The sequence below is a fragment of the Haemaphysalis longicornis genome, unplaced genomic scaffold, assembly GCF_048455015.1.
Source record: "Haemaphysalis longicornis isolate Haplotype H1 unplaced genomic scaffold, Haemaphysalis longicornis Haplotype H1 scaffold_10, whole genome shotgun sequence".
Classification (NCBI taxonomy): Eukaryota; Metazoa; Arthropoda; class Arachnida; order Ixodida; family Ixodidae; genus Haemaphysalis; species Haemaphysalis longicornis.
Genome location: NW_027526204.1, coordinates 18,483,236 through 18,555,024, shown reverse-complemented (window position 1 = coordinate 18,555,024; position 71,789 = coordinate 18,483,236). Strand labels below are relative to the sequence as shown.

Below are 71,789 nucleotides of genomic sequence, written 5' to 3'. Positions count from 1 at the left end.
ATTAGGAAAGAAAAATTCCATACTGCCGCAAAACTTGTCGTTAAATTACACCGGCCAGCGGCGTGCGCATGTTAGAAAAGATCATCAATAGGCCACTCATGAAATTTCTATATTATCATGGTATGCTCATTGGCTGCCAGGTGAGCTTTCGGGTAAGGATATCCAGTGCACATCATCTTCTACCAAATAAATCTTAGGTGAAAGACAGTTTCGTCCGCAAACAGCTAAGTTTGTCTATTCTCTTCTACACTGAAAAGGCCTACTGAGAAAATGGGAAATATGGCATCCTGCACGACATCAAAATCTCGGTAATTTAGAAAACAACGTAGACGATGTTGAATCTTAGCAGTGAGATTAAAGTTTCACGCAGAACTCTCGTCAACGCAAAGGTAAGAAACGGGTGTGCCGAAGGGCCGAGTACTTGTCTGCATGCTATTTATTGCTAAATAACCCGCAAGAGAAATGTTACCCAAGTTCGCTTTTCCTACCCACGTAGAGAGCTAGTAGTAAATTATTACCCATTTCAATCTGTAAAAAGCGGATATAGCTAGGGCAACCAAACTGTTAAAGTGGGCTGATAAGAAGACTGCTAAGGAAAATCGAAAAAGAGAAATTATTGTTTAGTTGCAGCGCAGTATCCACCAGAACCTTGCTTACGACTAAATGGACCGCCCCACGCATTTAAAATAGAGCAGGCATTGGAGTTAAGCTCTATCAAAACATCGCGTTTACTGAATAAACAAAAACTTAGAAACAGGTGACATGATGGTACCCTTTTCTGCCATTCGTATTATGAGGATAGGGCATGCGTTCTCTTTTTAAGTCTACTGAAACCACGGGTGTGCTACGGAAGGGGTGTTTGCGGGCCTGCAGCGAGCGATTTTTTGCACGTATTAGACCCAGTCGTACCCATAGGGCTTCGTCGAGCTTCAGGAACCTTTTGAACCAGTATAATCCACAGTTTTGTATCGACATTGAAATGACCAAGGGCCCAGAACTTAAGCGCTCTTACCCAGCTTTGATGGGTGCTGTAAATTAAAGCGATGCTAAAATATGCATAAGGATATGTTGAAACACGAAATACATGATTTGGGGCCGTTCATAATTCTGTTCTTTTTTCCTCACGGTGAAGATCACGCTCACGAACAACAAACGGCTTCTTTAAACGAGATTTAGCTGCTCCTTAGAAGTTGTTGCTTGGGGTAGCAGACATAGCCTTAATGAAACTGTACAACAACTATACAGCGACAGCAAGGCTCTATGTGCGATGGCATGGTGCAAGAGCAGTACTTAGGTTGAGTGTGAAAGCATTTTGCGGGGCATATGTTGACGTCGCTGCCAATGGAAATTGCTGAACCGTCCATGACCATGCGATAGCAGTTGTCGTCGCCACTGGCAAATCCCCTTCAGGGGGTATGTGAGTGTCGGTGGTAAGCATGTTGAAATTCTGATTAAATTTGGGAATTGTGAATTCGCTTTGGGTTTAATTCAGCTTCCATCGCCACTGCCCAATCACCTTGAGCGGATACTGTAGCAGGGCCTTTAGCCTGACGTCTCCGCTAACCCTCTCTGAACCACATCACCTGTTACGTCTACTTTTTTATGTATATACATTGACTGCACCGCAATAAACTACGCTCGTCGCTATAGCGGTAGTTACTTTTTAAGTAAATGCAGATCGTGCAATCTGGTGTGATACAGAATTTTATTTGAACGTGGTCCTGGGCAGCCCACCGCAACCTCCCATAACGCAAATAAACTGCCGTTATATACAAACTTATTTCGTAGCACAGATCTGAGGAAACATTTTTCCAATGGACAAAAATCGCGAAGTAAAAAGACGGTAGAACAGCTGGACTCGAACTAAGGACATATCTGTTAGAAGCCGCGACGCTACCCTCCTTGGCCACAAAGGTGAAATTGAAAGGTCGTTTTTGAAGTTGAATAATAAGATTGCGGCAGTGTACAAGACGGCGCTAGGTGTAATAGAAAGTCCAACGCCTGCAGTGGCTTGGAAATGCAATGTAGGAGTGCCGGACTGTCGGCCCTCTTTAGTAGTAGCAGTGGAGCCCACCGCACATTGCCACGTCAGAAACACCGCGTTCGCCAAAAACGCTGTTGCCACCAAATGCCTTGGACGTTTCCCGCAGCTCCTTTCCTCAGGTTCTAGTCTCGATTTCAATTATTATCCGTAAACTAGCCATCTTGATCGGGGGATTTTTTTTTTTCTTTGGAGGGGGGGGGGGGGGGGGGAGAGGGGCTCAGTTTTGGTTTTGTCACGTGCTTCCGTCTGACGAATTAGCTGTGTGTGCTTTCGTCATTTCGACGCTTCGAAACATGTGAGGACCCAAGTTCTAAGGTTAATTTTTTTTACCGCTACCGAAGGTGCATAGAAATTGGCTGGCATTGACAAACTAGGTACTCAAAATACAAAATACGTGACAATGCTGGCTTGCTTTTGCAAACCTAGGTCACGCCGTTTTTTGTGGGCGGCTGAACAGACATGATCTATTGTAACCAACCAGCCGGAAAGCGTACGCCTCACATTCGCAACTTCATCCTGCTTAAAAGTGACGTGATTTCGCGTAAGAACTTGCAAATGGCAGACTCCATTGCCGCGAAAAGTTATTTTCAATTCTTGAGTTCTACGATATGAGGCACACAGTAGAAGAGGGCTCCGGGTTTTTTGAACACCTGCGAATCTTCAACGTGCGCAGAAAGCTCGACACACGGGTGCTTTCGCTTTGCTGCTCCAGCTGAAGAGCGTTCACCGTGGCCGGAATGGAACCCACGCCCTTGCGATCAGATTAACATCTTAGCCACTGACCCACCGTGGCGGATACTTACCTGAATTCGGCGCTTCAAGATCCCTGTGAAGTTGCAACAGGGAAGATTTCGCGAGGTGCGGCTTAAAGCTCAATTCTATAGCGAAAGAGATAGTTTCACTGCTTGCAAGTTAGATATACCTGAGCATAAAAGTACCGTCTAATGCTTTGTGTTTTGCGGACGGAAATAAAATATCACTGATTGATTGGTATAACACCATCCAGAGGGGATACTGCATGCACCTTCATTAGAAAAAGCCCAGCACGATGCATTTCTTTATATTTGCAGTTACCTTGTGGGCCTCGAGAGTGAAACTAAAAAAAACGTAACAAAAATTAGCCCTGTTTCTCTGACTTAATGTCGTGAGCGCTGATAGTAACCGCGAGGCTGCCTGGCTTTCCCGAATCAAAAGGCTAATCTTCCTATAACTTCTCAGGGCAGCAGATCGTTTCCCGTTTGCCCCAATTATATTTTACCGTGTTTCACTGCTCCCGCAAAAAAAAGAAGAAAAGTTCCAGCGTTTTCGCAGCCACCCCTTTCCATAGGGGCGATTTCCCATGCAAGCCGGGTGAACTTCCCACGCGTTGTAGAGCCACACAAGGGCCGAGCGCCAGGACGGGAATGGAGTTAGCGTGAATTAGCAAGTGGGGAGCACCCCCGCGGTGAACACAGCACCTAGTTCTTTCCGAAAGGCTAAGGGGCGGCATACTGACGCATGCGTCACCAAGACGGGCCATTTCGGCGGCTTCTACGACCTCTCTTTTTAATTGATTGTTGCTCTTAAAAATGATTCGACACTCAATATACAGAGGGAAACAGTCCTTACGAAGGTCACAATCCTTGCAATGTGCGCTCAGGTGTTCGGTGTGGGCGCTTTGAACATTCCTGAGGTGTTCACAAAGGCTTACGTTAAGGCACCTTAAAGTCTGGCCGACTTCCTTATTTCCTCAGGAGTGTGGAATGACGTAGACGACGGTCTCAACGCGAGCCACAAACTTATTTTTATGTTGTATCTGGCAGCATTCCTTCTTGGAATAGCTGCCATATACAATAGGATGCCAGGGCGTCTGCCCTTGCTGTGTAGAGGTTTCGTCTGATGTTCCTCCGACATAGGATGGTGGTTCGAGTCCGGCTTTGGCCTGCATTGTGTTTTTACATATCCAATTTTAAAGATAATTGTAATTGCTTAGGTTAGTTTTCGGCGTTTTATATGATTGTTTTCGTTTATTTTGGGTTATGTTTGTTTATTTTAAGCTACGTTAAGTTAAAGGGACACTGAAGGAATTTGTAAACATTGCGGGATTACGAGCGCAAATTGTAGTCCGGAGTCCCTAGGCCCTGTTTTGCCCACTCTGAGCGCGTTTACGCGAACTTATTTAGTAGAAAATCAATTCGAAAATTCGGTCCTCCTCTCTGCACCCTCGCCCATTTTTTGTGGCGTTTTCGTGTGACGTCAGGAGGAGATGAGCTGGCAATTTGCTGCGCTACTGGACGGCTGGCCGACCTTACGGCAGAGTCAGTCGGCCCAGCATTTAGTCCGCGGGCCGCGGACGGGTCGTCGCGATTCGTTCGCTCAGTTGAAACGAAGCCACGACACGTTTGTGAATGGGAGAATGTGCCTTTCTTTACTTTGTTAGTTTGTACACTGTATCTAGATACAGGTCAAGGTCGCTCCACACAAGCGCGGAACAAGCGCACAGGCGACGCTTCGACGACTAGTACGCTAGTAGAAAACTCCAAGTCCACTTGAAGGCGGGGGAAGGGTCAGCGAAGTCAGTAAAGGTACTAAGGAAATAAAAGGAACTGATACTTTTACCGTATAGCGTAAAACTAGGGTGCAGGAAGCACTTTTTTGCGCTGGGCGAACAAGCACAGTGGTCAGCAGCACGACTACGCATCTGCGAACGCTTTTCTGTCTAAGAAATGCAATTGCTAGACGTGAGATGTTGTGGAAACTTGGGGGACGCTTACTGCACGAGCACAATACAACAAATAGTAACCTAAGCTGCTTGAAATGCTAAAACAAAATAAAAGTGTAAACTGGTTATACATTATATACCTTATCTTTCTAAGTTCAGCAGGGCTCGCTCGTAACCGAGTGGTCTGGAGTCCTAGGTATGTTATTGCAAGTGTTTTGTAAGTCACGAGTTCGAATCATCGAGGGTGAATTTCTTGTTTTAAATGCAGAGCATTTCTTAGCCTCGCCTCTTCCTGCGTCGGACGGCGTCCACGGCTCCGCGTCCGCAGCAGGTGCGCCTCTTCTCCTTCCCTCCTCTCTCTCAACAGCAGCTGGCGCGCGCATGCGTCGTAGTCAGCCCGTTCGCTCCGTCGCGGTCTCGGCGTAACAGGTGCGTGATAGCAGCGCGGTGGGGCATGGAAGAGCGCGCGCTGCTTGCGCATGCGCTCTCCCCCCCCCCCCCCCCCCTCCCCGTACTGCTCTCCCTCTACTGCGCGCGCTGCAAATATAAAGCGGCTAGCGGTCGCTCGTGCTTCAGTCACTGAGTTGCACCTTCCTTCCTTGGTTGACGCTCGCTCCACCTTAACGCGACTTTACTCTCCTCTCCCTACCCCAAACCAACACCAACGCAACTACGACCCAACTACCCACCCTAACGCGACTTTGCGCGGCGTTAACGACCCCCAATGCTCTGCATTTGCTCGTGTTCCCCTCGCGGGAAGGCGCGGGAATTTTTTTATAAGTTGACTTTTCCGTTTTCGGCCGATGTTTTGTATACTGAGTTCGCCTTTTTTTGGGCCGTAACGTTCACTGCTACATGAACTAGTTCAGAGAACGCGCGCAGGCTCACACTGACGTGCGAGAGAGTTCTCGTTGGCGTGCTGTTGCCATAAGCACCGACGGCTTGCGGGAAGTGGGCACAGGACAGAATCAACAGACCCTTGGCCTGGTGCGAACACGCTTTTTACGATACAAGCTTGAGTGAGGCAAGCTCCAAATATGGGGAAACGCGCATGGCATTTGAGCGCCCGCAGGGACGCGGACGGCGTCCATCCACTGCGTAGGCCTCGGCGGGGGAAATATAGGAGGGGAAACTAGGCATCCTAACGCGGCCAGATAATCTCAAGCGCTCGTTATCCGATTAGCTAGCGGCATCTGCCGCGGGGGAAGAAACTGCGGGGCTGCCGCTTTCGCACAGCCACGGAAAGAAGTGCGGCCGCTATCATTTCGTCCATCAGGTGCCGCTACCCTCTTCTTCATCGTCGCAGCGACGAAGCTTTGCAGTCCGCCTTGGTTTTCGTTGTGACATTATCGGGTCGCTCGCCCGCGCTTATCGCGATGGCCTGTTTCGTCGCGTAGCCTTTGGAATTCGTGCATTGGTGAAAGCTTGGCGTTATTTCAGCTTGTCCACGTTAACAATTCTTTATAAAGCTTTCATCCATAGTCACGTAAATTACTGCATGACATCTTGGGGGAACACTTACGCGTTTATTCTTGCGTCACTGCAACATATTCAAAACCAAGCAGCACGGATAATCCCCTTTATCCCGAGACACACCCATGTAACCCCTCTTTTGTGATCTCTCAACCTTCTCCCAATCAGTGAGCTCGTTTTCCATACCACTCGTAGCTTGCTCAGCCACTCTCTCTCTCACCTTCTGTGTGTAATAGGAGGAACAAATTTTACCACCAAGAAAACGCGTTTTTCAATGCGAAATAATTTCTTGCTTCCTCCAGTCCTTACGAACTACGGAAAACAGTCGGTTGAATTCAATATCATAAAATTGTGAAACAACCAGCCCCTCCCTCGGAAAAGTCGGAAGCTATTGTCATCTTTTACGACATCACTTAAACGTTTCTTCTTGAATAGTCCTTCATTCACTCTCACCCCATCAATCCAAAGAAACTATAAAATCCGGGAAGCTGTATGTCTGCAGTTGACCGCGATTGCTTAGTGTGTTGCGATTGTATTTTGCTTGATAAATACGAGAGAAAGCACGTTACTTGATTGATTACAGTCATGCATGTATTTCATAAGATGAATTTACAATAATTGTGTTTCTATGTATGTTCTGTTTGCTTTATGAAGGCTTAGCAAATCTGTCTAGGCTGCTGCCGCAGTTAAACTGTTTTAAAGACGATAGTCTTTCTTGGGTTATTTAAACCCAAAAATTTTGGTCTGTCTGTATATCTGTCTGTCTGCCTGTCTGTCTGTGACTCGAATCAGCCACCCGATCAAAGTAAAATAGACACTGCGGAAGTCTTATATACTCACAGCCAAATGTAAACGTCTAAGCCAGGTTTATATGTTCATACTTGTCAACTTTGTTGATCAAGAACAAGATATTATGCAAATATAAGACAGTAAATTAATACACAAGGCATATTCACAGTGTTTCTTTATTAAAAAATGCATGGATGCTTGGTTTTTCGATAGCAAATGATAATATACATTTGCTGCAGAAAACCGCCACCTGCTGTTGCCCGCGCTACCTCCTGGCGCAATATGAGAAATCACGCGGAAACAGAAACGAAAGGTTCCACTGGCTAGGTTCCACGTTCTGCTTGGAACGCACGTGGAGCACGACAAAGCGGTACTATAAACCTTGAAGTCGAGCGCCTTGATTCACGCGCGTCTCCACCGTACTGCAGCGCTGGCATCGAGGAACCCGGCCGGTAGCAGTCGAACGCGGCAAATTCAAATCGCCTTAAGCAAACTTTTAGTGTGTTTACATTGGGATGAGCGCGACGGAACAGGAACAGCATGATAGGTGAGCGGGAAAGAAAAATCGGGCATTTCCTTGGCAAACGTCTACATAGAGTATCGTCTTGTGACGATATTTGCAACGAAAGGAGTAGATGCGCGGTTCTATATTTCGATATTGTTGATGTTCAGTGAGTCGTCTTGTTTTTTTAACCACCACTTTGATCTTTCGGCCTAATCAGTAATGAACGATCATCAGCGCACTTTGACCATTTTTCCTTGTCCAATTGATTCGTGTATAAATCAACATTATACTTCTGCCTATTTATTCTGACTGCTGATGATTAACTGTTTTTATGTACTTTTACAAGAGGTCCCCTCCCCCCCCAACACTAAAACTTTAGGAGACCTCTCCTGTATTCCTTGCCAATGTATCTACTGTATTATTTGCAAACTTCCTAATAAACTTCAAAACTAGGTGCTCCATCCTTCCCCTTCCTCCCACCCCCTTAAAAATAGACAGGTGCAACGCTTGCTTCTTTTGATACAGCAAACCGGTGTTGCGTTACGTTCTGAGTAGAAATAGTGCGAGTCTATCGGGTTGCGCCGACAAAGAATCGCACTCGCTCGCTCCAGAGCTATTGTAAAATGTCCTGTAGCTCGGAATATAATCTTTAGGTTTAAAAAATATTATTTGTGTTGGCTGCTCAGACCATTATTAAACCGAGTTTCGTTTACTCGGCATAATTAAGAAATTTCATCTGCTGTCAACGCTTGGCCGCGTTCAGAGGGAGTATGGTTAGAGTAGAGGGTTGTAACTCTTGTTTTATCGACACAACGTCGAAAGAAATTACACGAAAGTTAATCTACAATTATTTTAAGGAAGTTATGTATGTGTGTTTAATCGATCAGTCTAGTAAGTCACCACACATAACTCAATACAGCTATGCACAAATACAGCTTTGCCGGTCTTCCATCTTCCCTGTATTGGAGGCCCCTAAATTTTTTTCTTCCCCGAACACGCTCGTTGTCATACATTGAAGTTTCATTCTGATAACGACAAGTAGACAGCATACAATAAAACGGAAACACCAGCGCGCTAAACAAAGAGTACGTGGCGCCTTGTATCATTCTTACGAGGTATACGTCCTGTGTGTTGTGTCCGGGAAAGAAAACAAAAAGCTGTGGGCCCAAAACCTGGTGAAGAAGCTGTGCGGACTGTGCAGCATGCACGGGGCCTATCATAAACTACCTGTATATAGTGTGAATACTTCGCTCATCACGCTTAACCATGCTTTGTGTCATCTGTTCTGCCGCCACGCAAGTTGTTTTATGATTTATGATGTTTTTGAATTGTTATAGGGTTACATTTCTTCCAAAAATGTGGTAGCAGCCTTACTACTTAAGAGAAACAAACGGAGCTGTTTGTTTTGCTTCCAGAAAGTAGGATGCTGAAGCCCATTTTCTCTCTTTCACGTCGATTTTGGTATCTGCAGAAAGGTACACCCGCCCAGTTTTTTATCAATATCACGGGAGCATCAACCGTGCCGTCGATCAGCGCCGTATGATGGGGTGATACGACAAACTCGGCGAGAGTAACCGCATGCGCACTAAGCGAAGGCCGCTGCTGCCGTCGTCTGCTAGGCTGTTAAAATAGCAGCCAGTCACCCCGTACTGCTGTTACCACTGGCTTTCACTTGCCCTTTCGCCCCGTTAACGGTGGGTTGGAGGGCAGTGTGATAAGCGAATAAAAAACGGGGGTGGCTGTCTGTTCTTCAAACAGCCTAGCAGAAGACGACAGCAGCGGCATTGGCTTAATGGGCATGCGGTTACTGTCGCCGAGTTTGTCGTATCGCTCCATCATACGGCGCTGATCGACGGAACGGTCGACGCTCCCATGATATTGGTAAAAAATTAGGCGGGTGTACACTGTTAAAGGGAAACGGCGAGCGTGTGGCCGCTGCGCCCCGCGAAGCACCGGCGCCGAGAAGTGACGAGAATCGGAGACAGCCAGCGCATGCGCTCTGACTGCAGGAGGCGGAAGAAGCAGCTCTGTCGTCTGCTACGGCATTCCGCTGCTGCGTTCAGCTTGCGATAGCTGGGTAATTTTTTATTTATCCGAGCTTTATCCGTCCGTCGCACCACGACACCTCAAGAAAACAATATGATTCGCTGGGAGGTCGTGGGAATCGAAGCCGGAGCCTTTACGCCGTGAAACAGGCAATCTGACCACTGGGCCGCCCCAAAGGCCAAGGGGCTACGGTGTTAGCAGCGGCGGGTAGCAATTACGTGTGAAGCTTGTTGAAAAAAAAAACGAAAACGCTTCCCGTGGTGGGAATCACACCTGGGCACCTCGCACTATGAAACCGGCGTCTATTCGATTGAGCTATCATCCCATTGCGGGCGCACAGCATATACTTTGGGTTCGTAGCACTGACGTTACTTGGCCGCGACGTCTGGCGCGTGCAACGCGGTACACTTTGGGAGAGACGTGAAAGCCTGCGGACGAAACAATCCGGTACCGTCAGTCATGGAGAAGTTTCAGCGGCAAGTCGCGAAGTTCACATAAGGTGCAACAGCCGGGCCTCCGACAGAAGGAGAGGGGCCGCAAGCTCTCTCTCTCTCTCTCTCTCTCTGCTGTTTCTCCCACCTTGCACCACTAGAGCAAGCTGCGCCAATTTTAAAGACTTTCTTGTACTTTAAATAGCCTTTCTTGGGCTACCTAAATGCGGAATTTCTGTCTGTCTGTATGTCTCGAAAGGATACATTTATTACAAAAAATTCTGGTATCAACAATACAATGTAAAACCCAGAAACAATTAAACAAGTGCAGCGCCTGTTGCTACAAAACTAACGTAGCCCGAAGGCTTCCAGTTACAGACACTTACAGAAACACACAAACAGTTTCAAGATGACAACCAAAAGAGGAACATGCGAGGGAAACAAGGATAGAAAAATATTCGCTTCAAGAATGAAGCAATATACACAACGTGGTTGGTGTTAATGTCACAGCGAGTACTGTAGCGCACTAACACAAAATTCTAACACAAAATCAATGGTTACAACAAAAATTCCTAAGGACACAGGTCTCGAACGCTGGCATGAATAATAACCTTTTTTTTGTAACTTCGATAAACCGGGTAGACCAATGTCTCAGAAACCCTTCCTTACCCAACAGGGCCAACTCGCCTTCCAGAAAGGTCACGAGGTGTTGTCTGAAAAAGGAAAGCGAGGGCCACTGCATACGCAACCTGCGAATTTGTGCAACGGCCCTGCAGCGATTACGCTATAGTACATAATTGCCAATTTCTACGAATAGTTTGCCTAGGGGAATGCCAGGGCACTGTTCTCTAAGTCGATACCGTGCAACCACAAACTTGGAGCAGCACGGTGTATGATGTTCCAACAGCAACGCGCAACAGTGCAGCTTGAGAAAGTGTGTGCCGTATCTGTCTGTGACTCGATTCAGCCACCCGGCCAAACTGAAACAGCGACTGCGCAATAGTTTTATACCCACGCCCAAATCTAAGCTATAAGGCCAGTGTTGATGCTCATACCTTTCAACATTGTTGAACAACAACAAGACATTACGCAAATAAAAGGCAGAAAATCAATACATGAGTGATATTTGCAGTGTTCCTTCATTAAAAAAAATTCACGGACGCTTGGTTTTTGAGGTATCAAATCAAATACTACATCAACTGTAGAAACCCGTCGCCTGTGGTTGTCCGTGCTACCTGGTGGCATTAAAAAAATTAGCAGTGACAGCTCGGCTATGCAAGGATATACTAATGATCAGCTCGGCTATGCTAGGATATACAAGTTATAATGACCAGAACGAACTCGAGAAAACAATTGATAACGTGCGTAAGTGGTGTGTAGAATGGGGAATGGAATTAAATTTGGAAAAAAGTGTCTATCTTGGTGTAACAAGAAAGAAGAACCCCAGTGAACACTTGTATAAATTAGGATCGTCTTCACTCACACAGGTTGGCAGCTATAAGTACCTCGGCGTTACATTAACAAACAACTTATCATGGGATTTGCACAAAGATAATATTTGCTCGTCTGCCTTTCGGAAAGTATGCTTCCTAAGATATAAGCTAAGAAATTCCCCTCCAAACAGTAAGCTTCTTAGTTATTTTTCTTTCGTTAGGCCGAAGCTGGAGTATACGAGTATCGTGTGGGACCCCCATACTAAACAAAACATTAAGAAACTTGTAAGGATTCAGCGGAAGGCCGTTCGGTTTGTTTATTCTAGGTTTTTGCGAACGTACTCCACCACAGGCCTAATGCTAGCTAATAATATTCCTTCCCTTCAGGATCGTAGAAACAAGTCCCGCCTTGATTTTCTGTCTCTTTTATATAACCGCAAACTTGCCCGTGATCCAACCCCTTTTCTTTCTCTATTAAACACAAGACCGACAAGACATCACCAACCAAATGCAATAACTCCGGACTTCGCGAGAACGGACACGTTCAAATTTCCATTTTTTCCACGCAGCATTTCAGACTGGAACCAGATAACCGAGTGAAGTACTTGCGATACTGGGTAACTGTGCATTGTTTTTGTGTATGTTTTATTGTATTGCTCTTTGCATTGTACCATATGCCCTCCTGCTTGGACCGAAGTGTGGTCCGCAGTATGTATTAAATAAAATATACGTAGAGTGAGCTAAGGTTCCGCTGGTTATTTCTAGGTTTCCTTGTTGTCTAGGATTAGCTGATTATCATGCTTACTGCTGCTAAACGATTTCCAATCCAATCCAATCTAATCCAGCACAGTCCAGTCAATGCTCCTCGCGCATGCGTAGCATGGCTCTCCAGGAACCACGCGAAACGGCTGTCAAGCGGCTTTGGCGCAGCGTCAGACTTGGCTACTGCGCAACGGAGGCGCACAGCTGGGCATGCGTCCACGCCAGTGCGTCTGCCGCGGCTATGACGCCACTCTTCTGGAATGCGCAGAGCGGCGAATGCGCAGACCCAGTTCTCTACACACCCGTACTCCAATTGTATCCAATCCAATACAATCCAATTTAATTCAATCCCCATCAAATCCAATTCAATCCTATTCAATCTAATCCAATGATCCTCGCGCTTGCGCAGCAGGGGTATTCACGGTCCACGCGAAACTGCTCAACCTCGGCCAGTGTAGCTTACGCTACAAAAATCAAACGGCCACAGCAACGAAAGGGTCCACTTGATAGTTCCCACGTTCCCATTGGAATGGTCGCGGAGTAGGGCAACGTTGTTCGAAAAACGTTGTAGTAGGGTGCCTCGATTCACGTGCATCTCCGCCTTACGCCAGCGCTGTCATCGCGGCACCCGGCTTGGAGCACTGGAACGCGGTAAATTTAAATTGGCTTGATCACACCGCTAGCTCGTTATCTTAGGAGGAACGAGACGGGAGGGGAACAGCATGAGAGGTGAGGTGGAGAGAGAAGGGAGGCATTTACTTGCTAGGGGTGACAGTCGACTATTGTCTTTCGTGGACATTTGCAACGAAAGGAGCAGGTACGCGGACATTTTTTTAAAGCGAAGCTTGAGTATCCTCACTTATGATGTTGTACGCAAATGCCCGGAAAAGCCAGCTTTCTCTGACGATGAAGATGGCTGATTGTGGGTGAAGTGAAAGAAAACATTCAGGGTAGCTTGCACTCACGTGCAAGACCTGAATGGCGAAGCTATTGCAGATCAGCATTGCCCGACACACACTTAAAGGAGCACTGACACCAATTTTCGGCGTTAATATTATTGCACAGTTCGCTTCCTTCACTCAACAGAATATCCTGGCTGAAATATCAGTGGCCTGCGACGCGAAGAACATGGTTCAATTGGATCTCAATTATCGCGCCGATGGAGCAGCGCGCGGAGCGGCACTCAGCAAATGGACATCAGCGTGACATCATCCAGGGAGAGCCAAATGAAGTGACGCGACGGCGCTCGTCAAAAACTCGCAACGACACTTCACGCGCGCGGTCCCACGAGCGGCGAGCGGCCGCAACACCTCTCAAGTGGGCGCCGGTGACATCCGCACAAAGCGGTGAGGTCAGGCCGGGATTCTGTCATATGCGCCGTTCCGGATGAAAGCGCGGTAATTTGAAAGAAACGATTTTCAGGCCGTTCAATGTGATGAACTATCGCGCGCGCGCGCGAAGTATTTGAAGTGCTGTTTCAGGTTCGCCAGACCAATAAGTATCGATAAAAGCAATAAAAGTGTAGCATAAAATTTTCGTGTCAGTGCTCCTTTAAGCTTCAGTATCATTGTTTATTTGCACAGTTACGGTGCTTGTAAGCGTCGTCAAATGCATCGAAGAGATCGTCTTCTTCGCAGTAAGTGGTGGAGAGAAAGTCATCATCAGCATCGAAGACTTTCTCCAGCTCGACGAAGCTGCAACGAAGCTGCAGGATTTCTTTATACGTGAGCCCTGAAGGACACAACACCACGGGTTTGTACAGGCTTGAACTTGTTTATTCACATGTTCTGTCACTGCTTCGAACTGTGCTAGTAGCAGTAATCGTCAGCTGTCACCCGCCGCGGTGGCTCAGTGGCTAAGGCGTTGCGCTGCTGAGCACGAGGTCGCGGGTTCGATTCCCGGCCGCGGCGGCCGCTTTTCTGATGGAGGCGAAAAGCAAAAACGCCCGTGTGTACGAGATTTCGGCGCACGATAAAGATCCCCAGGTGGTCAAAATTAATCCGGAGCCCTCCACTACGGCGCGCCTCATCGCCTGCGTTGTGTCGGCGCGTTAAACCCCACAATCAGAATCAATCGTCAGCTGCATCGTTATCGTCGAGTTCATCATACCAAGCATTACACGGGCAGTAGCGCTTGACGACAGCGCTTGAGCTTTTTTAAAGACGATAGTCTTTCTTGGGCTACTTAAACCCAGAAATTTCGGTCTGTCTGTATGTCTGTCTGTCCGTCTGTCTGTCTGTGACTCGATTCAGCCACCCGGCCAAAGCAAAACAATGTGTGCGCAATAGTCTTATATAGTCACAGCTAAATCTACCCGCCTATGTCCGGTGTAATGTTCATACTTGTCAACATTGTTGAAGAAGAACAAGACGTTACGCAAATATGAGACAACAAATCAATACAGAAGTGATATTTGCAGTGTTCCTTTATAAAAAAATCACACATGCTTGACTTTTCGGAAATTAAATACTTCATCAACTGCAGAAAAACAAACCACTCCGCCGTCGCCTGCTGTCGCCAGCGCCACTATAGCTTCTGGCGCCATTTTAAGAAATCAACCGGTAACAGTTTTGCAAGGTTCCACTAGATAGGTTCCACGTTCTGCTTGCAACGCACGTGGAGTAGGGAAACGCGGTTCTATAAACGCTGAAGTAGGGCGCCTCAATTAACGCGCGTCTTCGCCCGGTTCGTCGTACGGCAGCGTTCGCATCGAGACGCCCGGTTTGGTGCAGTGGAACGCGGGGAATTTAAAATGATTTAAGCAAACCTTTGGCGTCTTTACCTTGGGAGGAGCGCAACGCAAGAGGAACAACATGAGAGATGAGCGGGAAAGTGGAGGGAGGCATTTACTTTGCAAAAGCCGATAAAGGCTATCGTCTTTTGACGGCATTTGAAACAAAAGGAGCAGATACGCGGCCAATTTTGTTTTTGTCCTGCGTGAGCCAGGGAACCGGCGGTCGCCGGCAGGCACGCGCTCACGAGCGCTCCGCATTTATATAGTATTTTTTCCCGCAACGGCTAACTTACGGCTTGCACAACAGCCAGTTCTGCTTCAAAAACACTTCCCGTGGCCGGAATCGAGCCTGGGACCGTCGCGTTATGAAGCCGGCGTCTATCCCATTGCTCAATTTCGACATGGTCGACGCGAACGCCAAGCAGCAGGTACCGATTCGGGTGCTGCACTTAAAACCCAAACGTTAGGCCTACGGAGTTCACACGCGATAGTTGCTGTGGATATTCTTGCAAAGTGGTGCGTACCTCCAGAGGAGCCCATACTCGCAATGTGGAATTGGCCAACCAAAGAACCCATCACGACAAACCTTCGCGTTGAAACATTGTCGTCGTCAGACGGAGGGGTGCATGATTTTTTATCTCCCTCATTCCCCTCGCCATTTTCCTGTCCAAGGTTGTCCCCGCAGATCGACCCATGAACCGCTGACCCAGATAAGCAGAAGGAAGGCAATTATTTGATCACGCCGCGCGAATTGACGTATCGCATCCACTCTATCGCGCTCTTTCCGATACCGTATACGCGACGTGATATGGGCAGGCTCACGCGTAATTTCAGCTTTCTACAGGAGTCCCTGTGTTGGGCACGAAGGTGACATAGGACAAGGCGAAAGGCTCACGCGTATTATCACATATCGGAAGAATCACGCGTGGCGTGACATTTTCCCGGCTGCGCGTGGTCAGTCTGCGCGCTGAGTGGAGGACGGAATCCTCTTTTAGGATTGCTTTGATTGATTTATTATGAGGTTTACCGCGCCGACGCTACGCAGGCGATGAGGTGCGCCGTAATTGATTGATTGTGGGGTTTAACGCGCCGACGCAACGCAGGCGATGAGGCGCGCCGTAGTGGAGGGCTCCGGATTAATTTTGACCACCTGGGGATCTTTAACGTGCGCCGAAATCTCGTACACACGGGCGTTTTTGCTTTTCGCCTCCATCAGAAAAGCGGCCGCCGCGGCCGGGAATCGAACCCGCGACCTCGTGCTCAGCAGCGCAACGCCTTAGCCACTTAGCCACCGCGGCGGGTGAGGTGCGCCGTAGTGGATGGCTCCGGATTAATTTGGCCACCTAGGGATCTTTAACGTGTGCCGAAATATAGAACACACAGGCGTTTTCGCTTTCCGCCTCCGTAAGAAATACTCCTTCAGGATAAAGAGAGGCGGTGCGTCCCTGAAGGTGGTGTGAGCGAGAGCGCTTAGATGCGTAAATATAGTGGATGTGTTTACCTTATCTCGACTAGGAACTACATCTGGCCGCGAATTTTCTTTCCGATCTCAAGTTGACGTGGGTTAACATGACTGGAAAGTTAGTCAATTATTTGAAGCACGACCTTTGTTAAAGATAAGCAGTTGAGACACAGTTTTTAAATTAACATTTGAGGGATCTAGCTTGAGTTAACATCGGTTTTACTTGCATGGTGCGAATTAAGCCAGCATGTTTACGGCTAAGATTGAGTTGAGCGCAAAATGCCAGGCTTTGAATGATTTTTATCAGGGTGTGAAACCGGAACTGAAACGATATTTTTCCCCGAAATGAACCCGAACCCCAGGTGTTATTTCTTTAGCAGGCTGAATCCGAGGCGGAACTGAACCAAAAAAATAAAATTACGTCTACCGGTTTACAACGAAAAAGTTCAACAATTCGTTGTTAATAGACCCTTTGCAAAATGGCCCGAGCGCTAGCGGGAGGAGCCGTACGCCATTCCTGCAACACTGTTGAGCGCCATCCAGAAGGAAGCGAAAACAGCGAAAGGCAGCTCACGCAGGGCAACTAACGTCTGCCGCAGCGTAATAACGGCATGTGCTTCTCATAAAGTTGTTTTTGCAATAACTGGGTGGAAAGATACTGTTGCTGCTCTTCCTGCATTTGAGGAGCATCATATTCGGCACTTTTATTCGACGAGGTAGTCGACTGACGGACCCTACAAAACCCTACAATTTCCGAGTGGAATACTGTCGTCTGGGATGACGACCAGTAGCAAATGAATGCAGCACTTGTTACTAAGAACCAATAGCCTTACCGCTACCTACTCATTTAGTCATCGAGTTCTAATTGTGTTACTCGATGCGGGCTTGCCCCGTCTCAGTGCCGGCTGGTCTCTATAAGGGGACTACGAGGCGCCCGTTCTTCGCTTAGCGCTCACTTTGCGACTGTTCAAACTTTCTAAACCACTGGCATGGGGGAATAAAGCAAACATAAAGACACTGCCCTTGCCTCCACGAAATGTTCCGAACAAACCTTCATTGCCTTAAAGACAGCAAAAAATTGTCCCGCATCTCTCTTGATTTCTGCGATCCATCTTTTTTTCCTCTGTATGTCAGTAGGAAAAAATTGACAGGACACATGCAACTAAGTTATACAAGTTATAAACATGTGGTGTACCTTCCACACCTCTATCACATAAGCAGTACAATCCGTCCATTGCATCACCGTGCATTGCGTCACCTACATCGATATTTATAGGAAAGCAGGATTCTAATTCATTTCGAGTACGGCGTGGTCGCTGCATGGTATGCGAGAGAACGTAATTCGCGTAATGTGAAGACAAAAAACCAACTCCTGGACCGCATTCCCGATCTACTGCCAATGAAATGTCAAAGCAAAGGATAGCAAAACTCGCCTGCATGCTCGAATTTCATCACGACCTTGTCTAATAGCTCACAGAAAAAATCCCGAAAGCCAAGTACGCTTGTCGTATGGCAATGGAACTGTCGGGGATTTAGGAGGAAACGTGCTCACCTTGAACAATTTATTAGGACCAAGGAGTCAAGCGAAATGTCTGACGTCGTTTGTCGTCAAGAGACCGGTGTTTTTGCAAAGCTCAGCAATTACAAATCTTTCGCAGACGTAGAAGAAGACGCCGCTGGTGTTAACTCAAAGCAAAAACCCATGGTAGCCACTCTCGTGAGGCGAAACATTCCGGCGATTCGTCACGATGCCGGGGTGGGTGCGTCGTCTGCGGCTCACATCCTTGTTGAATTAATTCCAGACAGCAAACACAGAACACAGAGCATATTTATACTTAACATATACAGCTCTCCTCGAAACCCCCACAAATTTGGTCAACTTTTTCGTAAAACCCTCGAACTGGCCAGGGGAAACACCCTAATAGTCGTCGGAGATTTCAACGCTCACCACACCGAGTGGAGATATAAACGGGACACGATTAAGGGGCGAAACCTCTGGCTCGATGCGCATAGAGAGGGTCTCACCTGAATCACTGACCCCACACGGCCCACCCGCATAGGAAACAGCGTGAGTGGCGATACTACTCCCGACCTCGCCTTCACAAAAAACACGCGCAAAGATGCCACTTGGTTCAACAGTCAAGAAAACCTCGGCAGTGACCACTACATCGTCGTGATTGGGTCGAATCCAGGGTCACTAAATACCCGTATGGTAAGAAACTCCACCTTATCGATTGGGACGCCTTCCGCAAAATACGGGCCGCCGAACGTACCTCATCTGACGTTGCGGGCAGCCCTGCCATCGAGGAGATCTCTGACATTCGGGAATGGACAGAACAACTCTGCAGGGATGCCACACAGGCTACTAAAGAAATACCGGCAGATGCAGGCCTTTATCAAGCCGATGCAAAGCTCCTTCACATGTGGGAGGCGCAGCGCAGTTTGCACCAGAGACTTCGGAAACAAAAGCTAAATCGCAACCTGAGGCGGCGCCTCGCTACTCTCAATCGCGACATTGAAGATTACACAAGTCAACTAACACGTCAAAATTGGCACAGCACGTGTGATCGAATGGAATATGAAATTGGACTATCAACGACCTGGAATATTCTACGCTGTCTCATCGACCCAGACAATAGTAAAACCACACAGAAAAACAACCTCAACATACTTCTACACAACTTTAAGGGTTCCGACACCGAGCTGATCAAGACAATTAAGGATAGATACCTCAGATACTCCGCACGTAAGGTCCTCCCTCGCTACACGGGACAGGAAAATGACCTCCTTGATCGACCCATCACGGTCAGCGAAGTACGAGGGGCCATCGTAACCCTGCGAACCCGCTCGTCGCCAGGTCCAGATGGCATCACAAATAAAATGCTCCGAAATCTGGACGATGAATCAATTGAAGCCCTCACCCGCTATATGAACGTGTGCTGGGAGCGGGGCCAAATACCCGACATTTGGAAAACGGCAAAGGTGATTATGATTCCCAAACCAGGCAAGAAACTCCAGCTCGAAAACCTCAGACCGATTTCGCTCACATCTTGTGTAGGGAAATTAATGGAGCACGTCATACTCAACAGGCTCAACAGCTACATGGAGGACAACGGTCTTTTTCCGCACACGATGATCGGCTTTCGACCAAAACTCTCTGCGCAAGACGTGATGCTTCGCCTCAAATACGACGTCATAGACGGGGCGCGCTGCTCACCACTTGACACTAGAGCAATTCTGGGTCTTGACCTCACAAAGGCCTTTGACAACGTCAAACACTCGGCTATCCTCACGAACCTGAGCAAACTCGATATCGGGACAAGAGTCTACGAGTACATCAGCAACTTTCTTTCAGACCGCACAGCTACCCTCGCTGTAGGGAGAATGGAATCCGATGAGATAAAGCTAGGGAACAGGGGGACGCCCCAAGGCTTTGTCCTGTCCCCTTTTCTCTTCAACGTCGCCATGATTGGTCTTCCTGAAATTTTAAACCGAATTTACAGCCTTCAACATAGCCTTTACGCAGACGATGTTACGCTCTGGGTCTCCGGAGGCAGCGACGGCCACATTCAGGACACGCTACAACAGGCAATCGAAGCAGTCGAAGATTACGTCGGCCCTCGCGGTCTCAGCTGCTCTCCGCAAAAATCGGAGCTTTTACTATATCGGCCAACCAGTCGAGGGCGGCGCGCAGATAAGACCCCTCCGGAAGTCCATCTCTTCGCTGGTGGTGGAACCCAACGCATCCCCATAGTCACAAGCATACGGGTCCTTGGCCTTCGCATACAGGCAAACGGACACAATTCCGAAACAATCCTCGCTCTCAAAAAGAAGGTCTCTCAAATCACCCGACTCATCTCCCGTATTGCAAACCACCATCACGGCATGAAGGAACTCACTCTAGTAAGATTAGTTGAAACTTTTGTTTTAAGCAGGATAACGTATGTCACTCCGTTCTTAGACCTTAAAAAGAACGAAGAACACAAAATCGACGTTCTCATTAAGCGAGCTTACAAGCAAGCTATTGGGATACCGCTTACCGCATCGACCGAACGCTTCGAGGCACTTGGGCTACACAATACGCTAAGCGAACTCATCGAAGCTCAACGCTTAGCGCAACGAGAACGACTTACGTACAGCGCGACTGGACGGCACATCCTCGACTCTATTGGCATCACTTACCCGAGTACTGCCCCAACCAAGGTCCCACTTCAACCAGCCATAACAGAAGGCATATCCATACCATGCATTCCAAAAAACATGGATCCCGTGCACAATCTGGAACGAAGACACGCGCGGGCCAAAACCCTCCACAAACAGTACGAAAAATCAGAAAACGTAGCATACGTGGACGCAGCCGATTACGAAGGCCGCGATGCCATGGCATTCGTGGTAGTCGATCGGCAGGGAAATTCAATAGCTTCCGGCTCGATTCGCACGAAGGAACCGGAAGTGGGAGAAGAGGCGGCCATAGCACTGGCAATGACGGCCTCCGCGAATACCAAATATGTCATCAGTGATTCTAAATCTGCCATTATAAATTTTTCGAGAGGGCGGATCTCCCCAGAAGCGTCTGCAATTCTCACATCTGGCTTCCGTCGCGATGCGCGGACCGGCAAAATCTACCTGATATGGGCACCTGCCCACTCCGGCCTGGCCGGGAACGAGTGCGCGCATGATGCTGCTCGAGAGAGAGAGAGAGACTAAACATGTTTATTGTTTTTTATTAAAGAGTCCTTAGGATTCACCGACCGAGCTGACATCGACCCTAACACCCCATTCGTCCATTCGCTCCTATGATCGGGTAGGGATCGGCTGGTGTCCTACGGGGACATAAAAAATCACTATCGTCTGGAACGGGCCCGTTTCCGCCCCGCTCACCCGTCACTCAACAAGAGGCAATCCGTCGTATGGCGGCTACTTCAAACGAACTAATATCCAAACCCGGTTATGTATAGCTACTGCTATCCAGGGCAACATTCGGATAAATGCCATAAATGTAAGGAAAGGGCAGATCTATCACATATGCTATGGGCCTGCCCGCAGGCGGCTATACCCGCGCGCAGAATCACTCGGGCGGAGCAATGGGAGACCGTGTTGCTCAGCCACGACCCAGCGGATCAAGTCTGGGCTGTCCAGCTGGCCGAAGACGCTGCTAGAGCCCAAGGGCTCTTGGCCGACGCCTAGGATCACCAGCCTCTCCCAATAAAGTTATTTCTCTCTCTCTCTCTCTCTCTCTCTCTCTCTCTCTCTCTCTCGAATTTCTGGCTGCACCGACAGAACTCTCCTGCATGACTGTTCGCGTTAAAACTTCAGCAGCCATGACCCGCACGTGAAACGTACTTCAAAACAGCTATCAAGAAAAGAAAAAAAGGAAAACGAGCGCGTTTGTGGTTCGAAATACCAAAGCATCGATCGGCGCGGCGGGCAGAGCGAAGCACGAATGCAGGCTCGAATTCACCTGCACTGAAACAACTCTGCTGTGTAAATAACTGGTGCTAATAACAGCGGCAGTCGTGGCCAGCACGTGAAATGAACCTCTCAATATCGTGTATAAAAAAAGACGCATTGCCGTGGACAGTGCCAAGTTAAAACGGGAGACCTAAACGTTCGCATCGTACGTACCTTTTGCTTAGAATCACTGCACGTAAACATACCGCTTGCAAAGAGGTACGCTGCGTGGGCATCGTACCTTATAATGCTACAAGTATACAAAATAACCAAACAAATCTCTTCATGAGGCTGCAGATTGGTTAAGCGGTGGGCCAAAACGCGTAACCGCAACGGCATTCCTGAGCTACGCTTCCTTTATCATGCCATTGTCGCGTTAGCCACCAGTGTTTCTACCGCTGAATTTTCAGCGTAGACCGCCTTTTGTAGAAGCTACACTGGCCGAGGTTGAGCCCTTTTGTGTGGACCGTGAAGGGCCGTACTGCGCAAGCGCGAAGAGCATGAGATTGGATTGGATTGGATTTGGATTGGCTTGGCTTGGCTTGGATTTGGATTGGATTGGATTAGAATAAGTTGGATTAGATTGTAAATCCAATCCAACTGTAGTACGGGTGTGTAGAGAATTGGGTTCCCACATTCACCAGTATGCGCATTCCAGATGAGTGACGTCATAGCCATGGTAGAAGCACTAGCGCCGGCGCGTGCCCAGCTGCCAGCTCCGTTGCACAGTAGCCAAGTTGTCACTGCGCCGGAGCCGCTTGATAGCCGTTTCGCGTCTCTCCTGGAGAGCCGTGCTGCTCATTCGGGAGGAGCAATGACTGGACTGGACTGGATTGGATTGGATTGGATTGGATTGGAAATCGTTTTAGCAGCAGTAAGCATGATAATCTGCTAATCGTAGACAACCAGGAAACCTAAGAATAACCAGGTGAAACATAGCTCACGCTACGTATATCCTGGCATAGCCGAGCTAAGCCACTGCTAATTTCTTAATTGGCGCCGCGTATCGTAAAACGAACCATTTCAAAAAGGTTGCAGGTAAATAGGGAGTCTGCATACTTTGGTTTCCGTAGCGTAAGCTGCACTGGCCGAGGTTGAGCAGTTTCGCGTGTGCTGTGAAGGGCCGGTCTGCGCAAGCGCGAGGACCACTGGTTTGGTTTGGATCGGATTGGATTGGATTGGATTTCCTCGGCTTGGCTTGGCTTGGCTTAGCTTGGATTGGCTTGGATTGGATTGGATTGGAATAAATTGGATTGTGTTGGGTATAAATCCAATCCAACTGGAGTACGGGTGCGTAGAGAATTTAGTGCACATTCGCCGGTCTGCGCATTCCAGAGAAGTGACGTTATTCGCAGCGGCAGCAGCACTGGCGCTGACGCGTGCCTAGCTATGCGCCCCCGTTGCTCAGTAGCCAAGTCTGACGCTGCGCCGGAGCCGCTTAATAACCGTTTCGCGTGGCTCCTGGAAAGCCGTGCTGCGGGAGGAGGCATGCGCGAAGAGCAGTTACTGGACTGGATTGGACCGGACTGGACCGGACTGGACCGGACTGGACCGAACTGGACCGGACTGGACTGGACGGGAATGGATTGGATTGGATTAGAAATTGTTTTAGCAGCAGTAAGCGTGATAATCAGCTAATCTTAGACAACCACGAAACCTAAGAATAACCAGGTGAACCTTAGCTCACGCTACGTATATACTGGCATAGCCGAGCTAAGCCACTGCTATTTTTTTTGCAAACGATCTATATAAGCGCGACCAATGCCATTCGAGGACTCGTCTTCTTTACGTATCGTCAGCTTCGTGACCATCCGTGGATTTTCACCGCTTAGATCAACCGCTAAATTATCAGCGCTTTTCCTATTCCTGTTGCAACTCGACGAAATAAATGCGGAACCAATATTGGAAACCTATGTTATTGCTGGTCGTCCTAAGAATATCACACTCTCGCCTGCACACAGGGGGCATGAAACATAAGCTTTCAACTCCCAGGTGGAAGTCTCGCTGCGAGTACACAAGCATTGTATACTAACACAAAATGATCGATAAAATAATGAAATAATACATTTTAGATAATTATCTTATGTGATATTTTTATAAATAGCCCACAAAACAAGATTTTAAGAAACAATTTTTCTTGACTCGTTTTACTTTGCGAGGATCAGGGCGTCGAACCTGTTTTTTTTTAGGGTTCGGTTCGGGTGCGGGTCAGAGCATTTCTGGTTCAGTTCCTGGTTCGGTTCCGGAGCAGCATTTCGTTCCGGTTCAAACCGGTTAAAATGGGTTAAAAAAAAGCAGGAGTCTTTTTATGTTTAATTTGTTTTAGTGCGTTCGTTTTATTTTAACGTCGTTATAAAAAAAATTAGTGCCCTTCCACTCTGGGAGAAGGACGACCTGCAAAGCTGCACGGAGTCCAAGGAGTGCACGAAACAAAACGCGTTTGTTGTAATTTGCGATAGCATACTTCCTAGCCAACTATCTGAATGAATCTCTCAAGGATGCAAGCTTTGTTCCTGCAGATGAACATAGATCTGCCTGCGCCTCTCCAACGTCACAAGCATCTTCATGCTTGTGCAGCACACAAACCCAATCCGCTCTCCCACTGAGGACTCCAGACAGGTCCCATTGGACCGTTTAACGTCCGCGTTTAAACCTCGCACCAGCACAACAGACGTTCCATTCATCATCACGGGCATGAAACCTATAGTTGCTCGTGCAGGCCCCCTCGTCCCTCCCACTACGCCTGCGCAAGCATAAACCGGCAACCAGTCATGTGAGGGTGTTTAGAAGTGACAGACGCGGTCAAAAATATCCCCTCAAAGCCTTCTGAAGAAGTAATATTGGCCCACGCCGCTGTTCCAAGTGGGCAAGTGGCTGTCCATCCAGAACGGATTCGCCGCTACTCTACAAGCTGAACTTGAGGCGGTAACGGCGGCGCCAGCAGCTTTTTGTTGTTTTTGTGCCTGTTCGTGCTTGTATTGGGGCCAACGCTTCAATTCTTGCTCTTCTAAACGAACGGCATGCATCCGTCACATAATGATTTAAAACATGCAAGCCCTTGAGCTCTATTCGCCCGTGCAAACATGTCGCTTTCCATTTCCCTACACCCTCGTAGGCATCTTACTGTCTCGGTAAGATGTCGTTAAAGGGACCCAGAAAAGCCTTTTGTAAAAGTTACAAAAGGCCTGTATTGTCGCGTAGCACCAATATAGAGATGCAATGCCGTTGGAATTATTGATCTACATTCAGTATTAGCTGCGCCAGAAGCAATTAAGTGCACCTCTCCCCCCTTGCCAATGGATTCCTCCTCCCTCTCTACTTCTTTCAAAGTAGCTGGGAACACTGGGAATAGTCATGTGACATCGCGACGCTCGACTTCCGTTCTCGCTAGCTACATTCCTGCGCCTAGGCACGCGTCAATCGCTCCGGACCCGTCTTTGCAATCGGCCGTATCATTGAACTGATGGATCCGGCACTCAAGCAGCGTCTCCTTGCAATGAGCGCGGAAATGGGCTTCGACCCATACAGCGACACCCCGCCTCGGAACGTCGACCTGGAGCCTAGCGGCAGCAGCGGCGACTCGTCGCCCGATCCAGGCAGCTCGCAAGCAGCCCCCGACGCCGAACCTGAGGGGTAAGTTCAAGTTCGCGCAGCGCCGTTACACGTGTTCGCGAAATAACGAAGGAGGGGTAACAGGGTAAACGCAGGGCCGATTTTGGCGAGGGGCTCGACAAGCGCAGTTTACGAGCGAAGCGGCAGGCGACCGAGGGCACTGAAGTGACGGCGGCGGCCAATGAACCCGCTGTCGCCGACGCAACTTATGAACCGTTGAGTTACGCTTGTTGTGTCGCTCATCAAAATCGCTCCATGTAGTTACCCCCTTATTTGTAACTTGTTTCGTGCACTTTCCCAGCACAGAAAAGTGCAGTTACAGCTTGCTGCTTCGCGCTTCATCCCCGTAATTTTATTTCTGGCTTCCCTTTTTATGTCCCGCCTGACAATATTTTGTGCCGTCCAGGGTTATCTGAGATTCTCCAGAGTCGTCACGATGCCTTTTGAACGGACGCGAAGCAGCGGCGCCCGTGTCACTCACTGTCTCGCGGTTCTCCGTTGCTTCTGGTTCAGCCGTGCACCGATTCGCCCTTTTAGATCGTTCTATTTCGCTGATAAAAATGCATCGCGAGTAACAACGGCCAAATATTGCTTGTGCAGGTGCCTCTGTGGGTTTTGCGAGCCCATACCGGAGCCTGTCGATTACAAGTGCTGCCGTGCCGTGCCGGAGGCCGTGGAGGTCAGCGAGGATGCGTGTATCACGCAGCATGAGGACTTCGAAAGTTTTATGAATCCTGCCGTGCTCCGAGCAGTCTTTTACGAGCTGCGGGACAGTGATTTTTTTGTAGAGCAGGAAGGGACAGAGCAACACAAGTGAGTGTCTAGTTTTGTGAACCTGGAGTGTGGGACTTATGTGCGAATAATAAGTACGTACTTTTCTTGCCTCCAGGATTTATCGGCTAGTTGCCTACAGGATGGTTGCGCGGTGGATATGGGGCCATCGAGGAAGGCACAACCGAGTGGTTCTTCCTGCTTGCGCAGTGGCAAGAATCCGGAAGGAATTTCCGTCGGAAACTTATGTGGGGTTCAAATACCCCGCCCTGTAAAACTGCGTCACGTAAGTAATTTCATATACTTGGTAAGCATGCTGTATTTAGTAGCTTGACATATACTAGGGTACCTGCTGGTTTAAAAACAGTTTCCTTTGTGGTTGCAGATATTCATGTTCACAAAGCTTTATTAATAAGCTCTGTGCTGTGCGCGTAAGGCCATTCATGTGAATATGCAATTTGTAATCTGCAGGTAGAGGGGCTGGGTACATGCATCCTAAACCCTCTGCAGGTCGCCAAGGAAGCTCAACTTGTTCCAGCCGCCAACAGAAAGGTCTCCAACCCAAGTTTGTACTACTGCCAGAAAAAGTGAAGAGTGAAGACAGCATGACCAGCGCCATGAACAACGCAGCCATGACGACCAATGCTGGGTAGTTTTGCAGCAGCCTCGAGAGCCACCATCTTACCCGCTGCGGTGGCTCAGTGGCTAAGGCGTTGCGCTGCTGAGCACGAGGCCGCGAATTGGATTCCTGGCCGTGGCGGCTGCTTTTCTGATGGAGGCAAAAAGCAAAAACACCCGCGTGTACGAGATTTCGGCGCAAGTTAAAGATCCCCAGGTGGTCAAAAATAACCCGGAGCCCTCCAATACGGCGCGCCTCATCGCCTGCGTTGCGTCGGTGTGTTAAACCCTACAATCAATCAAAAGCCACCATCTTTTAACAGGCCACCTTCGGATGGACTTATCGTTTTTTTTAGATTACCATTTCGTTTCAGCATCATGTCGATGCCCGCTTTGAGGGGGGTAATGCCTAGAACCATGCCTTGTGTTGTTTACTTGCGTGTTTTGTTGCCAGAATCTGGCCACGCTTGACTGTCTCATCAATGTTCGAGGGGAAGCATGCGTTTCCTTCTTTTTTTTTCATATGCTGCACAAGCCCAGCATTCGATTTGCTGACGCTCGTCTGTGCACGCTATTTTGAAGACTGGTACTTTTTGAAGGTCAGGAAACCTTTTTTATTCGGCTTGCCTCAAATGTAGCAGAATGAAAAAGGCAGTGGACTGGGACTAGAACATGCACTTTATTACGCTTGCGGCACTTGTCGTAGCACATTCAATACTAACTCGTCGTGTTTGTCGTTATCCTCTTCCCACTGCGCACTGTCCTCACTTCCATCCAGTGTGTTGGTGATGCTGCACTTGCAGGGGCCCGTGCGGTTAGCTTGGCCAAAATTTTTTCCAATGCCGTGGTCACTTGGCTGAGTGAAGCGCACTTGATACGCTCGGTAGGTGTGAGTTGGTGGCCTTGGAGTGTCAGCCAGTCGTAATGCCTTCGCAGCCTGTCCCTCAAGGGACCCTAAAGGATGGACGAAATAGTTTGAACTGGAAGATCATGTTTGGTAGCTCTCTCGGCTGGCGTTTGCCACCTTCTTCCCTTTCATTTTTTCACCATTGCGTCACAAAGTAGGGGCGAAGCACAAGCAGGACTGGTGCGGTCTATAGTGCAAATTCTTGCTACGGTAGCCTTTACGTCTCCAAGCCATTGCTGACTACAGCAACATTTTTCACCGAGAGAACGCGAAACAGTTTTAGATGGCTCGAGCAGCCGGTGTGCCTGCCTACTCCCGATTTCCAGACCCTATCCAGCCGGCTCCTAGCAAAGCCTTTTTTTTTGACGCAACAAGTGTCATTCCAAATATCAAGTGCAGCGTCCTGGAGGGTGCCTTCATTTCATCTGGCGATGGTGGGCATCTCATATCTTTTCTCACAAGGCGAGAACCTAGCGTCTGCCATGAAGTCACAAGGGCGGATATTCAAATGAACTTCCTGTGCGTCATTAGGCTCCGCAGCCTTGCTTACCGTCAGTCCTCCCAAATGGCGCTACCATACTGAGCTGTGGACCGGTGTCCACCGTTGCCTTGTTTTTGACCGTATTTGCACCTGGCCTGTTTTTGTTACAGTAATCGTTTCTTGAAACATGGGGTATGCTCGACAAACGGTCACATAAGACAACGCCGCTTACTCCAATCGGCCAGTGTGGTGCAAGACAACTCCAAAGCAGCGGACTGCTGCATGTGCAGCTAAAACGAACATAGTACGCCCAGTAACAACAGCAGTGTGCACTGGTACTTCCGTTCCTATTGCTGGAATGCGACTAGCTTCTCCTCAAAGTCAGAGGATAGGTTTATTTTATTCGCAGTTTTTGCGCTGAGAGTTTGAGAGGATACCGGGGTGGGAGACTGTGCACAGTGCGTTCCTCGCAAATGCATCACGTCGTTGGCCTTGAAAACGGCCTTTTGGAAGGGAAAAAAATGCAGTCGACTTCCTTGGCTCATGGTCTGGGGAAGGTGAGAAGACAGCGGGAAGAGTCCTAGTCCGAGTCAGTGCCAACATTGCTGGTCGTTGCCTCGTTGGCTTCAGACTCCTTGTCGTCATCCCACAGCAAGTGGTCTTCAGGGGCATCCGGGGCATTTGATAGGCCCGTCTTCTTGAAGCTGGAGCTCACCCGCCGCGGTGGCTCAGTGGCTAAGGCGTTGCGCTGCTGAGCACGAGGCCGCGAATTCGATTCCTGGCCGTGGCGGCCGCTTTTCTGATGGAGGCAAAAAGCAAAACCAGCCGCGTGTACGTGTCGTCATCCCACAGCAAGTGGTCTTCAGGGGCATCCGGGGCATTTGATAGGCCCGTCTTCTTGAAGCTGGAGCTCACCCGCCGCGGTGGCTCAGTGGCTAAGGCGTTGTGCTGCTGAGCACGAGGCCGCGAATTGGATTCCTGGCCGTGGCGGCCGCTTTTCTGATGGAGGCAAAAAGCAAAACCAGCCGCGTGTACGAGATTTCGGCGCACGTTAAAGATCCCCAGGTGGTCAAAAATAACCCGGAGCCCTCCAATACGGCGCGCCTCATCGCCTGCGTTGCGTCGGTGTGTTAAACCCTACAATCAATCAATCAAGTGAGGCGAGCTCACACTGGCTTCCTCTTGGTCATTCAGGCCATGGACGAGTGGGGGTAGCGAGATTGCCTGCTCTGTACTAGCTGCGCCTTGCGCTCCCTGGCTTCGTCCTTTGATGCTGGCTTCGTGCAGTTCCCAGCCTCTTGTTCAGACGCAAGGGACTTGGTGCTCTCGCGGCTGGTCCTGTACGACTGGGTCTCGCACCGTTGCACCGCGTTCATCATCAGCTCGGCTGCATATTCTGTGAACAAACAGTGCATGGAAGGCAATTTTTCAGGAATTCAGCATCGTAATATTTACTGTTGTATTTACTCAAATCTAGGCTGGCCCTGATTCTAAACCGACCACTGAAATTTTGAAGGCCAGGAAAAAAAAAACCTGAGTGTGAGGCAGCTGAAATAAGCAAGGATGACAATAGCCGTAAAACTGAACTGCGTTTATTCGCAACGAACCTGCCTGGATTGACTCAACATTTTCCTCGCTGGCTTACTCCGTCTCACCTTCATTAGCGCATGCGCAATATTCTGTATTGTAAAGTGCACATGCAATGCTGTACGCTTTGAACAAGCTTTCAGAGAAATTATCTACAGCCTACCTCCATCACAGAGACACCTTTTATCAATGTTACGTTGCTGTCTGATAACATTACTGAACAAGCAACCACAAGCTGTCGCAATTGCTAGTTAGTTTTGTTCATGTGTCATAACAAACAAGTGGTCATAACAGTGAACGTGCTACTGTCCGCCTGTCCCTCGGTGGTATTGTTGGCTAGCAAATAAAAAACAGACTGTCTAGAGGCTCAGTGGTGATTTCTTAACAACTTGGAGTGCAAGCTCCTTCAGTAAAACATTTTACTGGCACTTACTGTAGCTTCTGTCCTCCTTGACTGGGCAGGTGGTATAGTGCCCCTTCCTCGACTTGGATGACTTTATCTTGTACCTCTTAATCCCATCCTGTGTCTCTGCCTGCTCCCGTGACGCGTTCTCGTTGAAGTGGAGCACAGCGAGCCGAGTCCTGCAGAAAGAGTTAGCAAAGCCCTTAGCTCGGCTCGGTTTACTTTGCAATAGTTAGCTCACCTGGCTTTCATCACCCCTTGAGTGAAAGCATTCGACTTTGGGGCAAAGTGGATCAGCACGCTGTGGAACGATTCCAGAGAGAAGGTCTGGGCCGCGGGCGCTATCTGCGTCAAGTCACGCAGCAGGGAAGGGCTCTCCACGATGCCTTTGAGGGCAGCAAAAGCTCGGGACGCTGGAGAGGAGACAGCAAAACAGGGCTTAGGAATCCCGTACAGTAGCATTGCGTGCACTGGCCATCATTTAGCATGTAGTGACATTGCCAGTGTGCTGCAAACTCCCTCCTTATACATTCCATGACAGCTGCAGGTGTAGGGATGCCTACCCCCCTACTCACTGCTTGCAAGTTACAACAGTGTGGACCCACTAATATAGCCACTGAGCTGCAATCCAGGGAGGTGTGCCTCCTCAAGGCAACCGCAGATAACTTGACATTCCATAAAAGGAAGGTACATTGAAGAAAGAGACATGCAATGCAAACAAACACAAATCAGTTTAACTCTTTTGCTGCTGCCGGAAAATTGACCAATTTTTAGGAGTCCAAGAAAAATAATTTTCCTCCTAAAAACATTGGTTAGGCACTAATTACAGGAACGCAAAATGCAGAATATTTAACTGCCTTCCCAATAACACCAGTTTTTTAAATGTTTTTATATATCATAGTTGTGAAAAAAAAATATCAATCAAAATTTCTGTCAAGTTGTCGAAAAAAATGATAAAAAAGGAGTTGTGTAAATCAAACCACCGATAGTAGAAAAAATTAAAATATACTATTGACCAATTTTTAGGAGTCCAAGAAAACATTTTTTCCTCCTAAAGACATTGGTTAGGCACTAATTACAGGAACGCAAATTGCAGAATATTTAACTGCCTTCCCAATAACACCAGTTTTTAAAATGTTTTTATATATCATAGTTGTGAAAAAAAATATCAATCAAAATTTCTGTCAAGTTGTCGACAAAAAATGATAAAAAGAGTTGTGTAAATCAAACCACCGATAGTAAAAAAAAATTAGAATATACTTTTGTCGGGAAACATTTCAAAAACATTGCGCAGAACAGTTTGTCAGATATATAAAAAAAATATTAGCACGCACGGTGCTCGTGTCTTGCGGTGAAGCCCAACCTCCAATTCAAAATGTGCAATTTCGGGTGGTTCCCTGGAATAAATCTGGCGGTTTGACATTATCAGAGGCACCAATTTGCCCCCACATTATGTAAACACATCCTGTCAATGACTGACTTTGCATTTACAGCGAGCACAATATTTCATAAAGTAGCTTTCCAACCAGGCACTGCTTGACATTTTCAGCCGATTTCTGGGATTATTACAGTCAGAGCGCGAACCTGACGATTGAAAATTGTTAGCTGGCTCACCATTCACGCTCCCATAGCAAAAAACAAACGCTGGTGCAAAGTAATTACGAGTGACATGCATTCTTCGTTGGTAGCAGTGACGCGCGATGACCACGCCCCTTTTCCACACCCAGGTGTTTCAAAAGCGTGTCAAAAATCATGTTTCCGTTCAAAAATGAAAACAAAACTGATTTTGAAAGGCCATTTTCTGATCTAACTCCGAACAGCTTTACTTGTTCGAGCAACGCCTGAAACTCAATGAAAAGGCGCTCCCAAAGTATCGATCAAATTGATCGATGTGGTGCTACGCGACAATACCGGCCTTTTGTAACTATTACAAAAGGCTTTTCTGGGTGCTTTGAAGAGCGCCACTTTTCTTCCATCTCCTGCACTGTTTTCCCACTTGCTGAATATTTTGAAAGGCTAGTGACGCATAGCAGCCTTGCTTACTGGATGAAACACACAAGTACTAACCAGTGAATTTAAAGAGAAAAAAAGAGGAACAAATGCATTTTAACTCTCTTGCTACCGCACCACTATAGCAAATCAGGGGGGGCGGCTCGCCGTTGCGTCAGCAGCGATCGGCTCGCTGCGGCGTCGCGCTCATCAGCTGAGAAGGGCTGTCTTCAAAAATTGTTTAAAAATTATCCGTGCAACGTATGGGGCTCTCACTTGGCTCAAAAATCCTCCGTTATGTGTTCTACCACCTGAATGCATTTGATTGTAATCTTCACAAAGCTTTTCTGGGTCCCTTTAAGCTCGTGACCTTACAATACTAAAGAGGTGGCATGTAAGCACTTCGTGTATTTTCCTTTTTTTGTGGCATCTGCAGACACAGGAAAGATAGAAAGTAGAGCTGGTACAGTGCCAAGCCAATGCCCGAGGAAGAGCATGTAAGCACAGTTTGGCAACACAGCCATTTTGTGCACACGCTTGTGCTTCTGCAGCACATGCCACGAGCATAACCCGTAAGGGGCAAATTTTTGCTGGATAACTTACATGGTTTGATCCACTGTCTCTCCTCAAGGGGCTCGTGCAGGCATTCAGCAAAGGGCCCGTCGTGGCCAGTGTGCACATCACACACATGGTTGAGGATGCTTTTCCACATGCTGAGGATCAGCTCGCTGTCACCTTGGCCCATTGCAGCCACCCAGTATAGATGGTTGCCTATGGGCTGGATCCAGCACTCCAGCACCGCGTGCCTTTTGCTGGCAGCACGGAGCTTCTTCTTGACGCCTGGGATATGGATACACAGGAGCTCCGTCAGGCCATGCTTGCGACATTTCCAGCTGCTCTTAGCTGATAAAGTTCAGGACAATTACCCTTGGCGATGTGCCAGATGTCGAAATAGTGCCTCATACCGGGCCTCTCCAGCCTGCAGTACCGCCTGATGCTAGGGTGACGGTCTGAAGAAAAAAGTGAGCCACACGAACTGTTTTACACTCGGAGCCAGTAAAGTTAGTTAAGCTTTGTACAGTTTTTTAGCACAATACTTGTTAGCCATCGTTAACGGTCAGATAGGACTGGTTTTGGTGCCATTTGGTTGTTGGCGAAGGCACACGACGAGTGAATGACCAAGCAGATATTCAACGCTTTTGGAACTGATCCAGGTTAGTAGAATGTGTTCTAGAGTAATTTTAACCTGCTCTTGTTGCCCTAGTGTAACATCTTTTTCTTTTGAGTACAAATGGCGAAAGCATTGACGAAGTCATGCAGGTGTGGTAACTGCTCCACTAAATGCAGTTGCATCATCACTCGCCACAAGTGTGATCACCGCCTCACCTTGTGACACGCGTTGCGTGACGTGCCCAAGTCGCAAGTGGAATGTGCCTTTAGTCCTTGTGAAGAGTACACTACTTATCCCTTCAACACACACCATCGACTTCATCAAACAGATTGCCTTCTCCTGCCTCCAGGCCACTCATCTGCACTGCTGCCTCTGTCGTTAGTACCCAGAATGATGATGATGACCAGCTGCACCACGCTGACTGAACACATGCACCATTCAACACACGTTATAAATGCCCCTTAGCAGGCAGCTACAAAAAACCTTGTAAGGCTTCATTTAAGCTTAGACTTAGTCCCAAAATACCCAGACTAAGTGGTGCAAGTATGCTGCTGTAGATGAAACAAGTTGCTATATAAATGTGTGAGCCATCTACAACCACTAAAAGACACCTGCTAACCTAATGTGGCTTGTGCGCTTCTATAAGAACCAAACTGGAGTGGTTAGCTGTTGCACGTCACTTGGTGACTCGGCATAGATATGCTGCTGCTGTTTTTAACTTGTACTGACTATAGGCATGTTTTTACCACACTAGCACTCTTGATTCTGCACCCTAGCTGTTGTAGCCAACTAAGTTGCAAACGTATGCAGCATCTGTCTCCCTGTCTAATGTCATTGACTTTTTTTCCATTTCACTAGGATACATTGGTCTGATGTAATGTACCAAGTTTTTTTAGGTCGCGCACGTCATAATGAAACTGGCACTAGTCTTCCATGTTTTTCCATTTTCCACTGCTCATTGCTGTGACACAGGAGGGACTGTGCAAGTTACCTGTGGTCAGGGACTGCACCATCACTCCACTGGCATCAAGCTTCTCAAGGCACCTCTTCAGTCCCTTCTTTTCCATGGAGACACTGGAGGTAACAGCGCTTGACTGCAGGAAAAAAGCAACCGAGTTTAAGGTTACCTTTTTCTGTGCGTATGTGGAGGGCCTACCTCGCCAACCCGGATTTGCTCGCTGAGAATGATGCGGCCAACCTCTGTGGCCAGCACACTGTACGTCATGTACGTTGCACTGAAGCCGGGAGAGTCGAAGCGGCCGTCACCTGCCAGCTCCACCTCAGTCCCTGCCAGGTCATCTATGAGCCTGGACTCGTGCTCTTGGAAAACCTGCATTCAAGGGCACCACACACACACATCTGAGCCAGCAACTACCAGAACTGATACTGTTCTCCAATAGTTAGCTTTTATGCAGACAGAAGCTACAATTACTGCCACCCATGGGCATCGGCAGGGGGGTGCAAAAGGGGCACTTGCCACCCCCCCCCCAAGCCACCCTAGAACACAATGCCCCGCCCCCCTGCCCTCTCCCTCTTACCCCTCAATACAATGGGTTTGCCCCCACAAGACCAAATCCTGCAGACGCCTATGCTGCCACCCACTGTTCGTGTCATGAGCAAGGGATCGAGCAACTGGCCGAAAAAGATATGCAGATGCAGTAAAACTCCGTAAATTTGGATTATTCATGGTAGTGGCGAGAATGTTCAAATTAACTGAGTGTCCGAATTATCGCAAGTACTGTCATAACAACTGAAAAAAGCTGTTAATGCAACCAAACTTTTGTTCTGTTGAAATAACAGTGACTGTCGTTTACTTTGCGGAGATGACAATGTAAATAATGACACGAGAGTGTTCGAAACAAAAGAAAAAAAAAAGAAATCCATGGTTGCTCTCTAGGCTGATTGCTACAGTGATGGACATTCTGCCTTTCACTTGGTTGTGAACCATTGCCATGCATTCTTTTGTGCCTCCGAGAAGTACACAAGCTTGATAGCATCCCGTTCCATTCTTTTTTTAGGTGCGCCTTTCATTTCTGCTGCGAATACGTATTAGTTGAACCGCGGAAAGCTCAAATTAATTGAATTGTGCCTGAATATGTCCAAATAAATGCGTTTTCAGCCATAGATTAATGCACAATTTGGATGGGACCAGATGCCTCGTCTAAATTAACCAAAAGTTGGAAATAAGGGGTTTTAGTGTATTTTGTATTTCTCGCACATAGCGAAGGGATTCGCCTCTAAACTGCTTTAAAGTTATGTCGCCAGACACAAAAGCTCGAGATAGACAAGGTGCAATAGTGCCCCACCTCATTTACGGCAGGCACCAAGTATGCTCGCTGGTAGTTGTAGAACGTCCTCTCCGTAAAAATCTGAATGTTGATGGACGCCAGCAAGCGGAGCACTGGGGCTGCGAGGCAGCCCGCGAAGAAGATGCCCGATGCCAGAAGGAGGTTTCCGGCGGGGTTGCCACCCACACTTGGCTGGCTCTCCCAGGTTGTCGAGTGGGCCACAGAGCACAGGCTCACGACCTCCAGCTGCGTGCCAGTGACGGTGAACTTGTGTGTGCACTTTCGGCAGAATGGGCAGCTCTCGCAGCAGGCACGGCAGTGTACAAGAAGCTTCTCCAGGCACCTTTCAAAAACCAGAAATTTTCGTTCCGCGTGCACAGGAAGCTCCTGGGGCTGGTGGCTGCTGCGTGAAAATGCACACCAACTTTAGTGCCTTTCAATCTCACTTTTACTACCCTCATTTTTGCCGCAAATGCTAAAATACACAAAACGCTACTTCTCTGTTCCTTTGCATTGCCTTAGCTGTTCTGGAACCACGGAAACTGGTACTGTGGAACTAAAATGTGCTCAAACAGGAGAAAGCCTTCAGCTGTTTAATTAAGGGTGCAAAGTGATCATAAAAGACATAATTTTGAGAATGGGGCAAAGCAGCAATTTCTGCGCCAAGTGCATTTCGGCATGCATAAAAAAGCAGCATCCTTTTGTTAACACCTTTTTGTTACTACCAGCCGACAGTCACAATGCTAGCTAAACCAGCATCAGAATGGACAACTCGGTGAGTTGGGACTGGTTCATGGCTACTAAAAGCACTGCATAGTTGCGGGTTGAAGAATCATCAGGACAAGCACTGACTCACAACAAAAACTTATTGCAGACCACACCGAATGGAACCACCTTGAACACAAATCGAGCTGCCACGTGTGGCAAGCAGCCACCACAAGAACCACTACAGAAAGAAAAAAACCTAGCTGTGGTCCCCTACGTGCCTAGAATTTTGCACAGACTAAAAGCGCCCATTAAACTAAGTTGTCTGTTGGGCTGTGTAAAAGAAAGATGCAAGCAGAAAGCAGGTGTCAGGGCTGCAAGGTAAGCCACAAAGCACGATTTGTGCAGTGCAGAACAAGTGTGGTTTACAGTGCGCTATTGATGTGCAGCGGTCAATATGTGGGCGAGATACGCCGTTGTTTGAATGTGCGCATTATGCAGCACAGGAGTGGCCTAGGGAAAGGCATGCGGGAGCATTTCTTACTGCACTGTTAGAACTGTTGCTGCAATCCTCATACCTGCCAGGTTTCCCGAATTTCCCGGGAGACTCCCGAATTTTCATGGTTTTGTACGATTGTACGACCGAAACAAAAATCTCCCGAAAACGCACCCGTCTGGCCAAATCTTTTTCCCAGTGTGGCCACAATGTGAGGGAGGTATACCTGACAATACAACGCGACACCAATTGGCATCGTTATCAGTGAAGTGCTTAAAAAGCGTAGTCGGGCATGTGTAGAGGGTGAACCTGTTCGACCCATTGTTAGTTTACTGTTTATAGAAACGCAGCGCCGCCGCCGCCGCCGCTTTCATTTACACACGAGCACGGCCGTTCTGGATGGTGGTTCTGAAGATTTAGCAAGTCTCTAGTGGTGTAGCTTGTTCTTAGCATAGGTGAAACAACAAAACAGTTCAGTTCCTGCTGTTTTGTATTGCACTTGCAGTACTATTTCCAGGACTTTCTGAAAAGGGCGGTGTCAGCCACGTCGAACATTTGAGTGGTCTAGCTTCTTAGTAGTTTGTACGAAGAAACAGTTCATTTCCTGCTTTGTGTTAAGCAAATAAAAAAATGTGTGTAAAGTTACCCATTCTGTTGTAGCTACTACCCCCCCCCCCTCAGTAAGATCTCCCTAATGCCATCCTGGCAAACCTGGCAGGTATGAATCCTAATCTTAATAAAACTAAAGTGCTGTTATCACTCAGAGACAGGTCAAAGCATGAGGTGGTTGAGGCATTCCATATTCTGGGAACAATGTGCCTAAACTGCCCATCGACTGTGCTGAGCAAACAAAAAATTGGCCGCATATCTGCTCCTTTCATTGCAAATGTCGACAAAAAACTATAGTCTTTATCGACTTTTGCTTCCCTTTGCTTTCCCACTCACCTGCCATGTTACTTCTCTTATGGCGCGCTCCTCCTGAGGTAAAAACACCAAATGTTTGCTTAAATCATTTTAAATTTACCGCGTTCAACTGCACCAGGCCAGGTGCCTCTATGCCAACGCTGCCGTACGGCAAAGACGCACGTGAATCGAGACGCCCTACTTCAGCGTTTATAGAACCCCGTTGTCCCAATCCACGTGCGGTACAAGGAGAACGTGAAGCCTATCTAGTGGGATCTTTCGTAACTGTCGCTAATTGATTTCTTAAAATGGCGCAAGAAGCTATAGTGGCGCTTGCGACAGCAGGCGACGGTGGGGTTAATTTTTTTTCTGCAGGTGATGAAGTATTTAATTTCGCAAAAATTAATCATCTGCGATTTTTTATAAAGAACTGCTGCAAATATAATTTCTGTATCAATTTCTTGTCTTATATTTGCGTAATGTCTTGTTATTCTTCAACAATGTTGACAAGTATGAACACTACACCGGACTTAGACGGGTAGATTTAGGTGTGACTATATAAGACTATTGCGCAGGACTTGTTTTACTTTGCCCGGGTGGCTGAATCGAGTCACGGACAGGCAGACAGACATACAGACAGACCAAAATTTCTGGGTTTAAGTAGCCCAAGAAAGACTATCGTCTTTAAAAATTGAATAGTGAGATGAAACAAGGTCCTGCTCCTCCTGGCTTGCAGTCGCCTGCCATGCACAGTTTGGTTTGTCGTAGTATAAATTCAATTGTATTGTTCAAGAGTGTTGGTTGTGAATCAGCATGTTGCTTCTTTGTTCGTCCCTCATTTCTGGGTGCTGTTAGTAGCCATAAAAGCATAATCTTGAATACCTGCTGAAGGTGGCACCCAAGGGGAAGTCAGCATCCAAGGAGAAGTCCGACGGGTCGTACGTTGGGTCATCTGTTTGGCACATCTCATCGCCTTCAGATGCCAACGTAGTGTCGCCCGACATGTCTTGTCCTCTGGTGCCTTTCGTCGCCTCATCCACTAATCGAGGTGATGAACAACGGGCTGGCCTGAAGCTCGCCGGCAGAGGGGTGACAGCCACTGCTGCAGCCACTCGTGAAGTTCTGGCAGGTTCAAAATCGGGCTCAGCTTCTCCAGGAACTGCCTCCACAACAGGGGCATCAGTTTGTGTCTTGGCCGACACAAGAAGCCGCAAGGTGGTGTTGGCCTGTGTGGCTGCAAAATGTCCCCATAGATATTCAGCAGTTGTGCATTACCACACGGGGTGAATTAGATTGCGTCACCAAACTCATTACAAACACTTGCATTCAGTTGCGAATATTTTGTGTCTTGAAGAGGGTGCCATGTTGGGCTATTTGGTGGTCAGACAAAAAAGAAGGAATAGCGCACATTTCGACGAAGGACAGGCAGAAACACACACCACAAGTGCTGACTATCAACTGATCACTTTATTACAAGTTGCAGATAATAAATATTACACTTACTGAAAAAGATGCAACAAGCGCGTACAGAAAAGAGAGAAGGTTGCCTAACCTGTCAAACCATTATGTCAAATTCAGTGATATCATAATGGTTTGACAGGTTAGGCAACCTTCTCCTATATCTTCTGTACGCGCTTGTTGCATCTTTCCCAGTAAGTGTACAATTTATTATCCGCAACTTTTAATAAAGCGATCGGTTGATAGTCAGCACTTGTGGTGTGTTTCTGTCTGTCCTTCGTCGGAATACGCGCTGTTCCTTCCTTTGTGTCTAGAAGCTTGTTCACACAAGGAAATATCTCTGGAATGTCATGCTGCTACTTCTTAGATTCCATTACAGGCACTAATGGGTGCTGTTATTGTTGTGTAATGCAAACTCGGAGTTCTCCATCACCATATGACATTTTTTGCCATAAGGCTTCTTATGCTGTTTAGCTTACCGATGGATCGACGCTCTGGTGTTGTCTGGGTGCCCACACTGCGCCTCTCAGCAAAGCATGTGCATGTCCGCAATGGTCCCTACAAAAAAATTGGGCATATGTGAGCTCCCCTCTGATTGACGAGGCAAGGGCAGTTAGTACACACCCCGAACACTGTCTTTCATTTAGCAGCACACACTTCAGAAGCTTGGGAGTCGAAGAAAATGAAATGCTAGTTTGGGTAAGTTGAAGGAAAAATGAAGGGCAGGGTACGATCGGGGGTACAAACCATTGAGGGCAGTAAGGTTAGCGGCATCAGAGGAGCTGCTTTTACCTGGGCAGGGCCGATTGCAGTGGCTCTCGCACTTGCTCCAGGCACTTGCATCAGCAGCACCTGAGCCTGCGTAGCAATATAAAACAAAAGTGCTATTTTAATGAGGTAACACAACATCGATATTAATGGTTTTTCCTAACTACATTCACCATCTATGTGCAACTGTTCAAAGCCTGCATACTTCTTACCTGAGAGGTAGAGGCACGGGTCATCACAACAGCTGGCCCTTGATTCTCCTGGTGAAGTATCTGCGTTTTGAGTAACACACAAGTGGTTTTGTGGAGGTTCTTCTCAAAGCACGCTCAAGTTACATGCATCAAATGTTGTTCTTACCAGAGAGGCAGAGGCCTGGGTCGTCACATCAGCTGGCCTTTGACTCTGCTGGTGAGCCAACTGTGTTTTGAAAAAAAAAAAAATGCCGAGGTGGTTGTGAGAAAGTCTAGGAGCAAGTGTAAAATTCTCCCTCACTTAGTGGCATGTATTCATCGACGTACGACATGAACTTTCAGATTGCTACTGCCTGCAATTATACCAGCTGCACGCCTGTTTTTTGCATGGCATCAGTCACAAATTGCTCCACCTTAATGAAGGAAAATTTCATTTTGTTGTGTACAGTCGTTGAAATCCATTGTGCTCTGTCAAATAGTTTTTGCCCATGTACATCTTCAAGTAAGGCCTGCAGTAATAGTTAGCCTGTAATTTTAGCTAGCATTGGGCTGTCTCCTTGGAGGCTGTGTTCATAAACTCTACCCTCTCAAAAAAAAAAAAAAAAACTGCGAGTAGCGTTTGCAGGGTTGAAGTTCTACTCCGTTTACATATATGAAGCTTTTAGGAAAATGTCAGGCAACTTTGCAGTCATTCACTGGTATTTTGGACGTTGTGTTATTCAGCATATGAAGATTTAATGATGCCGTTAGCTACGTGTTCTGAGAGTCCTTGCTTGCCTGATGCATTGTGCGAATTGCAAGTGATCAACATCGACCAATCTCCATCTGCAGTACCTGCCCCCCCCCCCCCATAATTTGCGACTTGAGTTCCGCTGCCGGTTTTGCATTTTTCGAGCTGAGCGAAAACAGCATTCCCGTTTCAAAAAGACATTTCGTATGATTGCTTTCCTTGCCATACAAACGTCTTCCGCGAACACAACTGATACGATATATACCAGTTAACTTGGCGAAGTCTTATAAACGAGCTTTCGCACCCCGCTCCCCGAATTCAGCATAAAATGCGGTTGTTCTACAATATCACGGGAAGTCTCTTCCGCGTTCGGTAGGACTGAAGCTACTGCACATACGAGGCTGTGCGCTGTACATGTACGTTCACCGTCCAGCCCACGCAGTGAGCGAGGCCGAACTTGATGTCGTTTCGATGTAAAGGGTGCAGTACACCCGCCCAATTTTTTACCAATATCACGGGATCGTCGACCGGTCGGTCGATCAGCGCCGTATGATGGAGCGATACGACAAACCCGGCGAGAGTAGCCGCTAAGCTGTTGCAAGATCAGACGGCCGCCCCTGATTTTTTTATTCGCTTATCACACTGCCCTCCAACCAGCAATTAACAGTATCAGCCGTTAACGGCGCTGATCGACGGAACGGTCGACGCTCCCGCGATATTGGTAAAAAATTGGGCGGCCGTTCCTAACCACTGTAACACCGGTTAATCTGACAGACTCACCCGTGTTTTGGGAAGTAACAAAGTCGGCACGGTATTCTTCTTCAAATGAAGATGTTTCATGCCCACGGCGCTCCTCTGCACAAACTCCAGGTTGTAGTGGTACGCTTCGGGCGGGAAATGCCTGCCACAAACACGAACACTTCTAGGCGCCGCCGACTCGGAGAGGCCGATGCGCTCCAGCCAAACAGCTCGCAAGTGCGGATCCTTCGGCAGAGAGTGCCTCATTTTGACACCACTCCAGTCACTCGCTTTGCAGCCAACGACGTGGCACGGATAACTCATCTTGATCCAGACCCAGAGGACGCGGAGCGCTCGTATCAGAACGTCGCTGCAGAAATCCGGAACTCTAGGCCTACTCGGGATCGCGCAGGAAGAAGGAAAAGCAGCCGGAAGCCGATGGCAGTGACGTCACCGGCGGCTGACCATCGGCCGAATCGGGGGGCGCCTCACCGTTGCGTCAGCAGCGACCGGGGATACGTCACCCGCGGTCGGCCTTCCGTCACCCGCGGTTGGCTCGCTGTTGCGTCGCGCTCGTCGGCTGAAAAAGGCGATCTTCAAAAATCGTTTACAAATTATCCGTACAACGTATGGGGCTCACACTTGGCTCAAAAATCCCCCGTTATGTGTTCTACCACCTGAATGCATTTGATTGCCACCTTCACAAAGCTTTTCTGGGTCCCTTTAAGTGTGACACATCAACCCACACCCGAACCACTGAATGGAGGAGGACAGCCGACTAAGCGCATTCAGCCATGTAATTTCGACATGTAAAGTTTCCACCAGCACAACCGGCATTCCATCGGTAGCGGCATGAAGCCCAGCTGTGCGGGCACGCCCCACCTTTTCCAACCGAAACCCGTGCATGCATAATCCGGCAACGTGTGATGTTGCATACCTAGGAGTGAAAGGCACCGGCCAAAATGTCGCTAGGAAGGCCGTCCAAGCTGACACATAAATATAGGCTCACGGCAGCGTTCCATCTGGGCAAGTTTCTCTTCAACCAGAAGCGATTCGCAGCTACTTGGCGAAGTGGAATTTGAGCGGAAACGGCCCCGGCCGGTTTCGGTTGTTTTAGGGGGCAGCCCTTTGGCAGCCGTTACCTGGGCATCGCGGGAGCGCGTCCGTTTATGTCCGCCTAACCGAATGAGCGAACGCAGCAGCGACTAAAGAAAGGAAACCGAGATGAGCGCCTCGCGAAGGGTGAGGTGTAATACGACTCGTGCGGCTAGGTACGGCGTCATCTCTCTCACTGCCTTTCCCTCACAGATGTCTCACGCATCGCTACCAAGGAGCGCTCTCCACCGGACACTTTTCTTATACGCTGGTCCATTCTCCACTAATCCAAACCACGTGAAATTTGCGTGGTAGGTTCAAAGACGATTTGCAACAACAAGCTCGCTGCTCTCTTGTGCGGGTATAATCCGAAGCACCTGACAATTGCGCGGGAGGTTCAAACACGATTTGCAACATGCTCGCAACATGCTTGCAACAGGCAACAAGGAACGCATTGGATAGCCACTAAAAAATTGGAGATGCTTGCACTTTTAGGACGCGCAAGGATTAAACTATAAGCTGCAATATTTCTTGGTATGTAAGCACTGAAGGACAGACCTCCACGTACCCAGGCGGCACAGAAAGTGTGTCCCAAGACCGGCCCGTCTATGGCCGCTTTCTGGCATGTCCGGCCAGCATCCAGGTTCTGGTAGCCACTGATCATACGATGAGCGGCCAACATTCGGCAACCAGCGCTTCGGTATTTCTTCGTCCGCCCGTGTTCAGACGCACAATGGCAGCTACCGGGCTGCCAGATATTCAGTTCACTTTCGGCAGCCGATGTTGAGAAAGAGAACGGCTGAAGTATGGCTTTAGGGCATCCGTTTTTCCTTCGGGAAGCGGTGTTCAGCCACCGCTGAACACGGCAAGCGACCGGCCACAGAATATCTGTATTCTTGTGGCAGTTGGTGTTCGAAAGGAGACCGGCAGGAGCTCGGCTGCCTCGCATTGGCTCTTTCAACGGTGAACCACGCGTCCGTTGGCAGAATATTTGTTTTCTTCGGGCAACCGGTGTTATACAGGAGACCGGCCGACGCACGGCCCCATAAGGTACATTTTTCATTCGGTTAGTGGTCCTCGGCCGAATTACGGTAAGCGAACGGCCGCAGAATTTTTGGCAACCGGGGTTCAAGAGGAGACCAGCCTACGTAAAGTCTGAGGTTATACGTCATTCTTTGAATAAGCGGCATACAGCCAAACAACGGCACGGATCTGGGCGCCGAGAATTCATGCACAGACGTGTTTGGAAGGAGACCCGCCGGTGTAGGACCAGTTTTTCCCTGGGTGAAGAAAGAGCCGTTAGGGAGCTGAATGACACAGGCGCTTTTTTTATCCGCTGGGTGTTTCTACGTTTTAAATTAACGAACTTCGTTCAAACAGTAATGAGTGTTCTAGGTGAACGGGCAACGGCGTTTTACTAGCGAAAAATAGACGTGGACGAAGAAGAAGCACACAGGACACTCGCTAGACTACAACTGAAATTTTACTTAGCGTCCGTGAAACAAAGAAAGATAACATATCACCACGACCTGCCTCTACACATCCCCACACACGCCCGCCTATGTGTCACACATGCGCCCTCGTAGGTAGCATATCTCCTTATCTGTAAAAGTGATTGAAGGGGTGCTCACACAATTAACTCCTTCCCTGTAGATCTGAAATGCCTCGTTAATTCGCGACTAGTTTGGTCACGTCCAGGTCCTAAAACACGTGTTTTATCAAACGCCGGCGTACAATCAGGGAACCACCTGCAATGATCGGCCAGATGGCCTCCCGCCGCAAGCGACGAAACTGCTGCACGGTGCTCTCTCAGCCTGTCGTTTAAACACCGCCCCGTCTGTCCCACGTAGCATTTGCCACAGGACAGCGGAATGCGGTAGATGACACCTTCTTTGCAGGTGACAAAACTGGTGCCATGTTTTTTGGTGCAAGCTTGGCGTGGCTTCTCGTTTACGGCGGGGCACATCCTCATCAGCTTACCAGGCGCGGTGGCCAGCACTTCCACGCCGCATTTTTTCCCCACTTTTTAGAGGCGGTGCTTGAGCTGATGTACGTATGGCACGGCTACGCGTCGCAACCTCTCCCGGTTGGCGTCTTCTTCCCTTAAAGGGCCCTTACCGGCTTTAACCTCTTTGATGAGGCTTTCTGCGACCGAAGCTACCAACTCCAAAGGGAAGCCCGCTTGCGTCAGACGAGCCACTTGAGCTTGCACACTACCAGCTACCTTGTGAGCGCACGACTTCTGGACGGCACCGCGCAGGCAGTTCGCCGCTGTGCCGCGCTTAACCACCTTGGAGTGGGCCGAGGCGTAATTCAAAACCTGCTTTTTTGAGCGAGGTTGGTACGTCAAGCATATGTGCCCCTCCGTAAAACAAAGCTTCACATTCAGAAACTGAATGGTTCCGTTCTAAGGTTCCTCAAAAGTGAACTTCAAGCCCTTTGAACACGTCCTAAACACATCTAAAACACTGTCAATCACACCCCGTCTATCCTGAAGGCTGTCCACATCCACTAACACAATAAAAACATCAACATATCTGAAACACTTAACTATACTGCGGTTGAGGCGCGCTGCAATGCGTTTGTCACAAACTGCTAAAAAGACTTCGCAAAGTATTGGGGCAATGCGGGAACCAATACAGACACCTTCTTTCTGTACATAGTACTGGTTGACTCCAGATGTTGACTCCAGATAAAACGCTAAAAGATCAATAAAACCTTGAGTGGACCTACCGCTAGCATTCTGAAAACGGACCGGGCAAGGTGCAAGGACTCACTGGAAATTACCAGGGAACCTCTTAGGCCATCGGAATGCCATTTATTGCCACAAGAAGACTGTGCCACACAGATGGGTGAGCTAAGCCTCGCCAGTCATAGCCGCTACCACGCCTCGCCCGCCGGCTTCGTCGACGCATCAGCTCGAGGCTATTCGCCCCCTCAAGAAATGGAGACCATTGGAGACATCGACCCGGCAGAGATGTTCGACCCGAGGTGGCGGTGGTTGACCAAAATAAGTGGCCTTAAAGGGCGTATAGCAAGCGGCCCCCCCGCAGGAGCTCAACCGGCGCCATGTCAAGGACTCCCCACCAAAGAAAGGCAAGGGCGCGCAAAAGCGCAAGTTTGCGGCTGTTCTTCTTACTATAATACTGCGAAAAACATCGTTGCACTATTTTGTTGGTGATAAACGTAGAAGAGGCTACGCTCGTGGATTGGTAGGCTCAACTTCGTGCCTGCTTCATGGGATTTTATGACTGTCTATTTAGAAACACGTGTTATTTCAAATTTGCCATAACAACAGAGCCTTGTGAATGACGAAGCCTGGATGTTAATTTAGTTCCGGTATTTGAAGGTGAGCTTAGCTACACTTCGGAAATGACTCATTTTTTAAACATAATCGCCAACATCCTAGCAAACACGGATTTCGTGGGGTTTTTCTCGCTGAACGCAGCTTGTTCACGCCCGATTTGGCTTTAGCGATAGATAAGCTTAAAGTAGTTGACTGTATTTTCTTGTACTCCAAAAAAAGCGTTTGGAGGTCATATCAGCTTCTTCTAAGTACATTGCGGGCTATAAACTGAATGAATTCGTTATTGCATGGATATCCGAGTATGTCTCTCTAAGACAGCAGTCCGTCGCTGTCAATGGTTGTTCGTCCGGATATGTTCCCGTGACTTTAGAATTCCCCAAGGGTCAGTTGCGGGCCCTGTTTTATTTGTTATATATAAATGTTATTACTATTTGCCTCAAATATTTGTTCAAAATGTTCGCGAATGACTGTGTAGTTTACAGGACTATAGCAAATGAACGTGCTTCCGAATAGCTGCACCATGATTCTAATTTAATAACATCCTAGCGTGCTGATTCAGAAAAGTCGTTGAATGTTAAAAAGTGTGTTAACGTCACCTTTGCAAGAAAACATTGATTCCAATTGAATACGTATAACGTAAATTACACTGCTTTAAGAACGGCCGGGGAATGTAAATAACTACGAGTTTATTTAACGAGAGGTTATAGGTTACATAGGTAGGTTCACAACACAAAAGTTACGGCTGCACGTGTTTTTGGCTTTCCGAGATAAAATTTCAGCGAACCTCCACCTAACTTAAAAGAACAACCATATTTTACTTATGTGCGCTCATTGTTGGAGTACGCATGTGTTTCCTGGGATCTCTACAGCAAAGAGCTGGTTGATACGCTCGAAAACATACAGAATACGGCAGTGCGATTCGTATTAGGTATTGGCACTGTCAACTTAGCATAAGGGAAAGTAAAAGTAAACTTAAATGGTTAGACGGGAAGGATCTGAGACGAAACCTCCGGTTGAAATTTTTTCGTACTATCTATCATTCAAAAACTGGAATACAAGGGGAGAAGTATATCCAAGCGCCATTCTACATATCCCCAAATGTGACCGCTAGCTGAAAGCAAATTGTTAACTTTCCTTTAAAGGTGAAGCCTTGCGCGATTTATTTTATCTTAGATCAATACGAGAGTGTAATTATCTTCCGCGTATACTTGTACCAACAGTTTATAATCACGATTTTCACCGCGCTTTGTGGAAATATTTTGTTATTCGGTCTCATAATTGATGCTTAGTGTTGTGTATCTCTCTGCTGTAATGCATGCAAATGCAAGCAGGTATCAAATAAATAAATTAATAAATGAAATAAATAAATAAACGATTAAATCAATAAAAAAAAATAAATAAATAAATACAGTAGAATATCGATAAACGGAAATTGCTTAAATGGAATTGCCGCTTAAACAGAACAGTAGTCTGTAGGTTGGTTGGTTTTGTATTCAGATAACGTAAAAAACTCTCGGTAATTGGAAATAAAATTTCCCCGTCACCGTGTAAACGGAACCATAATTGGAACTTCTTGTGAAACCCATTGGCATGAGAATCAGCTCTTTACGGTTACCGCCGTTTCATTTTTGTTTATTTGTTTTTCTTCCTTCATGTCTTTTTTTTTTTGCCTCGTTCACCCCGTAAGTCTCGTCTGGCTAGTGGTCAGCCGTGTTAGCGCGACGAATGCGACATCACAGTTCTTGTTCCATTCTTTCGTTCTCGATTCAAGGCGCCCGAGGTTACAGGTCTCAGCTCTTGAGGCCTCGGGGTGCTATTCGCGCTTCATCACCGCGTTGCCGTATTTTAAATTCAGTGGCTCCTAAGCACTCGCGAAGTTGAGGCTTCTAGCCTCCGTGAAGATGCAGTTGCAAAATAATGATGCATTTAATGATGCAAATAATAATGCAACAAAAAATAATGATGCATTTTGTAGTGCAGAGTGACTCATGCTGTGCCTAAACCTCTTAGTTTTCTTGCTTTCAGAAAAACTATCAGCTACATTCACCTTCTAGTGCTTGCAGTTCCATGCAATGGTATTAAGAGTGTGTACGCACATAAATTTTCACCTTGACACATGGTCTCAGTAAACGGAACTCCTGCTAACCGGAACTATTTTTTTCGGTTCCTTGAAGTTCCGTTTATCGAGAGTCTACTGTAAACAAATAAATAAATAAATAAATAAATAAATAAATAAATAAATAAATAAATAAATAAATAAATACAACAAACAAATAAACAAATAAATAAATAAATAAATAAATAAATAAATAAATAAATAAATACAGTAGAATAAATGTGCGGAGCCGCAAGTTCGCCTCCGACGGGATGAGAACCTTACGCATTCAAACTTAACCAAAAAAATATTTATTGTTTTATTCGTTGCAGTATGCAAGGTTTGCTGCATGAATACTACCATTGCTATGTTATTGGTTTTAAACAAATTATGATACTCTAGTCTTACGCCTTTCCTTGCGTGAACACAGAGCCACCTGAGCCACAGAGCAGCCACCTGAAGCAAGGCGTCATTCGCAGCGCGTCTATAATTTTTTTACCGTAGTACGACATTAGAGGAAAATTAAGTTCTTTTGGGCTATGAAGTGGTGTGCACGTAACTTATGAAAAGAACATCAAAATAGATTGAAAATGAAAGCACTTGTTCGATCTCTCCGAGGATAAGCCCTGTGAAAGAACATCAGAAAAGTTGATCGAGTAGAAAATTTCTTTGCAAGAAAAATGGGCAAATACTCGACATACTTTTTGTGTGAAGAAAATTATATTGAATCTCCTCAGTTTTTGTGGAGTACCAAAACGCTTCGTAACGGCATTCGCGCCGGTTTTATATACAACAAAACTGGTCAAGCAACTGTTGTAAAAATAGTTGATTTAGTCAGAGCATGAAAGTGCTCAGGAAGATTGTCCTGAATGAAATTGTCTAAAAGTGGCACTTTCATCTTTAGAAAATTCAACCCACTAAAGTATGCACCTTCGCTTCCCCCCCCCCTCCTTCCCCGTTTATTGCAGGTAAGCCGCCCCACAGAAGATATCAGGACATGGACAATACCTCTATTCCAGGTCTACAAAGAACTGAATATTTTCTGTATTCGACAGAAAAAGAGGCACAGCAAATAAAGGAACTATGATTTGTGAGCACTGTTTAATAAATGAATTTTGGTGTCAACTGACGCTGATAATTAAGCAAGGATGCACTGAAGGCTGGACGGCTGGTGGTTGCGCGCGGGCTCACTTTGATGTAGCTGCATTGGACCCAAAATGCTGGGTTTGTGCTGCTGCACAGCGATACTGAGTCATCTGCTTGCGCGACATGCACTGACCGGCCTCAGTACAGTTAACGTACTGTGGTTGAACTCCAATGCCCGTAGCACGGCCGTATTTCCGGCAGCTTTAGTCTGGCTGGAGTCCGACGATCGCATCTCGGCTGTCCTCCGGTGGCCGTACTTCAGCCGTAAACGGGTGTCTTTGGAATGGCCGCAGCCCTACGGCTGGAATCTGGCCGTATGAACGTAAGCCGGTCGACTGACCGACGGACGGACATATGGCCAATATGGCCAGTATATGGCCAGTGTATGGCCAAATATGGCCAAATGGCCAAATATGGCCAGTATATGGCCAAAAGGCCCACATTTGGACACGGCCCGGGCCAAAGATGGCTGCCGGAAAAAGGTCGGACAGAAAATCACCGGCCAAAGTACACCGGCTTGATTTAGGCCGAACAGTCCTATGCTGCCTGGATATAGCATTGGGTTTGAAATTGTTCATTTAGATTTGCGTCGCTTTTCGGCTGAAAGCCTACGCGAAACCATCCGCGCAGTAGTGAGAGAGGAGCTGCGGAAATTTCTCCCCACGCCGCCACAGCCCCAAGTCGCTACCCTTACCGACGTGATTAGAGAAGAAGTGCAACTGGCGTTGGGAACTTCTATGCCATCCAAAATACCCCGAGAGCCACAAGCTATGACACTCCGCGGCTGTTCGTCGGCCCCGCCCTGCTCCAACATCCCGTCAAGTGGCCCCGCCGTACCGCCGCCCACTGTCACCCGCCCGACCACCGGTAGCCCGAAACCAGACGCCGAGGAAGACGGACGTATGGCGAACTCCCGATAATCGTCCTCTGTGCTACCACTGCGGAGAGGCCGACCATATCTCCCGTCGCTGCCCATACAAGAGACTCGGACTGCGTGGTTTCTCCGTCGACGCACCTCGCCCTCTACCTGGCCAATGACCACGTGAGATCGACGAGTATCTATCTGAAACCAGCCGTGGCCCAGCGCGTTTCAACCGTTCGCCGTCGCCCTACCCATACCAATCGCCGAACCGCCGTAGCAACGCTGACTTCGCCCGTGGAAGGTCCCCCAGCCCACGCGGGGGAAACTAAAAGCAGCAACTTCTGGAGGTGAAGTTGCTCTACGACGAAAAACCGGAAACCCTCCAACGACGCAAGGACGCGCCGAAGATAGTGATTCACGACATGCCCTCATCCCGAAGACGCGACCTAACCCTGACGAGACTCCCGAACACGACGACAGCTATACGGCGCGACGCGTACCCGACCTGACCGACACGTCCGCTGAGAAGACGACGACTACGACGACGCACAGTGCCCGACCGTCAACACGCACAAGCCGAGATGCGACGCCCCGACTCACCCGGAACTCGAAGAAGGCGGCATCCGACGTCAAGGTGTCCATCGACGGCTTTGATGTAGTCGCCCTCGTAGACACGGGGGCCGACTACTCCGTAATGAGGGGACCATTTGCGTCTAAGCTGAAGAAAGTTATGACCAGATGGGGCGGTCCGCACATACGCACAGCAGTAGGCCACCTCGTGACGCCAAGTGGAACGTGCACATCGCGCGTCACCGTAGACGGCACGCGTACCCTGCAGTGTTCGTCGTTTTGCCCAACTGCTCCCGCGACGTAATTCTCGGAATGGACTTTTTGACAGACAACGGCGCAATAAGTGATCTGCAGACCAAGTCGATAACGTTTTCCTCCGATCACTCTATGACGCCGGAACCGAACCCCGTACACCGTGCAGCTGTAAGGATCGCCGATGATCATGTCACCCCACTGATCTCCACTTAGTTGCTGGATGGCGCTTCGCCGCTGTCGCGGCGGGGCGCGCGCACGGCCACCGGAAGTTCAACGGCTCGTCCCGGAAGTCGGGCGTCTGCTACGCTTCTCAACGGCTGATAAGCGTCCCAATTGGCGCATTTTGGCATTTTGTTGTCACTTTATTGCATTTTGGCTATACACATCGTGTTCAGGTCGCAGCTTATGCTATACCGAAATATGCGACGTTAATATGAAGCAGAATTTAATTGCAAAGGAGAACGAAAATGTCACTTGGGTCTTGGTTTAAGAGGAGACGACGCAGCTCTAATGGGATTTATGCTAGAAATTTATACTAGGGATTTATGCTAGAAAGAAAACAACGTGGACACGGCGTCAGGCTGTAGCCGAGTTCGTACGTCCGTTCTGTCAAAACAGTTGTCAGTAAAGTGGTCACTGCAGAGCCTGCTGCCTGGGGATGGAGAGCTATATAGCTATATAACTATATTTACACGGGCACAGTTAACCACGGTTAAGCAAACCGTGGTTAGACAAAACCGCAGTTTGCTGCATTACACGACAGACAAAACTGCGGTTACGTCGCTAACCATGGTTAACGCAAACTGAGCTTGGCCACCTCAGTTCGGTCACGCTAAGCGCAGTTTCCGCAGCCGCAGTGCTCAAAATCGTACAATTGAGTTCGGACGCAAGTGGCGGCGCATCAGCGGAGGCGAAAAAAAAAATCGCCTGGCGTTCGGAAGAGACGAAGGTTCTCAAATAGTGGGCGCCCCAAAGCTGTCCCCAAGACGCGCTTGCGTTCTTTGCATCACTCTTGCAATCAGCGCGACTGCCCGTCAGCAGCGGCTCGTTTCCCGATCCGCCCGATCAACTAAGACAAAAGCCGTGCTAAATTTGTAAATTCCGCGCGTCGTCCGCCAAAAATGGATATAGCAGGCAATCTTGAAGCGTTTTCAGCACTCGGAAACGATCGGCGCGCGCGTCGGCCGTGCCTGTAAACACGCCGGCGCGCTTGCCAGCACGGCACTGCTTGCGGCCCGAACCGGCCCAGACCACGGCAGCAACAGCTTATCGCATCGCCGCTCTTCGAAATCAATCTGATCGCGTAAAAGAACTTCCGCATGCGAGAAAATGGATGTTAGTGCGGTGAAAAATTGTGCTATGGATTGTAATTCGCAGTTGTAGAGATTGCGGTGGTCAAATATCTACCGCGATGCTAAGATGAAAGTTCCCAACACCGAACAGACCTAAGCAAACCAAGCCGGTTTCGAGCTGTTGGGGAAGCTTCTCGCCGCGCACGAGTGCGTTGCGTTTGTGTCATAAGCGAATGCTTTAACGATATTTTTTTTGTCTACACTGCTTCTCTTTCGTTTTTTATCGTGAAGTTAAAAGTGTGGTAATTTATTTTTGTTGCGATCATAATCAAGTGACTGCGGTCACCAAACTTGCAATTTCGCGTGTAACATCCAAAACCGCAGTTTGCGATAACCGCGGTTAAAGTTTAGTAACCACGGTTAAACTTAACTTCGGTTACTTTCGCCGTGTAACTAGGGTATAAGTTTGCCACCCAACGCCGGTATAAATCCGGCTTAGAGCGAGAGAATCTGCGTAACAAGAACCACAGCTTAAAAACGAAACTGATTTGACATTTGCGTTTCGCTGCGTATCACGCGCGTCGTACAGAATATTGTAATACTTCCAAAGGGAACGTCTTCCCAGACGACTACTCTGGTTTGCTTGTGCAGTTGACGGCGCAACAAGCAGGCATTTTTGGCGGAATGCGTGCGAAACCAGCCCATGCGTAGCATGCGCTATGCTGGAACGGCCCGACTTCCGGGACGAGCGCTCGAACTTCCGGCGGCCGTGCGCCGGAGAGCTCGAAGCGCCATCCAGCAACTCTAGTGGAGATCAGTGTGTCACCCTGCCACCCCGCGCAAGCTTGATGATCACTGTCTACTGTGAAGGTGGTGCTCCTGATGCCGACGCTATCGTGGAGAGTGACAGAAGGTTGCTTCTCGACCGCGGTGTGTCTGTCGCAAGAGGCATTGTGCGGTTTAAGCAACGCTATTCCCACGTTTTGGTCACCAATTTCACCGAGGAGTACCAGCATTTAAACAAGGGCGCTGCAATTGCATTCCTCGAAGAAACGCAACAAGCAAGTGACGTGATCGCAGTCGCCGACTTTGAACGCCCACCCGAAGATACCTTCAAGTTTCCGCATTCCTTCGACGTGAATCCGGCGCTACCGCAAGAACAACGGAACAAACTATTGGCTTTGCTGCGTCGCTACAGCGAGTGTTTTTCGTCGAACTCGAAACTACGTCAGACACCTCTAGCGAAGCACCGAATAATAACCGAAGATGGAGCCCGACCTACCCGACAGTCACCGTACCGGTTCTCTTCCCACGAGCCGGAGGCCATCCGGACTCAAGTCGACGACATGCTCAGCGACGACATAATACAGCTATCGAGAAGTCCGTGGGCTGCGCCGGTCGTACTCGTGAAGAAAAAGGACGGCACTTTAAGGTTCTGCGTTGACTACCGGAGACTGAACAAAATCACCAAAAAGGACGTGTACCCCCTGCCACGAGTCGACGACGCCCTCGACCACCTCTGCCAAGCCAAGTACTTCTCATCGATGGATCTGAAGACCGGCTACTGGCAAATTGAAGAGGACGAGAGAGACCGAGAGAAGACTGCATTTATAACCCCGGACGGTCTGTACGAGTTCAAGGTGATGCCGTTTGGGCTGTGCACGGCGCCAGCAACGTTTCAAAGAGTCATGGACACTGTGCTAGCTGGCCTGAAGTGGCACACCTGCCTCGTCTACCTCGACGACGTTGTGGTATTCGCCCGCACTTTCGATGAACACCTTGCAAGGTTGGAGTCTGTACTCGAGGCTATTCGCTCGTCGGGGTTAACGCTGAAGCCCGAAAAGTGCCGCTTCGCTTACGAGGAACTCAAGTTTTTGGGACACGTCGTCAACGCCGCGGGAGTCCTGCCTGACCCAGCGAAAACATCAGCCATAGCGAACTTCTCAAGACCAAAAGACAAAAAGAGCGTGCGAAGAGTTCTCGGACTGTGCGCATACTACCGGCGCTTCGTCGCAAGCTTCGCACGCATCACAGAGCCACTCAAGCGCCTGACAAAAGATAGCACACCTTTCGCCTGGGAAAACGCTCAAGAAAAAGCATTCTGCGAGCTGAAACAACGCCTGCAAAACCCGCCCGTGCTCGCTCATTTCGACGAAAACGCCGAAACGGAAATGCACACGGACGCCAGCGATATAGGTTTGGGGGCCGTCCTAGTCCAAAAGCAAAGCGGGTGTGAAAAGGTAATCACCTATGTAATCCGTGGTCTGTCGAAGGAGGAGAAAAACTACTCTACCTCCGAAAAAGAGTGCCTGGCAATCATATGGGACATTTCAAATTTTCGCCCATACGTGTATGGTAGACCGTTCAAGGTTGTGACAGACCACCATGCGCTGTCTTGTCTCGCCAATTTGAAGGACCCCTCTGGCCGTCTTGGGCGGTGGAGCTTGCGCCTGCAAGAGTTCGACGTTACAATCGTCTACAAATCCGGCAGGAAACACTCCGACGCCGACTGACTACCCCGCACCGCCACCAGGTGTCACGAAGCCAGAGGCGACGTAGTTGTCTTCAAGGAAAACACGTTTATTGGAGCGAACTTGTGCGCCCCTAACAACTCAAATAATGCACGGGCCGTGAAGCAGCAGTCAGCAAAGTGACGTACTCAAGCGAGCGTCGCAGATCGAATGTCGCGGCGTCTGCTGTGGAGGCTTTTATCTTTCGGCGCGAGAGTTTCTGGAACCGTCGATTCACATCCAGAACATTGTAGATCACAGAAGATTATTCTGGGCTAGCGGCGTTAGGGCGAAACACTCTGCTTATCTGAATGAGATAGCCCGTGCGGCATAAAAAGAAAGAATGGAACACGCCCTTCGCATGGGACACAGATAACAGATCCGGGCGCGGCCGGGCATTAAAAACAAACAATAAATAAACAAACCCGTATATGGTTCGCGGTAGTAGTATTAGTCACTGTCAAATCAATGAATATTATCGTCTTACTGTTGGTTTGACTGACGGAACAGGAGCGTTTTGCCTACATGCTTTCACATTTTTCTGAAAGTGGAACGCGTCAGCACGCGTTATAACCGGCGGCAACCGGCTTCTCCAATGGCGAGTCTGTAGCGCGCGCTGTGTTGTGCTCTCACTTCAAGCGCGGGCGCACGTAAACTGTTTTCGTATTTTAAGTGCGAATGCACTTTATAAGCGACCCCAAACCTTCCACCGCCGGCGGCGGCGGCGTCCGCAGCCCTCCTCTCCCTAGCAACGGCGTGGAGCGGAGAGGAGCGTCGGTAGCAACGGCGCGGTGACGTCACTTCACCACGTGACCGCGCTCGCTCCGCCTCCTCGCCGTGGCTGCGCCGGTGCGCGCCGCTCCGCACCGCTCCTCGCACCGTGACGTCATGGTATGACGTCACAGCGCGCCTCCTCTCCCCAGCAGCTGCCGCGCGCCTCTTTCTCCACCGTGACGTCACAATCTCTTCTCTCCCCCTCGCTCGGCTGCAGCTGCCGGGCGCCGCTGTCCCTCTTCCCTTGCTCTCGCCTCCTCTCTCAGCCACCTGGCTCGGCGCGCTCGGCGCGGCGTACCCCCCTATATATGCAGCGATAAACTGCCAGACCTCCGTGGGTCGGCTCGCGCGCGCTCACGGGCGAATGCCAACGGATTTTAACTTTACTCCCCCTCATAGCATCACCCCTTGCATTCGCACTTAACCATGTTCACCCTCGGGGAAATGCTTGGGAGTTTTTTCATGGTCGCCACGCGAAGCCTGGACGACGCCGTGCGCTCCACATAAGGCGCGTGCGCACGTGGACGGTAATCGGCGGGAGTAACTATAACTCAGAGTTTTGTGCTGGCACAGCACACATTAGGGCCAGCAACATCTCCGATGTTAAAAATGGTGACGCTTGACCTAATGGGACAAGGCTGGAGAAGCAGCGGAGCGGAGTGTCAACATAGCTTCTTCCAGATTTGCTTAGTTTTCCTAGGCTTTATTGGATTCGCTAAGTTTTTATGTTTCGCGATGTTCTTGCTAGACTAGGCTAAGTGCTGAGTTGTGAGGCCAAGTTTATTCGGATTTCACAAGGCCGTTGTGGTCGGTCCCTAACACTGACAGCGGATCACAAAGGGGAAGTAGCTAGGTCGACCCTCAGTTGTACTGTTTCTCCAGCCTTGCACTACGAGTGCAAGCTGAGCAAATTTGTTTTTGCGTTTAAGTAGCCCGAAAAAGACTATCACCTTTGAAATGGGATTGGCGGTGAGACGTTTGAGTTTGATTACCGCTTCTTCTTATCACCTCGCACATTTGAAATTGAGGTTTGCAAACTACTCGAGAAATTATTGGAACGCACGAAATTTTAAGGCATGGTAGTATATGTGTAAGCCGGGCGTCTATTGCGTTGTCAAAAAAAGAGATCTATTTTCTTTCGAACAGGCGCTGCACTTTGGCCATGACGTGATTTGTTGTTTGTATAGATTGTGCCAAGTGCATTGAATGCGTGCTGATATGGTGGTGTAATACTAGAGATGAAAATTTTTTGTAGATATGCTAACACGAAGAATGTGTATAAAGTGCAAGGTTCATCGTATGAAATTTAGTTGGAAGTCAGCGCTCGTCCCGTCGTCTTTATGTGTCCGTGTTTTATTTTGCGCTGCACACTAAAAATTTTTACGCCGAAAAGGGTGCTTCAGCTTGTCGCCGCAGGAGCACCCTAAAAACTGAATATTTTACGCCCTTTAGGGTGCTTGGATTCTGTCGCCGCAGGAGCACCCTTTGTGAAGCACCCCAGAAGACAGGTGCCTTATAACACCCTTTTCCGCCTAAAAGTATCCTAGGGTGCTACTTAGCACCCTAATCTGTAGGAGCATCTTCTGCAAAAGCACCCACCTAAAGGGGTACAAAAAGGGTGTGTCATCCTCGGTTCACAAATGGTGCAGCAGGTGTGAGACCACATATTGCACGATATCACACACGATTATGGTATGAAACATTCGTGCTTTCCAAGCTCGGTTCTGAGACATTCCATTGAAGCTCAACGTCAGCTGATAATTTCCTTGAACTTGTGTCACCGATTGTTAAAACATCAATTTAAAGAGTCAGGAGCCTCATCTCAGTACAGAGTTATAACTTTAGAGGTAGTTGATTATCCAAAACTTCGTAAAAAACCAATTATATGTTCACTTTGCCGAACTAAAGTACACATCCTTCGAGCTTCACTGCACAGCCTAACCATGCTGTGCAGTGAAAGCAATTAGGTGTGCAACACTTCAGCCACACAAAACTTCCTTGAACCTTAAAACCCTTGGCTTCTCAGTATTGCATCGAACTTCCAATCAAGGTAGCTACCTGCAATGTTTAGTGCCTTATTCTTGAGCAGAGCAGGAAGGTTCAATATGAAGGAAGACCAAATGCAAAATGTATAGTTTCCTCCGTAATGCGGCTCATAATATAGTTCCCTCCGTACTGCGGCTCATAATCTACTTATAAAAGTTGGGTACCCAGGCCATTTATTTTCGTTTGCATTATTCTTTTTGCTTTACGAAAAAATATTCATATGGTACAGCACTTGCAAGGTTTGGTGGTATATGGAGTTTTATAACCATACATTTAGACTAAATGACCCCACATAGCAATAACAAGAACTGCAAACATCACAGAACAATGCATACAAGTTACCTGGCGAAGCCCATGGTTGAAATGTAACGTCATGGTTCATAAAACATTATTTTATCATGAGGCTAGCTTGTACATGGTGCCTTGCATTATGTCCCTGCCGGCAGATGTGGGGTCATTTGTCACTGTTGCAAATGAAAAGCCTACAGCCAGGGCCCATTAGTTTTGGCTAGTATTACGAGGTGCCTCACGGCAAGCATTCTACGTCGATAGACTTTTTTAGAGTTGACTAGAACTGAAATCAGCAAAAGATTCTCTACAAAACATTGTCTATCCGCAGCTTTAGGGTTTGCTAATTTCCATATTTGGGTTTCTTCTGCCTTTCTTAACAACATTTTTGTTTTGATAAGAAGGTGCATAACCAGAAGCAAAAAGCTTTTCTGTAAACCTTTGGCAGCTATATAATTGTTACAAAATATTTTACTCTAAATATGGCAGCTTAAACTGAGAATATTTGCATTTAAAAACATTAAAATAATTTAAATTGATCATAAATTTTTAGCTGTTTTTACGCAAAACTGTACATGGGATATGAAGTGCACCACAAGGAGGGCTTTCGATTAGCTTTAGCAAATTTGGGACATTTAAAGTGCACTGAAACCTCTACACATGCGCTTTTTCACTTTCTGTATCCACCAGGAAAATGGCTCCCAATTTAGACAGCGATTCTAAATAGTAGTTGTGCATTTTAAAATGATCTCAAACATTATAGCCACAAAATCAATTTTTACAAGTTGTAGACATTGCCCATTACACCAGACATTGGACTACACTGTCAAGAGCTTTGACATCTACAATGACGTCTACAAAGCAAGCTTATACTGGCAGAATGTTTTATACCATAATTACTGTGTGTTCAGAGCTCACGTTTGAAGTATGGATACTGCTGCTTCAGCAAGAACCGAGGATGAGCACCCTTCCTGGTTCTGAAAAAAAATAACAGGAAATGCCTTAAGCAGGATTCTGAAACAGGGTTGAAAGAAACAAGAATGAACAAGAAATTCTTTCAAAACACGTAAAGCAATGTAGACAAATATTTATTTCAACTTCATTTCTACAAAAGACCACCTCATGAAGACTGGTGATGGGGTATTGGCTAAAAAAAGAGCAGAGATCACTTAAATGCTACAGGGAGCCTTCGCAACCAAAAATTGTTTGAGCACCTAAACTAATCACTGTTCAACAAACTCATAAAAAATGTTTGAATGCATAAAAAACCAGTGGTAAACACAGGAAACAGTTAAAACAGAATGACGGCACAAGTTTGTCCCGTCGTTCTCTTCTGTGTCCTGGGTTTTCCTATGGTTTTTCATCCATTCAAACATGTACCAGCTAGCCCAGTCCAACGCCTTGGTATCATAAAAATATGGATAGTCAATCCTTACAGAAAGTTGAAAAAAAAAGTATAAAGTAGGTGACAAAATTAAAACGACAGCAAATTGGTTGGCTTTTAATTTTAAATGGTAATATAAAAAATAATGGCATGAATGAAAGTGAGCAGCACGTGAAGTACCTTGTTGCTAGCCCGACATTCCACTTTGAAGCAAAATGACCGCTTTCAACACTACATAGGCTAAACATGCAATGTGGCATTCCTTTAGGAACACAAAATATACCATAATTGTTAAGAAAGCTACGAATTAGTTGAAAAAACCTGACCACAACAAATTGGAATTAGTGACTAGATACAGTTTCAGAAATACACAGCGACATCATATAAAAATATATGGTTCCCATACAAAGATTGATCATAACAAAAATTCAGGACTACATTTATCAGACTGGCATCAATGTGCAAAGAAGCTTAATGAAGGAAGACGGTCTTCACTAAAAACATGTTAATATTGAGAGCTCATGTGCTTCCCTACAAGTTGAGTGTGTAAACCCACTGACACCTTAACTAACCTGCCTGAACCATCACTTTATAGACATTGAGGAATTTTACGAATTGGTTTATTGTAGCGAGCTGTCTAGCTTATTTGCCTATTTTGCTTGGCATTTCGTGTCTAATTCTAAATTTGGTGACTAGATAGCTTTTACTATGGTCATGCACTGGTGACAACGAATATTTGATTTTACTTTTAAAAAATTTCAGTTTTGTTTTATTGCTCCCCAGCCAACGATCTGAAATATCAGAGGCGCTTAAAACGTATGTTGGCATTTCTTTCCTGCACTGTAGTACAACGAATCATGACTTTTACCATAATTTGTTCACAAATCGTAATATTTGGAAAGTATTCAGCCGAATGAAAATGTCATTTCAGAAGCATGCACAATCAACAAGGCCTCAATGACTCTCACGACGTGGTCCACTTGTTTCTGTCACAAATAACCTGAGTGCAGACACATTCCACCGAAGACGAAGGTAACATGCCCTCTTGAGTGATGAATATTTAAAAAGCCTTAAGAGTAAATTTGCTGCTGAGCACGTGAAATTGTGGCATTAAAACAAAAGATCCCTCTGCGGCATCTTTCACTTGGAGGAGCGGTTGACCACAAACTTTGAGAAGCTGGAAAATGCTCCATGAGCCACTCCAGCCAGCAGAAACGATGCAGGACACAAGTTGGTAGGCAGACCGTTGGCATCCTGCGATTGTGAAGATATTTGTTTAGTATATGCTCTTCTTTTTGTACCACTGTTTATTTCACCTTTAACAAGCAGCTGAACTCCTTAACGTTCGCATAATTGATTGATTGTGGGGTTTAACGCGCCGACGCAACGCAGGCGATGAGGCGCGCCGTAGTGGAGGGCTAAGGATTAATTTCGACCACCTGGGGATCTTTATCGTGCGCCGAAATCTCGTACACACGGGCGCTTTTGCTTTTCGCCTCCATCAGAAAAGCGGCCACCGTGGCCGGGAATCGAACCCGCGACCTCGTGCTCAGCATCGCAACGCTTTAGCCACTGAGCCACCGCGGTGGGTAACGTTCGCATAATAAAATGCTGCAATGCGGAACAGTTAGCAGGGTTACCTCAATTTTGCTTTTCTACAAATTAACACAATGTAGGTAATCTGCACACAACTACAATGAAACTGCAATTTTCACCTACTTCATTGCTAACATCAGCGTTTGACTGCTCAAGCACAAATACAGATTAGACATGTGAGCAATCTGCTAAACTTATCCCCACAAACTGAACAATCAGGCATCAGAAATCGGCAAGGAAGGAGGTGTCACCTTTAAATGGCACTTTTTTCGTTCAAAACATAAACAACCCCTGGAAGCTTGAAGCGTGAAAGGGGGTCTTTCACGCTGACAATGTCAGAACATAGCTTGCTAGTGGGCACGTGCATGATGTGCACAATGTGTTTCTTGAAAATGCGTGCAAAAGCTTGATTGATGTGTTGGACGAGAATTGCAGCACGTTTTGACACAGGCCTTGTGGACGCTTCTGCCTGCTAATGTCAATGCGGATTCCTGCTAGTCGCCCTCTTCGCTTCTTTCTGAATATACTGCTTTAGGCAGCCACAAGGACTGCATCAAAACGTGCAGCAATTACCTACGTCCCACACATCGGTGAAACTCTCGCACACATTTTCAAGAAACGCAGTGCATGCATCGTGCATTTGCCCACTAGCAAGCTGCGTTCTGACATTGTCAGCGTGAAAGACCCCCTCTCACGCTCCAAGCTTCCGGGTATTGTTTATTAGATTCCATGCGCTGAATGCAAATCAGTGTACATTGGCGAAACGGGCAATCTGCACAGAAGATTAACGCAGCACTGGAACGAAGTGAACAAGGGCCATGAAAAAACAAATACACTGGCAGCGCACCGTGAGAGGACTGGACACGTGGTCGACTGGAACAAGACAAAATTACTGACAACTGAGTGCAATCTATCTTCTCGATTACTGCTCGAGTCCCTCATCGTTCAGACGACGCCCAACATTATCAACATAATGGATGGCAATCTGCACCATATCTATGCAAACTCATTGCGCCGCGTAATGCCCAATATATAGCTTCGTTTTCCGCGACACATGCTCACCGTGAACAAGCACCAAACCGTTAAATGGCTTTCTTGACTTGGTCAGTGACCTACGTTTCATCATTGCAATGATGCTTTTACCTGCCTACACGGCATTCCGTCAAACACCGGACTACACTACATGAGCCATTGCCGTTCTTAACCTGCACCAGAGTATATAACCTTTCACTACTGCTATGAGATAGACCCATAAACGCACTTCAATATGGCCTTTATATTTAGCTCTTGGAAACATTATGTATAATTTCACCTTTATGTTGCGCCTACTACAGCAGCTGGTAATATACCAAAAACATGAAAAAAAAAACTGTGGTTTAACACGCCAAAGCTACGCTCGGGATATGGGGAGCACTGTAGGGGAAGGCTTCGCATTAATTTTGACCACCTGGGTATTTTTGTGCGCACCGAAATCTCAAAACACGGGCGTCTTTACGTGTTGCTTCCATCTGAAAAGCGGCCACACCAAGCGGTATCTAACCGACATTCGCCTCCACAGCACACCACCCTAGCCACTGCAGTGGGTTAAACATATGAAATAAAGCGAGTTTTGGAGTGCAAATGAAAATATTAATCACACGTCTTATTTTCCCAATCGATCTACCTTTTGAAATCCACCATGCAATCCCCCCTCCCCTACCGGCCAACCAAAACACCTTTGTCTCAAGAGGTAATCAGGCTGTTGTTACTGAAGTAAGTATTTACAATTCGAGACTTGCCACCGTTAAGGTCATGCACTTTGCTTTAGAGATAAGCGACATTAACCATTTGCAGCACCAGGAGTTAATTGTGTTAAGATCAGATTGAAAGCATTGACGGTAGTAGTTGAAAAAATTGTGTGATAAATTACAACATCATCTGCAAAATAGACCTACATGGGAGGATATGCAACATGGAAGATAGACAGGACCAAGCAACCTGCCTGGGAGGACAACAAAGTGGCACGAGCAAAAGAAGTATATAGTTATTAGAAGTAAACTGCATTTGAGAAGAATGAAAATTTTTCACTCAAGTGAGGACATTAGGGTGAAGTTTGAGAAGTAGTCTGTGGTGTGCAATGCAATTGAATGCTTTAGAAAAATCGAGAAAAACTACCGCAGTTTGTAAGCCTGCGTCAATGAATAAATGTAGATCGTGAACAAATCCTGAAAGTTGTGTTTCTCAAGTAACCCTTGTGAAAACCGTGGTGATATTCGAATGTGATATTGTGATTTTATAAATAATTAGCGACCTGGGAGTGGATGAAATGTTTCCCGACCTTGCATATGGTGCTTGTTAGGGAAATTTAATGGTGAAGTACCGTCTCCTGATTTAAAGATTGGTGCTACCTCGACTATATTCCAATCATTGAGAAGAGTGCCTGTCATGACAGACTGCGAAAAAAGCGCTGCCGGAATTCTACAGACTGCGGGATGTACTTTTCGGTATAGTATGATTAATACCAGTATGATCTGAAGTAGACCAGTTTGTATTGCAAGTTCAAAACCATATCGAAAGATCCTTGCTTGGCTTGATTACATACGAATACTTGCTTCAAAGTCAGTTCAATTTCTCTTCTTTCCCTTTAGTCATCGGCCCCAGATTCTCTTCAATATCTCTGCTAAGAAATGACACGCTCCACTCCAAACGCACAGCACTGCTTCATGAAAATGTTTCAAATAATCAGAGGCCACAGCACTGCTAACAGGTATACATCATGGCACGTTCCACAACATGCAATAACTAACCTGAAAGTACATAATCGGTGGGTGCACCGATATGGCAGCAGTGCCTGGACCGATGTGTCGAGCAAATGCGCTGACTTCTGAACGGGTGGTCCAAGCGGCCAGATGATGGATGAATGACCATTCCTGGCGGCAAAGCGTACGGAGCACCAACGAAAGGCCAGGCAGTACTTGGGTACAGCAGGTGCAGTGTCGGTTGGCCAAGGGAGGCCCTGGCAAAGCCTTTGAAACTGGACTGGAAGGCAGCTGACCCAGGACAGCCAGCAGCAGCACCTGCACGTGCATAATCTGTGAGTGTGCTGACACTTGTTGAAATACAAGAAGAGCACACATAAAGCACGAATGCTTACATTAAGGAGATTTTTAATCGTTTAAAGACAGTAACCTCCAAGGTACTAATAAGAACATTCCCAGAACACCCCAAGTGAAATTTAGGTCACAGTAAGAATGTATTTATTAGACCCGCAGGTACTGTGAGTGGGGTATGCATGATATATGCAAAGCTCACTGCTGAGCTAATTTGCATGGAACGCATGCTAGCAGCTCATCTGTATCCCTTGCTTTCAATGGGAACTGGTGTGCGATAGTTGAGACTCCTCCAGTTCAATGTCTGACTTGTATCTGCGCGTTCAATTCTCCAATATAAATCAAGTTGAGTGAGTGCCTACAGCTTTCTTGTTAGTCTCTGTATGGCCTGCGGTTTTGCCAAAATGAGAACTTGCGAATTCGCTCAATTTTCTGCACTAATTTAAACTAAACATATGCCTCTGGTATCATGCCCCAGACTTCCCGAGAGCCACTCTGACGGAATCGGCAGGCGCCTTGTAGGCGTTGTGAAATCTCCCCCACTACCCCGAGACTATGCTAACTCCCTGCGAGGCCACATGCGCGCATTTCACCTTCAATTTGCACGTATGTGAATTCTTCGCGGCCCGAAGACCGCGACGCGTACGGTCGCCGATAGCTGCGAAGCGCACTGCACGGAATTCGTGTAGGGGAGGGGGGGGGGGATTTCACAACAACTACGAGACGCCAGCCAGGGAATCAAGTGTACGCTTTTTCACATGCACTTCCAGGGAACCTCCTGTTCATGTTATTTCGTGGTATACCGCGGGTATTCACGAGGGAGGACTAATCACAGCGTTGTGCCACTCACGCGAAATTGCGACTGCGATCTGCAACCGCAAAGGCACTGTTTGAGCGACACATAAACAAACGCCCCGGTGTTAAAGAGCCTTGCGCGATGTGAAATTATTAGCAGCCGTGTACCACAGCGCGAGCATCTTAGCCAAGGTCTCTATTCAGCGTAAATTGATGCTGACTTCTGCGGAAACGGTGGACTGGGCGCCACACAAGTATACTAACTCACGTAGGCTCTCAGAGCAAACGAGATGGGGGTCTAGCGAATTACTGACCCATAAACACCAGAACTCGTTCCAACCAAATACAGAATAATAAAAAATGCGTACTTACCCGAGCAAAAACGATGTTTCTAACGTACAATTCTCCTTCACTGTCGTCTTCATCTCGCGGACACACGAACACGCTTTGTTCTGATGCAATGTCATCCACTTTTGACGCGCAGTATTTTATCCGGAGATGATCGTTCTTCCGGGGTCCCCATGTTCAACACACGCGTAAGTTGGAAGGGTAGACATCACCCATAAAGCTTTTATAACTATGATTTAAGCTTGAAATAGATAAAACTCATCAAATCACGCCAGCAACCACTCGGCACAAAACGCCATGAAAAAACACAAAAAAGTGAGCGATAGTTGCCAGACTTCAAATGCAACACCTCTATGTTTGACGAAAATTGTGTTAGTACTGTAATGTTGGTAATTATCCTTCTGCTTTCAAAGTCTGAAATGTGTTTATAACTTAAATTTAAGGTTTTTAAACACAGAAATTGAATACACATAAAGTAATTGGCATATATACTGATATTGTAAAGAGGTTTTGACGTTTGTTTTGGTTTTGTTTTCACGGCGGGCTTCTAAGAGGGAAGGTGCGAGAAAACGAGCTACTTTGGGTTTAGGAAGAGGGCGGTAAATGTCGGCGTGATAGAAAGCAAGGAACAGGCGCTTACCCTGGTCGTAAAAAAAAGAGCTAATAAAACCCTCACCAACAAAAAAAAACAGGTTCGACGAGGAATCGAACCATTGACCTACAAAACAGTAAACGGACGCGTTAACACTCAGCTATGTCGGCGGGCGGCTTTTGGGGCGCCTAAAACAACTCTATACTTACGTAAGTTGTCAACGAATATTGTCGCTTGTGTCTAGTTTATGCTGCATTTTTGAAATTCTGGCTGTCCTAACGCTTGTTTCTCACGCACCGGTCTTGCAGACGAGGCCGCATTGCTAGCGCTGCAAGCGATTGAGCCAAAGCTCCCTTATTTGACTCAAGAAAAGCTATCGCAGTCAACCCGACCTTTCCTGCGCAAGCCACGGTAGCCACGAAATAAATGGAATGTGCCGTTAGAATTATGGCGTTGATAACGCTTGTTTGTCCGGCACCGTCTTGCAGACAAGCAACGTCGCGCTAATACTACAAGCGATGTCACTCCTGGCATGTCAGGCGCATCAAACCCGTCGTGTAAAACGACTGCTAACAGTGCGAAAACCTCTGAGTTTGTAACAAGTGGGGATTATTAGAAAGCGACCGAAGCATGCGGTGGCGGCGACGTAATAGGTACAGCAAACAGGTAAGCAGAACGGCAGCGACGAGCGAAAATGATTTTACACGACCGCCCCCGTCGGCCTGCGCAAAAAAGGAAGATTGAACACCTGCATACACGCCCTCGAAGAAAGCTGTACAGCCGATTCAGTTTGTTGTGGACGAAGAGCAACCGATCGGCTGCAGCCACAAACGATTGTGCTTCCCGTGGTATGAGCCAAAGCATATCTTCACATCGTTATGTTATCGTCCGTCTGACTGTTACTTATTGAAGGGAAAATTCAGAACACAAACGTTGACGTCTAGCGTCTATGCCCGACATAGACGCTGCTGTTTAGGCCCTAAAAACCACCTTCAGGGCGTCTGTCGGTTCTGTCTGATGGCGCGCTCGCGCCGCTGATTACGAACAAGGCGTCTGTTGGCGTTCACTGATCGTGTTGGCGAGCCGGTAAACGCCATCACGGTTAAACTCCCTGTTGGAAGACTACGCTGTTGGGACGATAGAGTGCCGACAGAGCTTTTTATTGGCCCCACAAACGCCATCAAGGTTAAACTCCCTGTTGGAAGACTAGGCTATTGGAACGATAGAGTGCCGACAGAACTTCGTATTGGCCCCACAGGCGTGCTGTGAGCCCAACAAGAAAGTCTTGTTGGACCTTTTGCCCGGGGCATAATAATACGGGAACAAATTCTTAGGTAAATTCGATTTCGTTGAGGACACCGATGCCTCGCGTAAAAGTTTTATTTATAGGACTACAATAGGCATTTTGTATGCTTCTCTTCTCGTGCACCCAGACATCGAAACGAACCTTGTGATACACTCGAAGAAGTAGATTAGTGCAGAGTAGAATTTAAACATTCAGCACGTTTTGTTCAATTTACGAACAGCAATTCTAGAGCATTTTCCCTGGTCTATGTGGAGAGTTCATATTTAAACCTCTCAACAGGAGGTGAAATAGTGCAATGTGCGGTTTAAACATTCAGCCTGTTTTTGTGCAATTTTGCATGCTTGCATTCACACACCGTTCTTTTAGGCACCCTAACGATAGGGTGGCGTGGTAACACCCCAATCGAGAAGAAATACTTTTTAGCACCCCTTTAACGGTCGTTGATTACACCCCTGAACTGTTGATTACACCCCTGAATTTTGGCACCCTCGATGTGGGGTGCCCGAGCAATATTTGGGCTCTTGAAAGGTGCAAAAAGGGTGCAAAATGTTCAGTACACCCCTCTAGCACCTTAAAGGGTGTAAAGATGTTAAGATTTACACCCCTTAATTTGTGGCACCCTCATGATTGGGTGCCGGAGCAATGTTTTGGTCCTTAAAAGGTGCAAAAAGGGTGCAAAATGTTGAGTGCACCCTTTTAGCACCTTAAAGGGTGTTAAAAAGTTTAGTGTGTGTAGCCTCTTTTACAATGAACTACCAACTCCCCCACCAGTACACTTTGTTAAGCTCCGGGAGATGCCTTCGTCCTTCAGTGAACACAACCATGCTGCTGCTGTTCATGATGATTATGATGATGAATGGAGCTTTATTGCCACGTAACTTCCACTCGCGTTATTTTTTTACGATTATGGTATTACTCCCTCTTAGGTCAGAAAGAACGGCGCGGTTTCGCTTCCACTACCTTGACATGGCACCTGACGAAGTACTCACTGGGATAAAAAAATGTCGGCCGATATATTTTTCCGTCTAGTAGGCATGTAGTCATACTTTCCAGCAGAACGCACGAAAAGCGTGTTCGAACGACCTCTAGAAAACTGGACAGACATAGCAGTATACATCAGTGTTGAGGGTGGCAAACAATGGAGATCACATTTTTTTAAGTTCAGCAGACCGATCTATGTAGGGTTATGCCAAAGAGGTAGCAATAACGCGCTCACTTTCTACAACGAACGGTTAAAATTTGATGGAAGATCTACCGGTAACTTCATAATAAATTTTTGAGTTTTGGATACATTCTTCTGGTACAATCAGTTAGCACATACGCTTTGGGACCGTGCAATGTGATTGTTGTTTTTTCATTGGGTCAGCTACTATTGACTGTAAAAAGTAAGCTAGCTCACAACGAGCAGGATGCCAGAAGCGGCCGTCTAGTCGCACCCACAGGCGGTGTCAGCCGACGCCACTTTTTCCGCGCGATATTTCCCGTGAACTAGCGATATTTACTTAAATGTAAAATTTTCATAAAATCAGTGAAATGTTGATACCCGTATTATGTTGTAACTCATTATCTTCGCACTTGCTAAAAAAATCAGAAAAAAGGAACTTTGATTCGTGCAGTTTCTTAGGGAGGGAGAGACCGCCTCTTCTAGACGTCGGCCAGGAGCACTTGGGCCCTAGCAGCAGCGTATTGCCTAACTGGATGGCTCAGAATCAATGCGCCGGCTCCGTGGGGAGAAGCGCGGTCTCCCACTGCCCATTACTAATAGTTTTGCTGCCCTGCGGAGTCCCTTGCGGACATTAGCATAGTATATGAGCAAGATTGGTCGATTTCTTGCATTTTTGGTATCTGCAAACTGTCCGGGGTAACAATCAGCGTACTCGACGTGGTATCGGTACGAGTTTGTTTACGGAACCCGCCAAAGCACAGATTTCATTTTTCTCAGGTATGGGCGAGAGGGAGGAAGAGGCGGTAGCAGTGTCCTTAAAGCCTGCATAACTAGTTAGCTCTCTGTAGGACAGAAACTCGTCTATACTTGCCCAGGGAAGTGGGTGAGCGTCTGTGTTTGATGTGGCGGTGCCATCTCGATCGGTAAAGCTTCGAGTCACATCGTCGGCACAGTCGTTTCAGGGAAGGCCCGAGGGTGCTCGTGCTCAAGTCAGGTGTAGCCCCCTACCCGCCGCGCTGGCTGAGTGGCTGAGGCGTTGCACTGGTGAGCACGAGATTGCGGATTTGATTCCCGGCCGCGGCGGCCGCTTTTCTGATGGAGCCGAAAAGCAAAAACGCCCGTAAGGTATTGCGGCGCCGGTTAAAGATCTCCAGGTAGTCAAAATTAATCCGGAGCCCTCCACTAGGGCGCGCCTCATCGCCTGCGTTGCGTCGGCGCGTTAAACACAACAATCAATCAATCAGATTGGCGGCGCCTCACGTGTAATTACCCTGTTGCATAATTTATAATCGCCGACTTAAAATAGCTTAAACAATTGTTTTTGCGGGAGCTCAGCGCACTGACAGTCTTAGCGGAGACATAAAAAGGACTACAGCGAAATTCGCTACGTTATTAGATTATAATGTTTGTGGCATACCACTTAAGTGTCATATATAATTGCGCGCAGGAAGGTGGGCGTCCCACTTTTCTCTTTGTGCCGCCCTGAAGGCAATCTCGCAGCAATCCGGCAATATGTCAAGGTCAGGAGACAATACGGAGGTCAGCGACGTTATCTGCTATTGCGGCATGTCGTGGCGTCCTTTCTCGAAGCGGTGCACTTGATAAATGCAGTTGCCTAGACACTCAAGTGCCGTTGTCGTGATAGAAAGCTTTTCTCACATTTTTGTTTCAATTTTTCACACATCACTGTTGCGCTCGAAAGCATGCACATAGGACATCTCTGCCCTAAGTTGTCGCGGTACATTCAGACCCAATAAACGACGGCAAAGTGCGAAGCAAATGTATGGAATGTATGCTGCGCTCGGAAAGGGCGACCGGTGTTCACCTGAACGTTTCGCTACCATATTGTGGCTCCAATGCTTATCGTCATGGTAGGTACTTGTCTGGGCTACATGAACCATTCAAATAAAAAATTCATTCAAGAAAATTGCTTCGTTATTTCGCTGCATGCACCGCACAATAGGAGACGTACTTAAATCGAATTCTTAATTCCGCTGAGTACTTCCCGCCGGAGTACGATGTGTTTAGGGCTGACCGTTACTATGACAAGCTTTCTGTCAAGTATGGGGGAAGTGTCCTAACCGCTCTAAGAAAGGCGTTCCATGCAAGACGTCGTCGGGATTTGGAAGTGTATGCAGAGACCGTGAGGGTAGAGGTAAACAATTCAGATCAGATAGAACCGTTGATTCGTACTAAAACTTTTGATTTACTATCCTCCAAAATATTCCCCCGCCTTATTCAATGAGCAAATTGCTGAACTTGGTATTATGTTGAATAACCGAAATTTCCGACTGATGATTCTTGGAGACATCAATGTTCCCCAGATAAGATGGAATTCTACTAAAACCCCATTGCAGAGTGGAGATGCAAGAGTGGAATCGCTACTAGACTTCGTGCACTTGCCAAATCTTACTCAATGAACAACATAGAAAATCCAGCGGGTATTATACTTGATCTTGCATTGTCAACCTTTCGTTTCAGGGAATGTTTCACGACTGCAGACCCACTCGCCCCGCCCGATGCATGGCATGTTTCTTTCGCTTACACCTTTATAATTCATCGCCCTCAAAGAAGGATCTTGAATGTGAAAAGTTTTTCTTTGCTAAAGGTGTTTATCTAGACCTGTTTTTATATTTACATGACCATGATTGGTGACGTCTTCTTAATATCAGTAATGCAAATGAAGCTTCCCATGCCCTCACAAGCGTTGTAGATGAGGCAATGCGGTTGTTTATACCTAAGCATAAATGTTTAAGAAGTAGCTATCCTCCACAGTTATCCTTTGAGCTGAAACACTCGCTGCGCAACAAACTACGACATCACAGAAAGTGTAACGTCACGCAAAGCGAATATTCGCGTCAAAAATTCCGTGAAGCTCGTTCCCTGGTAAAGGTAGCCTACAAACATGTTAAGAAAGTACATTTCCATTTTGTTGAATGCAATTTAAATCGTAAGTCGAACCTATTTTGGAGGTATGTGAAAGATATTTCAACACCTCGAACGAGCATCACGTTAGCCAGGTGGAACGGTGATGAACAAGCCTAAGGATGTTGCGGACTGCTTTGCCGATTATTTTTATTCTGCCCTGTCTGCAAACACCTTTACTTCAACTTGCATTGCACCTTTTGCCTTGAAACGACAGCGGTGATCTGTTGCACATGTTTTCTTTTTCCGAGTGTGATATCGAAGTGGCTATATCAGCAGCGAAACCAAAGTTCTGGCTCGCTTTCGATAACATTCCTGGCTTTATCGTTAAAGTACTCGACACTATATCTGCGCCGCTCATGACTCATATCGAACGAACTTTTTCCTCCGTTACGAAAAAACGGCGTAAGTGTTCCTGTACCTAAACCTGGGGTGCTATTCCTGAAGGCCCGAGATTGAGCGGAACTCTAGCGGCGCCCACGTAACCTTGTCATAATATTTTGAGGTGGAGTTCGATCCCTTTAAAAATGCAATTCATGCTCTTTGATGAGGGCGAATTTTTCATTGCGTTCTCTCCCTCCACTGCTGCATTGGTGGCTACTGGAGGCAAGGAAATCACACTACATTACTTTATCGCGCTTTTATTTTATTAATCTGTATGCCACTACAGACTTCAATATTTTATTTTTATTTAGGCGTTCG

At 47.5% G+C, this 71,789-nt stretch overlaps 2 protein-coding genes and 1 long non-coding RNA gene across 3 annotated transcripts; all 3 read right to left on the bottom strand.

Moving 5' to 3' along the window:
• Positions 1-30,110: 30,110 nt before the first annotated feature.
• LOC144157635 (uncharacterized) lies at positions 30,111-30,914 on the bottom strand. The gene is made up of 2 exons (XM_077688460.1): positions 30,452-30,914; positions 30,111-30,389 (listed from the first exon to the last, which is right to left on the bottom strand). The coding sequence occupies exons 1-2, from the start codon at positions 30,670-30,672 to the stop codon at positions 30,227-30,229; spliced, it is 384 nt and encodes a 127-aa protein (XP_077544586.1). The 5' UTR covers positions 30,673-30,914; the 3' UTR covers positions 30,111-30,226.
• On the bottom strand, positions 30,815-38,772 carry LOC144159741 (uncharacterized). The gene is made up of 6 exons (XM_077691441.1): positions 38,645-38,772; positions 35,677-36,061; positions 34,527-34,700; positions 34,362-34,464; positions 32,803-33,039; positions 30,815-30,831 (listed from the first exon to the last, which is right to left on the bottom strand). The coding sequence occupies exons 1-6, from the start codon at positions 38,764-38,766 to the stop codon at positions 30,815-30,817; spliced, it is 1,038 nt and encodes a 345-aa protein (XP_077547567.1). The 5' UTR covers positions 38,767-38,772.
• Positions 38,773-59,069: 20,297 nt separating this feature from the next.
• LOC144157634 (uncharacterized) lies at positions 59,070-65,365 on the bottom strand. The gene is made up of 3 exons (XR_013319807.1): positions 65,124-65,365; positions 63,654-63,923; positions 59,070-60,525 (listed from the first exon to the last, which is right to left on the bottom strand). It is a non-coding gene; the product is annotated as an uncharacterized LOC144157634 (long non-coding RNA).
• Positions 65,366-71,789: the final 6,424 nt, after the last annotated feature.

What these genes read in the sequence shown, in the direction of transcription:
- LOC144157635 (XM_077688460.1), bottom strand. Translation starts at nt 30,672, where the DNA reads ATGCTACTGTACGGGATTCCTAAGCCCTGTTTTGCTGTCTCCTCTCCA. An exon ending in CAAGGGGTGATGAAAGCCAG is followed by an intron (nt 30,390 to 30,451) that starts GTGAGCTAACTA and finishes CTCTTTCTGCAG; the next exon opens with GACTCGGCTCGCTGTGCTCC.
- LOC144159741 (XM_077691441.1), bottom strand. Translation starts at nt 38,766, where the DNA reads ATGTCGGGCGACACTACGTTGGCATCTGAAGGCGATGAGATGTGCCAA. An exon ending in TTGGGTGCCACCTTCAGCAG is followed by an intron (nt 36,062 to 38,644) that starts GTATTCAAGATT and finishes ATTTTCACGCAG; the next exon opens with CAGCCACCAGCCCCAGGAGC. An exon ending in TGGTGCCTGCCGTAAATGAG is followed by an intron (nt 34,701 to 35,676) that starts GTGGGGCACTAT and finishes CCTTGAATGCAG; the next exon opens with GTTTTCCAAGAGCACGAGTC.